Here is a 72089-nt window from a genome sequence, read left to right as displayed (position 1 = left end):
CCTAAGTAAATATGATTACAGCCTTGAGTCACCATGCCCAGTTGAAGTGCTCACCTTTTGTGAATTGAGAATAAACAAATGCTGAGAAAATGTAAAGATAGGTGTTGGGCTCAGAAAATATACCCCCAAATATGGCATTTTGGCATTGCGAATACTTCAAACTGAAGGACATTGGAAGGTCCTCAGATTACCTCTCTCTGACCTCTTCTTATCCTCTTATCTCTTGTCCCTCTTTCTTTCCTGAAGCAATTCATGGAAATGAGAATTCCTCTTCCTAAAGTCAGGTCATAGAAAGTAGAGCCCCGCTCTCTCAAAGAAAGCCATAAAACTTAGAAGTATCACTTTAACCCTCGCCATCTTTTTGTGTAGGAGCTGGCCATAAAGAAATTCTCTAACCTATCTTGTCTGGTAGTCAGTCATAAGACCCTTTAGAGGGGTCCTGCTCCATACCCAGGAGGAAGAAATGCTACTGAGAAGCCAAGAAAAATCCGAAGAAGCAGTCTTTGCTGGGTTCCCCTTGCCATTAGATCCCACCCTTTTGTTCAGTTGCATTTCTTATAGCCATCCATTCTTGATCAAAAGTAGGTTTGATGCTTAGGCATAAAAATAGTTTTCCTTAGGTCTGTCAGTCTTCGTAGCTGAAGGGTCCTGTGGCATGTACAACTTCGATTAATTTGTTATGATTTTCTCTTGTTAACCTGTCTTTTGTTATTGAACTGTTGACTGCGACCTTTATGATAAGTGAGGAAACACATCACACATCTTCCACCTTTACATAATAACCTCCAAACCTTCAAAATATGAATATAACTAGCTCCAGAGAAAGAATCATATGGAGCAGCTAGTAGTCTGCAATACAAGCAGAGGTCAGCAACTTTTTTATAAGTGACTAGATGGCTAAGTATTTTAAGTTTTGTGAACCATATGATTCCTTTTACAACTATTCAACTTTACTATTATAGTGGGAAAGCAACCAGAGGCTATATATAATAGATAGACATGGATGCATTCTAATAAAACTTTACTAACAAAAACAGGTGGTAGGCATGATTTGGTCCTTGGGACATAGCTTGCTGATCTCTGCTTTAGAGACAGATGGAAGTCCAGGTTAGGAAAATGAAATGAGCCTGGCATCTTGCTTGGACCTCATTGAGCTAAGCGAATCTAAGATTCATATTGCCTCTAGCGCCATGAAACTGGGACAGACATAAGGCTCCTGCTAATCCCAAAAGGAAGAGGTGGGGGACAGACCCCTCAGTGAAATTCACAGGGAGATGAAGAGAGTAGGAGCAGAGTCTATGGGTTCCCATTCCTTGCAAACTTTAAAGAGGTGGGGGTAGGGTGAAGGGAGGGGCATCCTGGGTAATACATGATGATTTATACTTTGGTATGTCATCAGAAGGGTTCAACTCAAGGTGAGGTAATGGAGCTACCATGACCTATTGACCTTGTTATGTCATCAAAAGGAACAGCTTTCGGGCAGAAAGTGGTAGGTTTCTTCCTACTGATTCACATATTACCCAGAAGCCTCTAGGTTGTTGCAATTCTTCATAAAATTCTAAATGTGCCAATAATAATTAGTTAGTGCCACAGTTGTGTGTGTGTGTGTTTAAGTCAGCACTTTAAACCAGTTCCCCTCTTTATTCCTTCGGGACCAAATCATAGCTTCGTCAAAGGGAAGGGGTGGTAAACAGCCTTTTGGCAAGCTTGACCTAAATGTTGTGGTCATTAGTGTGCACACACTTGCACAAAGGAGGTCGTAATCCAAGGACATCGGCCCACACCCAAAGTGGGAGTGCCTAAAAAAAGCTGTCGATGTCTCATATCTTTAGATGAATTCGAAATACAAACCTTTATCCCAGAGTTGTAGTGAGGAAGGATCAGCATTAGCTGAACAATGAATGTTACCTACATTCTAGAGGCGGGGGATATGTATTTAGCAGAGGCAGACCTTTATTTAATTAGCCCTGATGTAAAGATTTCTTGTCTTTTGCAGTTACACAGCTTCAGGAGAGTGCTTGGTACCTGAAGGCCGGCTCCTACTGGGACTAATTCCATCCAGACAGCTCCAGGCATGTTCATTAGGCACTGATTAGGTTTCACACAGGTGGGGAAGGTTAGGGGCACAGATAGAGAGGCGGTGCTGATTGTGTTAAGCATAAAACACCATCTGTTTCCCAAGTAAGACAAGGATCTGTAGCCACATCCACACTTCTGAAGGGATAGATGCCAGGCTACTGTGGGAGCTGCTGCTCCCCCTTTCCCTTTCATTCTCCTGCTGCATTCACAGGCCTCAAAACAAGTTGGTAAAATGAAGAAAAACAGAAGATAATATATATGAAGGCTGTTGAAAAAGATGCTAAGTTCTTAACCATCCCATTCAGGCTTGCTGATCAGAATGAATGGGAGATCTTTTTCCTAATGCAAGCATTGTACTTGGCATGAAAATAGAATACTACATTGATTCCTTTTCATTGTAAGGACTTTTTTTTCCCCTCTAAGACAAGCATCCTTCCCAGTTAGCTGGGCTCTTAAAGCACTTAAATATGGTTTTGTTTGGGACCAAAGGATGCAAATGAGCTGACTTGGAGATCCCCTTTCTCCAGCAGAAAATAAACAGCCTGGAGGCATGTGTATGTGTGCATGCCTGGGGGAGGAGAGGCGGTAGTTGATAGAGTGAGCTCATGGGCACTTGAGCTCACCTGATAAGGGCTCCTCCTACTTTGTCACTGGCCTCAGGGAGTCAGAGGCTCAGAATGCTGTCCTCATTCCAGTCTGCCTCCCAAAGCAAACCACCCCACCACCTGGCCTTTCCCCACTTCCCATTCTTCTTTTCTCCTGCAGAAAACTTTCCTACCCAGCAGGTGGTGGTGAAGAGAACCAGAGTGGGGTGCAGGGCTTGTCACTGTTCTACTCTTTAATCCATGATCTCACTGGTAAAGAGCCTCATCTTTATTATTGTTAGAGCTCAGCAAAGCCAGCTGGAAGCTAATCAGCATAACTTCTGCCCCCACACCAGGCAGATGAGGGAGCAGGCAGTCTTGCCCTGGAGCCACGAGCAGCAAGTCATTCCAGGGTGCTCATGGTAGGCTTCAGTTCTGTGAGTGTGTTATGGGCCTCACAGCCCGAGTTTAGGTGGGGGAGGAGAAAGGAGAGTCTTGGTGATGCCTGCCTTCTCTGAATTCTTTGGGGCAGCTGTGTTATACTTCTAGGGGAATCAGTCCCCAGTGTGCAGTGCAGTGACAACAGCTGCCATGGGGGAAGGGCTGCTGTCAGACACAAAGAGCCCGGAGACTCCCCTGACTTTGGAGGCTGATGCAGGATAACTAAACTCTCAGCTTCCTTTCTGCAGCCCAGCAGTCCTGGCTGCATTTTATGTCTATTTAAAGCTTGGCCTCAGCAGAAACGTTTCCCAAATCTGAAATCGGTTTTCCAATTAGGGCACCCCATGAGCTGCCCTTTGCTAGTGACTAGTAGTATTTCTTTACATCTAGCACTCAGGGCCTTCCATGAGTCAACACTCATCCCCCAGCCCCTGCAACTGATCTCAGGATTCAGATATTGTGATTGGCTGTTCCCAGCTCTGACAAGCAGCCCCCCCAGCACCCCCAGTCATTTCTTCTGACTGCAATGACCACTTTCTCTTCTACTTCCCATTTTGTCCCAAACTATTCTTCTGAGGACTTTTAAGCTCTCCCCAAGTCTATCAGCCCATTTACACCTGTTCCTCCTCTGATCACATCTGGCAATTAGTATATGTCTCAGAAATTCTTTTTTATTAGCATAAATTAATTGTATAAAGCAGTTTCATTGTGATATTTACATGTATGTCCATAATGTACTTTGATCATAATGTACTTGGAGTTCTATTAGCTTCAAGGTTCTTACTGTATGTCTCTCATGTTTTTCTTGCCTATACCAATAGATCGTTAGATGTCTGAGGGCAGAGTTCAGTTCTTCTATTTCTTTATCTAACCTATACAATTACCATTGGCAAATAGTAAAGGTATTACTGAAGTAAATGCCAATTCATTTGGTCAATTGCAGATTGACAACCCTAAGATAGCATGGATCAATGCATCTTTGCCCTACATTGGGCCTTTGCCCACCATTAAAGTAGGAGAAACTAAGGTTTGTATGTATCTACTGTTCCACTGTATGGTATGTGTGTGTGTGTGTGTGTGTGTGTGTGTGTACTTACCCTATTTATTCATTTCAATCACTTCATGAGGGTAGTTATAACTATTGTGTAGACAAGGAAAATTGGGGGCTCAGTGAGGAAAATGGTTTTGCATAGTCAGGAAGTTCTGGTGCTGGATTTGAGCTCAGGTTGGACTAATGCCAAAGTCAAAGTTTTTTCTATTCTTAATTCTGCCTCCCCAACTTTAGAATGCTCAGGCTGGAGGTGGGAGTGTGGGGATTGTGGTCTAGAAGGAATCAAATTTAATATTTGACTAATCAGCCTAATGTGATTCAGTAAGTCCTGCATGGGCAGTCAAACGCTTGATACGTGCTGTACTGGATGCTGGAGTGATACAGAGAGGACCAAGATAAAGTCCTTGACTTTTAGGACTCACAATCTCACCAAGGAAAAAAAAACCTATTGAACCTAATTTCAATAACGGGTAGGCTCTGACAAAGAGCTTTCCTTTTTTGAGGAAGGAGAGGATTGATTCTGACTGATATTGGGAAAATCATCTTGAAGAAAGTATAATTTTAGTTGGGTTTCAATGGAATGGTCATATTTTACAAATAGTCAGACAAAGAGCCCTCCATGCTAAGGGAAAGTTGGAGTAAAGAGAACAAGGTAGGAGGGCCCTGGAGATATGTATTTGTTTTAGAGCCCAGCACCATTAGCTGAGTAGTGCTAGGCTGAAAAAATCCTTACTGCAAAGGTGCTATATTGCTCTCTTCTTGTACTATACCTAGAATGTAGTCCATTCATAATTAAAACTCTTGGCCTCAGTGCTGACAAATACCCAGGGTCTTCAATTCACATAATGAAGAGGCCATCCCAGTAACCCATAGACCTTTCTCCTTTTGACTCAATGGGTTATTTTAGGTTCATGGTTTCATAGAGACACCATATATCCATTTTCTGTGCTTTCTTAATTGACATCTAGAATGTTTATAAAAGGGAAAATACATAATGAGAAGTCACTCAACAAAGCAGGTTATAATCCCATAATGGATTTCCTTTAAAATTGATGAAACATTTCTTTTGACAAAAATAGGTATATATGTCTCTCAGTTTCATTTTCTTTATCTATAAAATGAAGATAGTTAAGAACTACCTTGCTGCATTGCTAGGAAGATTAAAACAGATGACATGTATCTATTTCAATGATACTATATACCACCATACTGGTTTCAGTACAAGTAGCACAGCCTTGAAAGTATATTATTATTTTGATTATGTTTATTCCAACTTTTCTGCTCCTAACAGAAGAATTTTCCCCCAATAGATTGTAATCCACACAGAGGATAGAGGCCATGCTTGCTTTTTCTAGTATCTAACACATTGCATTGCTATTGTAGATATTGAATAAGTATTTATTGGATGGATGGATGGATGGAAGGGTCAATGGAAAGAACATCATGCAGTGAAGTGCCTGACGCATAGTTGACAGTAATTTGTTAAACTGACTTGAAAATCAGCCTCATTGATAATGAACAGGCATATAGAAGGACCAAAAAATTCAAAAACCCTTAAGACTTGTATCAGCCAACTTTCTTCCCCCTCCCCACCAATCTTTGTGAATAGAAAATTATGAGTTTTCCCCTCACCATTTAGTGTCCAGGTCCATTTTCTTCTTCAAAATGGAGGTTAAACAAAAGATCAAAAGCTAACTCCTCACTGACAGAGGAAAAACTGACCTGCCACAAGGATTTCCCTTTTAAAGGCAATTGCTTGCTGCTAAGCTCTTAAAAGGAACATCTCCTGGGAGGCTGAGAGGCCAAGATGATCATTGGTTACACTAAGCTTGAAATATAGTTTTGGTCAGATCCTGAAAGACCTGAAATTTTCTTGGGGTCCGACAGAGAGGAAAGGAGAGTGTTTAATTTGTTTTAAATGAAAATATAAATCTCTACTTTGGAGGCTGTTTCTTTCCCTTTGACTCTTCTACAGTTTGAAACCAAATCCTTAACAGTTACCTTATGCTCACTGTACCAGCCAATATTTGCATAAAAGGTTCAGCCTTCCATAAGAACTAGGTTTGTGTGTCTATTCTGCACATATTTACTAAGCACCCTACTAGGTCCTGGTAGGATTCTACTGGCCCACACAATTTTTCTGACTCTTTGGGAAGTCTCTTTTGGGCTAAATGGCAGCACAGTCTGTGCACTAAATTAGATTCCAAGACTTTTAGATATGCTTCCATTTTGTTCATGTCAGAGAGGGCAGCTGCTTCTATGGCTGCACTCTAGGGACCTGGGAAATAGATCTTCTTAAATATTTATCTCTCCATGTACACACTCAAAATCTCTATCCTTAGCATCACAAACAAGACCAACAACAAAGGAAGCAGCATTATCTTCTCCGTGGAAGGCTCTAGTTGACAAAATATGCTTTACCATTCCTATTGGCATGACAGCCCAGGTTCCTTGGTCTCCTGAGCTTCGTGAAACTTGGCCTCTGAACAGTTTCTGTGAGGTCAAGAGCTCAGGGTTAATGCCACCCAAGTGGAAGCCTAGGGGATAGAACACCTGATGTGCAACTCTGTGATGAGAGGAAATGGAAAAGATATCCATTAAGGTGGATCTGGAGATGAATGTGATCTATTTCATAGTCTTGTCCCCAGGTGACCCTAGATGAGCCCCTCTTGCAGTAAGGCAAAATGTTGTCGGAATAACTTCAAGCTTAAATTCAAGGATATCCAAGTCTTAGGACCATTGCCTGCTACTCTGTTTGAATTAAATGTTCTTTGTTTGTTTGTTTGTTTGTTTATTATGTAAGTGGATTAATAGTACTCTCTTTATAGAAGTCATCAGCATTATCCCTTAAACTTAAGTTCAGAGGTTAGAGCATCCTTGGTACACAATAAAAACTACGCCAAAGATCTTCTCAGGTCTGGAAGAGCTTCCTCCCAAAGCTCTAGGGAAAGAATTTTCCTTATGTTAAGATTCATAGGGACAAACTGAGCATGAGTTATTCTCTATACCAACCTCCCCCTCTTATCCCATGTTGCTAGTCACAGCTCTAAAGAGGTCAGAATATAAAGCAATGAGAAAGAGAGCAGGGCTGGAGAGAGAGAGAGAGAGAGAGAGAGAGAGAGAGAGAGAGAGGAAGGAGTAAGACCGAAGAGAAGAGATATGGAGCTATACTTTGTTATATGCCAGGCATTCTTAGAGGTCCAGATGTTGTGGCATTGAATAAAACAGAACAAACACAATCCTTGCTGTCGTGGAGCTTGCAGTCCAACGGAGAATGACAGACAAGAAGTGAGATAACTAAGTGAAATACACAGTAAGTCAGTGTTTAGTGCAATAGAAAGTGATAAATTAGGCAAGAGAAATAACAAGCATGACCCAGGGGTTTGCTCTTTTAAATAAGTTTGACAAAGAAGGCCTCTCTGAGAAAGTGACATTCGTGTTGCTTCCTCAGTCATTTCCACTAATAGTTCTTGATCAGAGTGATGGCATGGAATGCAGAGAGATGGCATGAAATTTCAGGATGTGAGGTGTTGAGACATGAATTCTTGGAAACAGTAACTCCTGTGGCGGCAACTATACTGAGAAGCCATCTCCATCAGCCTCTGTAGTTGCATATGGTGATAAGTGGCTTACCCAAGCCCATAGGTAAGTGAGACAAAACGCTAAGAAAAAAAACCCAGCTTTTCAGACTCAGTTCAGTGTCTTTGAAACTACCTATGCGTACTAGGACACAGATATTTCTTCTCATCCCTTTCAAAACTGGAAAATATGGATATTACTTCCTAAATCAATTGTTTTCAACCTTGAATATATAGGAATCTCCTAGGAAGTTTGTTACAAATAAAGAAACCATGGCCCACCCTTGATTCTGATACAAATGGTCCATGGATCTTATTTGATGAACCCATGTAGGCCCTCAGGCAGAAAAGTCTAATCAGAGTTTTGTCTTTTTCAGATCTCAAGTCCTCTCTAAAGGTTATTCTTAAATCACCCCCCTTTGTTTACAAGTCTTATCATATTTTCTTTAAACAAGCCACCATCCTTCTCATCTGTGTTCTCTTAGAATCTTTTGTTATATTCACTAGGCAGATGAGCATGCAAATTATAAATATCTAGAGCATAGGAGCTATAAAAAATAGAACAGAGATAAAGCTGAAAAGGCAGATGATGGATGAGTTATAAAGTCAGGCTGAGGAATTCAGACTTAAACCTGTAGAAAATGGACAGCCTTTGTAGACTTGTCAAGAGAGAGGTAATGTTATCAGATTTGTTTTTTCAAGAAGGTAAGTCAGACAAGATTGGGTAGGATAGATGGTGATGAGCAACTGGTGACAGTAGGATAATAATTTTAGCAGGTAATCTTAAGATTGTAGGAAAGAGCAGAAATGGGCCTGGGGCTGGGGCTTGGAGTGGGGGAAATTGAGAGGTATAAAAGATACTGCAGAGGTTAGAATCCACAGTACTTAATGATTGGTTTTGCATGGTGAGAAATGATAAAGGAGCCAAAATGACTTCAAACGTTGTAGGCTTCCAGTGCCATGATCTGAGATAAAAACCACTGCAAGAAGAGTGAGTTTGGTGGAGAGGAGATAATGACTTTGGTTTGAGCCATGTTAAACTCGAAGTGGTAGTAAGATAACCATGGGGAGGCATCTATTCAAGAGAAAGATTAGGCTCGGAGATCTAGATATGGTACTGATTATTTCATAGGTGCTGATTCACTTATTCAATAAAATGTATTGAACACTTACTATGTTCCAGGCACTAGCCCAGGTGCTTGGTGTATACCTGTGAACAGACGTAAATCTCTGCTTTTATGGAGCTGAGTTTCTAGAGAGATGAGATAGAAAGAGGTAGATACCAATAGACATAATAAATAGGTAACTTTTATAAAAAGTTAGAACATGATATGTTCTAGGAAAAAGAAACAAGATCAGGGAATGTTTATTACAGTCCAGAAAGAGATAGATGTAAGTGGAAAGAACAGAGGGAGACACAGAAGGCTAAGAGCAGACTGCTTGGCACATCAACATTAAGAATTTGATGAACAAATAACAGTGATTAATCAGCAAAGGAGATAAAGACAAATCAGGATGATGAGAGGAAAACATTTTCATCAGAGTGGGCATCAGCATCAAATGTTGCCAAGAAACCAAAAATAACAAGGGCAGAGATAAGCACTTTGAGACTGGAAACTAAAAGACCATCAGTGGTGGAGCCAGAAGTCAGCTCATGTAAGTTTGACATTTACTTTATATAAGTCCATAGGGAATTAAAAAAGAGTGGATGATAAAAAGTAGAAACAATGAATGAAAGCAATACTTCTTTAAAGTTTATAGGGCTATGGGTATAGCTCAGTGTTAAGGTTATGGGGAGCAATTTTGGTTGGGGGATTGGTGGTTAGTTAGGAGGATATGGGAGTGTGTGCTAGCTGAGAGGAAGGACCCAGGGAGAGTAAAGTGTGATAATTTAAGTGAATGAAAAATTAATGCATCAAGGTAGAATCAAGGGATTGATATTGGAAGGCTGATAAATTGTTGAGATTGACTTTGGAAGGAAACTCAAGACATAATAGGAGATAAGGAAAAGAGATTGAGGGGAAGATACTGAAAAGACTGTGGTAGAAGGGAATGGGAACTGAAGACATTTTATAACTTGACAGTTTGAAAGCATTGGAAAGGGTCAGAAAAACATCTGAGAGTAAAGAAATAAGAGGATTGGGCAGTAGTGTCACAGGTTTTACTGAGATGGGATATATGTGTATGTAATGGGGGTCACTGTATGACAGGTTGTCTGTGTGTGCCTTCATTAGGATTGATGAAGAGGAGTAAAACATCAAGTATGGGGGCACTTATGATTAAATTTAGCATAGAAGCCTCAGAGGATGAAATTGGGAAAATACATTACTGAATTCAGAGTAGAGGTGATTCACTATGGTCTCTAGACTGGGTAGAAATGGGGTGGGGGAGTGCTTGTTAAAACCACTGTTTTTAGGACATAAGAATCTGAAAGTATCCAAGTTCAAGGAGTGGAAAGTCCAATAGAGTGGGAGAGTATGTTTAGTGGGAGTGAGGGAGCACAGGACTAGAAGTCTCCTGTTGGAGGCTGAGAGCAGATAGGGATAAGGCTTTAGAGCAAGAGCAATTGTAGGTGATAAAAAGATCATGGAGTGGTCACTGAGCTGATTTCTAAAGTGGAAAAGAGATGAGGGTTATTGGAATAAAAATAAAGAGGATGGATCAGGGCCAGTGTCATGAATGAGTTATACACATGAAAGTTAAAGTTATTTAAGAAGGTAAGGGGATATGGTGGAAAGAAGATGGTAATCTGGGTTCCAGAACCTTCAGTGAATGAAATGGAATGCCTGGGAGGGATATGTGGCAATGACTTCCAAGGAGAGTGTATGAGTCAGATGAGAGGTTATTGATAAAAAGAAGTCTGGAAGATACAATAGGGAATCTGGAAACTCCTTTCAGTCTTCTCTATTTTAGGACATAGGAATATGGAGTGTAGATGAACAAAGGAACTGGAAAGCTTTGCTAATTCAAGTGTGTCCTGTGGATCAGCACCATCTAGGACCACCTGGGAGCTTGTTAAAAATGCAGAATCTCAGGTCCCACCCCTGACCTACTAAATCAGAATCTGCATTCTATCAAGATCTCCAGGTGACTCATACACATGAAAATTCAAGAATCTTGCTAAAGTGGTTGTGAAAGAGGTGTCATTATCAGAGGAAAGCTAAATCTTAGTGAAAGACTCAAACTTTTCAAAACATGTATTAACAAGGCCTAGGGGTGGGAGTAGTTGAACTGAGTGGAGAATTAATTAGTTATAATTGAAACTAAAGTGCTTAAACTACTAAAGAGTTTCTACTACTGGTGCAGTGGACCCAAGTACATTGGGTTTGGCCTGGTCTAGCTTCAGGAGATAGAGGAAACTTTGTTAGCTCTGGCTGCTGAGGTGGTTGGTGAGCCTTCCTTGAAGGTTCCTCTCAGGTAAGAGTATCTGTGCTTATTGTCTGTAGCTAGGGTTGTGGTTTAGGCCTGGTAGAGTTGCTTAGAATAACAACACTTCTTGCAATGGAAGCGAATCCATGTTGGAAGGCAATGTGAGCATTTCCTGTCAGTTGAGCAGACAGAGTAAATACCTCATGAGACGATCTGTTTTGAGATGATGGGATGCAAGCTAAGTGTGCAGTGGTGGTGCCAGCCAAGTTCTTTACAGAATTTTTGCCTCAGGAATTTTAAGGTGGGCCTGAGAAAAAGTTGAAGATATCAACAAATGCCAGAAGACAAAGGTGCCTCATGCTGAAAAGTGCCTCATGCTGAAAGGTGCCTCATGCAGTTGCCTTTAGCATTGCAAAGCCTTGTTTATTGCTTTTGCTTCCTGTTTTTATTTTACTAGCCTTCCCATATCCCCTTATGACTAAGAGGTAAATATTAATCTAGGCAATATTAATTAAAATACCCTAAAAGCTTAAAGCCGTGGCTATAACGTATACTGGCTGAACATATGTGCATGTAATAGTATCAATATTGAAAACCCCTGCTGTGAAAAGCCATAGCAAAGAATTTTTAGCAGACTTACTTCTGGGATCACTAATGATTAATTAGTGTGTATCATAATGTAAAGCAAATGTCACCCCAGCTACCTGGGGTTGCTGTCATTTGAGAGTGGAGCAATTTCCTGTTGATCACCAATAGTAAAATGAAAAGTGCCTGCCATCTTGTGGAAGATGGTAGGTATCTCATGCCCAGGGAAAACAAGAGTCTTCTCTTAGGAAGTTTTTCCACACATGTATTGTTTCCTTAAAGAACTATATTAAGGATTAAATGGAAATCAGTACATCTCAATTAAAAATTGCACAATTTTTCTTCCCATCATAGCACGCATTATGAAACCAAGGTAGTTAGCTTAAACAGTAAATGGACGCTGTCTTTCCATTGGGTAGTTGTATCTTGGATTGCGAGTTGGCCTGACCCACTAAGTTTATTGGCTAGCCCCAAGAGAAATTATAGCTGAATGAGTATTTCAGATCACTAGCCCAGAAGCAGAGTGCTGGCTATGAAATGGTGGACTGAATGCCAAAAGGCAGTTCATGGATTTTTCGATTGCAGCAGAATTCTTGGAGCACTCAGGAGTTTAACCTGCTCCTCAGGGGCCTTCAAATGGTTCTGCCCAGGGCAGCCATCAGCTCAGTTGATGACTGTAACTCGCTCAATCCCAGGAAAATGTGTGTCCTGGGGATCAAATAGTTATTCCCTAACTCCAATCACAATTGAGAAGACAATTGAACCAGTAAAGGGCTGCTTGGAGGAGACAGGTGAGTAGAGTACTGGAAAGAATTGGTATTTGGAAAGAGCAGGAAAGGAAAATAAGACTGTTCAGAAGTTCCTTAACAGGTGGTTGTGGTCAAATTGAGGTGGGAGGGAGTTAAGTGGCTGTTTCATTAAATTGACTGGTCAATTTAGTCAAAATGGTCAATTTGATAAGCTTGTACAGACAGACCCAGTCAATCTTTTGCAGATGCTCCTTGACAACCGGAATCCAATCCAGCCTGTGTGTCTAGTCACCAGTACTATATTTTCCTATCTATCTATCTATCTATCTGTCTGTCTGTCTGTCTGTCTGTCTGTCTATCTATCTATCTATCATCTATCATCATCTATCTATCTAGTTATCTATCATCTGTCTATCTATCTATCTATCTATCTATCTTCTATCTCTCATTTATCTACCTACTTATTGTTGGGGCTCAGTAAATATTACACCAATGTATTGTGGCTTGCCAATGCTAAAATCTTTGACTATTGCTTGCAAATAACAAATTTGACTCCTGGCTTTCAAGTGCCTATATGTGCTGTGATAGTGTAGGATCTTATCTTAGTGATGTCAACATTGAGGGAAATTATGCATTTGATAAAAATAATACATACCTATTGATGGATGACCTAAAGTGATTTTTGCTTTTTTTTCAGGCTATATTTTAATTGAAAGGCATCTGTGCAAACTTTCCACAACAAGTAATTATAACTGAACATGATAGAGCTTTCTTAACTCCAGGTTATATATGAACATGTAGCTGAAACTTGTTCTTCTCCAATGGTTAGATGTTTATAAGGATAGCTCTGCAATTCGGTCCCATTCTACAAGGTCATACAGCATATAGTTGCTAAGAAAATGTTTGTCTAAGTGTTCAATTATTTTTTGAATTGCCATGTATTATCACAGTTAAATGATCAACAATAAAAGGAATCAAAAATCCATTCAATCAGCACAAAGTAGATAATTTTGTGACCTTTCTTCCATGCTTTTATTCAAATTCTTTCCTCAGGAGAATTTCAAAATGTGCTCAATCCTTATAAATTCCAGTTCAAGCATTTTATACTGATTAGTTAACCAAAAATGTGAACTACAACTCCCAGGAGTCTCAGCAGAATCCTGATACAATAATGGCCTGTGGCAAAGAAAATAGTAAAAATATCTTGTAGTAGTGTCATTCTGTCTTTGAATATGTGGTACAAGAGTACATTATTTTTTGATAGACAAATAAGCATGAAACCTGATATGCAAGTTTAAACCAAACCAATGGGGAAAAGTTCTGATTTTCAGTTATGCTCTTGACAAAGTGTGAGTTTCTCTTAATTTTTATCATTTATTTTATTTTTGGAGTACAATTTTAAATGTACAATCTTGAAATATGAATGTAACTATGTATTTTACCTATAAGAATAAATGTCAACCATGAGCATTTCAAGTTTTTAAAGGCACTTAGAATTTAGTAAAGAATTGGAATTTTGGAAATCAAAATATGAATTCATGTTTTCCAGCTGAGATAAAGCTTTCTGATGGGTGGAATATATTATAGGTTCAAAAAGTGCAATGGTGAGAATAAATAAAGTAAATTGCTTCCTAGCTGCTGAAATAGTGCAATACTTCTCAGTTTGATTGTTAACAAGCTGCTGTTAAGATTGTTCTAGGACCATTCAAACTGTGAGTCTTGGCTTTCTCTCTGACAGAGTTAAAGTATATGCATCGTTTAATGAGAGCAAATTCATTAAATGTTTTGCTCTTTATAATTTCAAGCTGCTGGCGATGGACAGAATTATGTATTATAAAAGGAAGTGGTTTCTTTAAAACCACTTTTTTCCCCCACTCATTGGGAAAGACTGAGTAGCTCACTTATGGTTTTTATGCTACCCGGGAGCACAGCTATTATACTTTTAACTCATTGAAATATTCTATTAGAACTGGACCTATTATGTATTTCATTTGTTTATGAAAATAAAATTTACAACTACATGTTTGTTACTGAAGATTACACACCAAACAGGAGAGCGCCACAAATGGCCTCCTTCTACACATAGAAGGATTAGAAATGATAACGAATCCATCTGCAATTTAAATTTCTTTTTCTGTAGATATTATCTCAGGTCTTCTTTGTGTGCTTGCTCCTGTTTTTCTTTGTGTTAGCTCTGGCTTGTGCAATATGAAGACTGGCCTGACTATGGCCCCCCAGTTGAGGCAGCCTTCGTGACATCAGCATCTTCTTGTTCCTCCTCCTGATGTGCCTTGTTTGATATGTAATTTCACTTGGTGTCATTGCTTAACTTAAGCTGTTGGGAAAATCTGTGGAAACCTTCAGTACATCAAATCAGGACTGACTAGAAAAAAATATTGCTTGCTGATACAGACAGCCCCATGTTTTGGTTACTTAAAAATTAAAAATGAATTTCAGCCTTGATTAGATAGAAAATCTGTGGGGGACACACAGCTGCCAAGGCAGGGGGAGGTGCAGAGAACAGCTGGAGAGGTTTACATGAGAAAAATCTCCAAACCAGGATGACTTAAGGTGTCAAATATTTATAATCTTTAAAAGGGGACATTTGAGAGGTGATAAAGAGCCTGATACTTTATGGAGAGAACAGATACTGATTATTCAAGTAGGATTATATAAGTGATTATATAAGTAGTAAAAAAATTGAGTCAATCAGTTGGGTATTTTGAATTCATGACATCAAACAACTGATCTGGCTGTTCTCCACCCCCACCCCTGAGGTGACTAAAAGGAGTGGTGTGGACATAACCTTGTATGTCACTGTTCATTCTTTCAGGTTTCACGCTGATGGCCACAGCTCAGGAGAGAGATATAATTGTGACCCTAAGACATTAGTGTTCTTTTTGGTTTACTTTGTTTTTGTTTGCTTGTAATTCAGACAAGATTAGGCAATTGAGTAGGAAAAAAATACCAAATGAACCATTTGAGACAGTTGACTGGCTCCTTTCTTCCATTTACTGGTCAGTTCCACAGAACCCACTGCTCCAGTTGCACTGTATAGGTGTAGTCTGATTGTGTTCCAGGGACTCAACACAAGGAATTGGAATTGGAGTTTCAATTTGCTGATACAAATATCGACAATATCACTCACTTGGCAGAGATTCTGACGCTGATTTAGGTTCATTTGTTCATTCATTCATCCACAAAATTTTAAGAACATCTACTGTGTGACAATTGCTATGCTGATAATGAAAGAGACATATCAGTGCCTAGGATACAGAGACATTGAAGAGGAAAATTTCAGTACAGGGTGGTAAAAAATGTGCAGCCCTCTTTTCCTCTTTGTGAGAACCCACTTCCTTTCTTAACCTCTGTTTTCTCTATGCTCTCTCCCATCAGGTGATGCTTTGAAATTCCAAAATGTTCCAACAGTAACACTTCTGTGCTAGGTGTCAGCACTTCACATCAACTTGAAACTATCACTGAGTCTGGGAGCACACATGAAGGATTTCTCTGTGGCTAGTTGCACAAAGGAAATCAATTGTGCTCCAGCCCAGTGCCTGTGGAATGGCTTTGCTTGCAGAACAGCCTCCTGCATGGGAAGTGCAAAGGGACCTCTGATGGGCAGGCTTTCTGGCCACAGCTGTGGTTGGGGTCGTTCTTACTCTTCTCATCCAACTGCACTGTGCATGCAACTACCCCAGCAGCCTTAAGAACAACTTATGTTGAGGCACTGTAACTGTTATGATTCTGGAAGCCACCAAGTGAGTATGACAGAGAGAGATGGAGTGCCTTCGTGTGTTTTGGAGCATAAGCTCCAGGAGCAGTTTGACCACATGAAGATCTCCTCAATTCAGTCAAGGAAAACAGAACACAACGTCTTTGGTTAATCATAGAAATAAATTGTCAATGGGATCATCCTCAATAAGAGAAACCACTTTGTGTTTCTGTACTCTCCCTCTCAACACACACACACACACACACACACACACACACACACACACTTCTCTTTGAGTACTATGAAACCTTGCTGATTTTGGACTTCAATCTCTTCTTCCAGTAAGTAGGTTCACTTGTCATTGAAATCACTACCTGATACTTTGACACTAGTTATAGTGTTGCTAATCAAACTCCTATCTTTCTCTCACATCCTGTATCCAATCTGTCCTTTCGAAACATCTAGAATCTGAAAAATTCTTACCATCTCCATGGCTGCCATCCTGTTATAAGCCACCATCACCCTTCCTGAATTACTGCACTAATTTCCTGACTGGCATCCCTGTTTCTATTCTTGACCTTGTACAGTCTGTTTTATACACAGCTGCCAGAGTTACCTTTTAAAAACATGAAGTAATTATGTAACTCTTCTGCTCAAAGTTTGCTATTGTCTTCCCATTGTCCTTAGATACAGAGTACATTATTTACTGTGACCCCCAGGACCCTATGTAATCTCCCCCATACCTAGTGTCCAATCTTATCTTGTCTGACTTTCCTCTCTGTTCACACTCTAGCCCTGATGGTCTTCTTTTTGTTTTTCACTCAAGCCAAGCTCAGTTCTAACTCAGGGCCTTTGTGCTGGTTATTATTTCTGACTATGTGTCTGAAACCCACTGCCTGCAGACCTTCTCATGACTCGTTCCCTTACTTCACTTGGATCTCAGCTCTAAAAAGCTGCTGTCTTCCAAGATTTTTACATGACCAGATCCTTCTCATCATGTGGGGCTCAGCTCAAAAAACACCTTTTCAAAAAAAATTTGGAGGCTACTTAAAAAGCTGGACATCGATCTACCATTTGATCCAGCAATACCACTCTTGGGGATATACCCAAAAGACTGTTACTCCAGAGGCACCTGCACATCCATGTTTATTGCGGCACTATTCGCAATAGCCAAGTTATGGAAACAGCCAAGATGCCCCACCACTGACGAATGGATTAAGAAAATGTGGTATCTATACACAATGGAATTCTATGCGGCCATGAAGAAGAACGAAATGTTATCATTCGCTGGTAAATGGATGGAATTGGAGAACATCATTCTGAGTGAGGTTAGCCTGGCCCAAAAGACCAAAAATCGTATGTTCTCCCTCATATGTGGACATTAGATCAAGGGCAAACACAACAAGGGGATTGGACTATGAGCACATGATAAAAGCGAGAGCACACAAGGGAGGGGTGAGGATAGGTAAGACACCTAAAAAACTAGCTAGCATTTGTTGCCCTTAATGCAGAGAAACGAAAGCAGATACCTTAAAGCAACTGAGGCCAATAGGAAAAGGGGACCAGGAACTAGAGAAAAGGTTAGATCAAAAAGAATTAACCTAGAAGGTAACACACACGCACGGGAAATCAATGTGAGTCAATGCCCTGTATAGCTATCCTTATCTCAACCAGCAAAACCCCTTGTTCCTTCATATTATTGCTTATACTCTCTCTACAACAAAATTAGAGATAAGGGCAAAATAGTTTCTGCTGGGTATTGAGGGGGGGGGAGCGGGAGGGGGTGGAGTGGGTGGTAAGGGAGGGGGTGGGGGCAGGGGGGAGAAATGAACCAAGCCTTGTATGCACATATGAATAATAAAAGAAAAATGAAAAAAAAAAAAAGAACTTCTACATGTACTGTGTGCCCATAGCTCTGTAGTTGTGTACAGCATGTCAAGGATGCCAACATTCACTGTACTCATTCTTCATTGACTTATTCATGCTGTAATTATTCAGTGTCAATTATATACAAGCATAATGGCTTGTCTTGGCTCAAAAAAAAAAACAAAAAAAAAAACACCTTTTCAGAAAAGCCTACCCTCACTGCCTTATCTACGGTAACTTTCTCCACTCTACACATACATAGCCAAGTCCTTGTTATCCCATTACTGTTTTATTAACATTACATCACTTATAACTATTGAAATATTCTTATTTATTCCTTTTGGGTTATTTCCCCAACCCTCTTCTAGAATATATTTTCCTTGCAGATAGGGATTGTATCTACCTTGTTAATTACTGTGTTCCTAACACCTAGTTCCTGACATAGCAGGTATGCATCAGTATTGTTGAATAAATGAATGAATAACTGCTATGTGGGAAGTTCTATTATACAAAGAATTGATACAAAAAGGAAATTAAATTGACAAATGATCAGAATAATGCATTAGCTTGGTCCACTTTGTGTTGCTATAACAAAATACCTAATGCCAGGTAATTTATGAATATATAAAGTAGAGGTTTATTTGGCTCATGATTCTGGTAGCTGGAGGGTTCAAACAGCACAGCACTGGTATCCTGGCAAGGGTTCTTTAGTTGTATCATAACATGATGGAGAAGCAAAAAGTCAACCAGCCACATGCTGGTGGGCCCAGGCACATGGGATAGGCTTGCTTTATAACAATCTGCTTCGTGAGAACTAATCCAGTCATGTGAGATCTCATCTACTCGTACTAAACAACAACAATTTATTCATGAGGGTTGAGTCCCCTTGCCCCATTTACCTTGTATCCAGAGGTAAATGGCATCACCTCTTAAAGGTTGCATCACCTCACCACCATCACACTGGACATTAAACTTCTAGCACATAAACCTTTGGAGAACAAGCACAGAAAAGTGCAGATGCTTCCATTTCAAGTGAGAATTTCCTCGGTATTGGTGAAGTATTCCAGGAATAGGCAAAAGACAAACTGCAGTTGAAGCTTACTACTGTTTAAAAAAATGTTAGTCCTTAAAGAGTGATAAATTCCCTAAGGAGAATACTGCAACTTTCCCTCAATATTCTCTTTCCTACCTCTTCTGAGACTGAATTCTCCTCTCTATATCTGCCACAATTTAAAAAGAGACAGAGCATGGCAATAATGGGGAATCACTTATTATGGAAAGACTTCCTTCAATTAAGCACCCTATTTATCACTCTTTTGTATTAATTCCATATCACCATCAACCCAAAGAGAAGGCAGATTGTCATAGATGTTATGATGTGCCCACACAGACTCACCATTCAGTACTGAAAGCATTCATCCTCTTCAATGTTGGGAGTATTGGCTGCTAATGACTGACAGCTGAGTCCCCCTCCAGTATCTGGCCTCATCTGAAATTAGCCACCTTCCCCAGAGTTCTACACACACTCTCTGGAGGGCAGCTCATCTTTAATGACTAATCAATGTTAGGATTGCAGAGTCTGGCCTCCTAGCCTTATTTCAGGGCAATCTGTTTTTGAACTGTAAAAGCTTCTTCAATTTAATAAGAGAAGAACTTTTCAATGTTTTAAGTTTTATTTTTAAATAATTATTTTCATTTTTAACTTTATGGGGTACCAGTGATGTTTTTATATATATATGCATAATGTTTAAACCAGGTTGAAAATATATATTTCTTCAATCATCCAGGCAACTTTGGAAGGCCATCCTAGAACCTCTGTGGGATTGGCTAAAGCCTCTGTAGCAACTGTATCCAATCCTGTTTTCCTAATTCTCTTAGAAGTCTTATTTTTGAGAGAGCTCTCTACCAAATCTCCCCTATATGAATATCATTTCACAGTGCATTTCCCAAGAAATCTGATTTATGCCTGGGTTCTAAAAATGGGTCTATGAAAAGCTAAAAAATGAGATTTTGGAGTTAGATTACCCACCAGCTAGCTTAGAATGAGAAACCTTTCCTTGGTGGTAAGTGAAATATTAACTTTTGGCATTCCATAGCAGTGAAATTATTTAGACTTTTCATGGTGAACTGGGGCAGGTTACCAGAGGCAGGGAACACCCTGGCAGGAGAAATGTTTTGTGCATTGGAGCATCTGGATGAAATAGTAATATAAGCACTAGGGAAATGAGTGGTTTTGGCTAGATGCTAATGATGCCTTGGACAAGGACAATGAAGGGCTAAGGAGGTCTAGTAACCAAGTAAGGGTAGACTATGAATGCCAAATATCTTTGACAGAATATAAAAAGATTTATCTCTTCTAGCTAGGAGGCAGAAAAAGTTGATGATGAAGCCAGGACTTAAGTATAAAAACTTCACAACTCTGGAAAAGGTTGACTTCTCAACCATGGTGAGTCAGTTGTGCCAAGGTCAGGACACTGATTAGGAAGAAGTATATATGTGTGTGTGGGGGGTGGGGGGTGGGTGGGAGGTGGGTAAAGGAGAATGATTGAAGGGGTGAATTCAACTATGATATATTATAAGAACTTTTGTAAATGTCACAAAAAAGGAAAGGTGAGGCCTGAGGCATGTGATAGGAACCTCTGTGTCAATGGACTCTAGTATCTTGATTTCTGAGATCCCCCTGAACTCTCTAGGCCTGTAAAAGTAATCTGCTCGCCCTTGTTAAAGTCTAGTGCTACACTCTATTTAGAAGATGTTATAGATATTTCTGTCTTGCAAAAATCTAGCCTTACTTCATTTCCTGACCATTTCACCCATAACTTCCTCAACCCAATTGAGGAAGAGCTGAGCCTCTTAAAAGGGGAAAAGTGACTGTGTACCAAAGGAGCTGCAGGATCTAGTCAATATTTATTCATAGAAACCAGGGCAGTATATATGGGACTGGATCCTGAGTATGCTGGATAAAGAGGAACAAAACACAAAGTGGATACGTAAGAGTTTAGTAATATGGGATTACTCTCCCATGATATAGGACAAAACGCAGCAAGGACCCTGAAAAATCGTGCTCACGGGCTGTGAGGATGGCTCTTGGAAGGTTGGGAAAAGTGGTTATTCATACAAAGTGAAGTAAAAATGCCAGAAATTGTTTGGAGAGTGGTGGAGGAAGGAATCAGAAGTCTCCAGAATTGGTTGTGCCAGTGAAATGGAATATATTTCAATGCTGTAAAGCCCACAAGCCATTTATTTCCTGCAGGAAAGCTCAGAAGAGACTCTATTTACCAAAGCAATAAACAAAGTGCTGGTGAGCAGGACACCACTGTTATAGAGAAGGTTACTAGCTATCCTATGCAGACCAGGTATGATTGTAAGAAATGATATAATAAAACTAGGCTACTTGATGGTAAAGATGATTGTAGGATCTGGAAATAATAGAGGTCAGATGCCAGTGATTTACTATCAAGAGCAAAGTATGGGCAATTATTATAGTGAATAAGTCAGTGTGGCAGCCAAGGGGTCCTAACCTGTAGAGAGGTATTGAGATGGATAACAGAACATGGTATTTTAGAATTAAGGTAAATGGGAATCCAACAAAGTTTTTGCTCAATTTATACAACCAAAAAATCAAAGATGGGTGATCAGAAAGGGCAGCCTCCCAAATAAAAATTATGCTCTCTCGCCCAGTTTTCATCCCTCAGCCAATTCCCATATCCAACACCAAAACAAGCTGTAAAGATTGTTTCTTTCAGTGCTTCTCTTCAGGACCTTAAGATCATCTATTTGAGTAACTATACACTGGGTAAGAGGTTTTTTTCAAGGATCGGTTGACATTGCTACCTGGACACAAGAAAGTGTTATCATGGCTCTTCTGTTAGAGCATTAGTATATGTAGACCAGGTAAAAACTGGAGTGCTGGCCCAGACTATAACCACGGATTTACCTTGTGGCTACTCCCCCAGCTAAAAATTCTATTAGAATGGACATATTTGGTAGTTGGAAAAATTGCAACATTGAGTCTTTGGCCTGCAGGAAAGGCCAAGTAAAAGCCTTCGAATCATGTCTTCTCTCTATTATGTCCAGTCAAGGCAGTAAATCAAAAATAAAATTGCATCTTTGAAGAATGGCAGAGATTAGTGTCACACTTAAAAATCTGAAGGATGCAGAAGTTGGAGTCAGCATCATATTCTCATTAATTTACCCATCTGAGTCCTAAAAGCATACTGGAGGATTACCAAAGGTTAGGGTTGGGATTATAATAGACTGTGGTAAAATCAATCCAGTAGTGGTGTCAATCACAGCTGCTGGTCTAGTATCTTTACTAAAGCATATTTACATAGCTTCAGGTACATGGTGTGTGGTCATTGATACGATGAATACGTTCCTGTTCATTCTTATCAGAAAGGAGGATCAGAAACAGTTTGCATTCTTGTGGGACAGGTGACAGTACAAGTTTATACTCTTGCTCTGTCAAAATATAATAAGAAGAAACCTGGACCATTTGGATGTCCTACAGAACAGTACATTGGTCCAATCTATCAATGACCTTTTGGTAAGCAGAAAGGAAGAATGAGAAGTAGAACTACCTTGGGAAAACACTTACTCACCTTCTATAATGTTGAAAGTAGGATATGAATTCTCAAGGACCATTACATTTGTAAAGTTTTTAGTTGCTCAGTGTTCTGGGCCATGCACAGACACCCCCTTCAAAGCAGACAACAAATTGCTGCATTTTGCATCCCCCACCACCACCACAAAGAAGGAAGCAGAAGTTTTAGTGGGTCTCTTTGAATTTTACAGGCAGCATATTCCACTTTTGGGACTAGAGCACTGACACATTTAACATGCAATCCAACAGACCCATGGTACTAGATGTATTTGTAGTGTAGAAAGACACAATGTGGAGTTTATGGCATGTCTCAATAGGAAAATAATGCCACTTACAATTATTTGAAAATAGCCTCTTGTTTGCTCCATGGTCCCATAGAAATGGAGTGACTGTTCATGGACCATAAAGTGACCAACCAGCCTGAGCTGGCCATGTGTGGGTTCTGTCAAGCCCAACAAATCATAAGGCTGTGGAGGCCTTTCAGTAGTACATCTTAATCTGGACATAGTAGATCCTGGATTAAGCATGAGCAGGGCCACTACACTGCATGAGGTAATGGCCCAGACCTTCCTGAAATCCAGCTCATACCAATGACCACCATATTGTTGGGGGCAGGGTTCTCTATGAAAAACTAATGAAGGGGTCAGAGGAGGAAAAAGGCAGTCTGGATAATTATGTTGGTACAAACTGACTATGGACTGCTGTACACCAAAGCCCCACACAGAGATAGCTATGAAAGACAACAAACACTGAGAGGAAAAGTATCCAGTGAGTAGAACTTCATGCAGTTCACCCACTCATCCATTTTATGTGGAGAGAAGTAGCCTGAAGTGATAATATACACAGTTTCAGTGGGTTCAATGGGAAGTACAAATGACTGATCCAGTTGGTCAGAGATTTGGAAAGAGAAAGATTAGAAGACCAAGGACAGAGAATTCTAGGGAAAGAGGCAAGTAGATGAACCTTTAGGAGTGGATACTATAGCAGAGGAAGACTATATAACCTTTCCTCACCACTATAAATGTCATGGCTGATACTGCTATAACAGACAGGTTAACAATAGAAAAGAATAGCAAATTTATTCAAATTTTATGTGACAGGGCATTTAGAAATGAAGACCCAAATGACCTGGGAAAAATTATCTATGTGCTTACTTTTAATGAAGAATAGATGACCAGATGCTAACGGATTGAGGAGGGACAACTAACAAGGATTGTCTGGTTACATACTTCTTGGCCTCTCTATGTAGCATTTCTTCCTCAAGGCATGGGGCAGAACTTCTCTAAAATGAAGGACTTCAAGGGAGAGAATGACATGTCTAGGTTTTATGTTGACTGTGGAGGAGAGAGGTTCTAATTTCTGTGATGTGCCTTTGGGAAATTCTGATTTCTATGACTAATTTTGGGAGAGAAAGCAAGGTGGGAGACAAAAGGGCAAGGGAGTTCATAGACAACTTTGCTTCTGAAGCTGTTTCTGAGGCCTTACAATCTCCTTTAGCTTAAAATACTCAGTATACCAAGACCTCATTCTTTGAGGTATCACTTTCCGAGTCTCAACACAACAAAGTATGAAAATCTTTATATGGAATATTAATTGCCACCATGGGGTCTTCTTCCAAGAAGAGTCACCAAACAGCCAAGTAGGATGACTTAGCCTGTTGACATCTGCTAGCCTCTGTCATCAGCCATCCCAATACTGGCACAATGGATTCATTAATGGTATAGCCATGATAGCATGGATGAAAAGCATTTTTGAGACTAATAACACAAGCTTCCACTCACCAATTCTGATTTTGCTTCTGTTACTGCTAAATGTTCAACCTGCCAGCAACAGAGATCAGTGTTGTATCCCCAGTAGGGCATCATCACTTGAGAAGACCAAGTGTATACTTCTTTTATTTATTTATATTTTTGGCAGCAGTGGGGTTTGAACTTAGGGCCTCATGCTTAGTAGGCAGGTGCTCTTACCACTTGAGCCATTCAGCCAGTCAAGTGTTTACTTCTTTGCAAGTTGAATACATTGGACTATTTCCATCCTGGAATTCATATAGACCAGAATTGACCCATAACCCAGATAATGTTCTTTTTTTCCTGTCTGTGGGATCTTGGGCATTCCCTCTTTCTGAAGAATTTCAGAATATTTGATCTATTGACATGGAATATCTTATAATCCAACTTTGGGCCAATGGTCCATATTATAGTAAATTAATTTGGCAATAATTACATTACCATGGAATCTCCTGGTCATATCACACATCACACCAACAAGAAGATGCTGGCCTGATAAAGCAATAGGACCTTGAAGGTATAGGTAAGGTATAAACTTGAAGATGATAGAAGATAACTTGCAAAGATAAGGCACCATCTTCTCAGGTGCAGTATATACCCTAAATCAAAGACCATTATATAGTGCTGTGACCCCAATAGGCAGAACCCATGGATGTGGTAACCAAGGATGGCAGTGTCAGTATCCCTTTTACCAATCTCAGTAGCTTATTTTGGGAATTTGTGCTTATCATTTCCACAATTTTAGGGTCTGTGGGTCTAGAATTACTGCTTCCCATATGGGATATATTTCTGCCAAGGAACACAGTAAGTGTCCCATTAAATTTTAAGCTGTAGGTATTGTTCAGAGACATTGACTTCATATGACAGTAGATCATAAGGCAAGGTAAGGAATCACTACACTGGCTGGTTAATTGACCCAGATTATCATATGCTATTATAGGAGTGCTATTAAACAATGGTGGCAGATAAGAATATGTTTGGCCTCAGGTAATCCACTGGAGCTTCCTTTGGTACTTTCATGCCCAATTATTGATGATGAATGGGCAAAGTATCAGCACAGTCTGACGAGTATATAGTGACTCCCAGGAGTCATAACCTGAGGAATTAAGATCTGGGTCATCCTACTATTAAAATCACCTAGACCAGCAGATATGTTAGTTGAGGGTGAATAGACTATCAAATAAGGAATGGGGGGGAGTATTAGTTATGATCTTGAGATCAGTTTCAGTGACACCAAGTAGTGTTTATTCAATTAAAGTTACAAGTTTCCCCAGTAAAAGTAACCAGCCAGAGTCCTACAGTGACTGTTAACAGTATATGAAGTTAGTGGGTCTGAGCAGTTACAAGTAATAAACTGAAGCCGGTTGCCAGTGACCCACTTGTGTAATCTTGGCTACTTGGGAAGCTGAGATCAGGAGGACCATGGTTCGAGGCCAGCCTGGGCAAATAGTCCACAAGACCCCATCTCCAAAATAAACAGAGCAAAATGGACCAGAGGTAAAATGATAGGCTGTATGGATGTTGAGATGTTCAGTCTAGCTCTCATTTTCATGACTATGGTAGAATGTGTACTGCAAAGATGGCCACATCAATATATATATCCCATCCCCCATGATATTCTTACATTGAGAATTGGAGTCTCTGTGCCCTCCCCTGAACATGAGTGAACTTCAACCGATAGTATGTAGAAGATGAAACACTGTCTGACCTCTGAAGTTAGGTCTTAAAAAAGCAATTGACTTCTCTCTCTCTCTCTCTCTCTCTCTCTGCCTTTCCTGTTTCTCCTTGCCCTCAGAACCCAGGTACCATGCAGTGATCAAGCCTAACCTACTTTAGAGGAGCCACATATGTGGGTATTCTGGTGTTGAAGAAAAAAATTATTCTTGACAGATACTAAAGATGGTAAGGAAAACTGGTTAGAAGGCACTACTATAGTGGGGTTTCTTCAGTAAGGAAGAAGACCAGGCTCAACTTCAATGCCAAGACAAATGGAGAGGTATAAGTAAGGAACAAGGTAGGGTAGAAAACTACTAAGAGGTAGGGAAAGTCTTTGCTAAACTGATTTTTGCTGAAGGCAAGCCCGGTTCATCAGATACTGAGGGTGGGAGCTGAGGAATTTGTTAGGATATCATGGTGAGGGGTTTTTACTAAACTGACTGAAGAGGATTCTGTTAAATTAGGCAATGCAGAGATGAACACAGAAGCCTAGACAACAGGGCCTAATTGAGAAAAGAGTTCGAAGGAGCCCAACTAGAGTTCAATCAAGGAAAAAAAAATCTTTGTTAATGGACACTAGTCTCAAATTCCTAGCAAAAGCTAACATCAGCTACCAGACAAGTGAGTGAGCCAACTGTCAGGTGATTCTAGTAGTCAGTCTTGGAATCTGCCAGCTTTGGCCTCTGGCCCTGCTGTGTTCTTTCTAATTCCTGCTACACAAAGTTCTGAGGGACAATAAATGATTAGTATTGCTTTAAGTCAGTACAGTTTGGATTAATTTACTACACAGCAGTAGATAACTAATACATGTGGACTCTGTAGGTCAGACTAGTGTTTTGTAACTAATACAATAAATGAAAAACTCATTTCCCCACTTGTGAAGGAGTGTGGATAATTATGTATCTTTAATTTCCCTTCATCGAAAGGATCTCAAGTTATAGTCCCCTCCCCAGGGAAGACTGCATCTGATGACTGGTTGAGACAATTCTACAAAGGCCAAACTCCCTTGCCTAAGTTCAAGACAACCCTGCAGGACCATCCTAACTCCAGAAAAAGTTTTGCGACGGGATGAAATCTCTGACACAAACGCATCACACTTTTCCTCTGTCGAATCTATTTCCCTCACCCCTTTAAAAGCAGTGCCTGAGAACACGCCCCCAGTAAATCTTCTGCATGCAAATTTTAGTCTCAGAGCCTATTTCCCAGGGAGCCTGAATCAAGACAGGAGTGCGGAGAGAAAGGGTTCACACACCTCCCTGAAATACTTTAGAGGGCCTCTAGAACATGAGGGAATGACCTCATCCTCTCTAAATGGTGGTGGGCTAGACTTAAGAGTCACTGCCTAAAATCAGGTAGTCTATAATCCATGTTACCTTTATTTAGCCTTTCTTTCTTGTCACTAAAGACAGAATCAGATTGTATACCCACAAACTTGTATTAATATGGACATCTGTGAAGTCCATTCAAAGTCTACATACGGAGCAAGTTATAGAGACATGGGCTCTTGCCAAATAGTCTATGATTTTTTTTGGTTCTGAAATTGAAAAGCAAAAATAAAAGGAAACATGTTTTTCAACCTGCACTAGTATTTACAACTTTTTCAATTCAAGATCAGAGACCTACCAGTGACTTAAAAGGACTAAGAAAATGTTGTCAATTGTATAAATAAACAATGCTATTTTAATTTCAGAACAAAAGTACATCTAAAGAGAAAACTACAAAAGTTAGAATATTAGACTGATAATCTTAGAGTATACCCTCTTATGAGCTACATAAGCTGATTTTTCCTTAAAAAACAGTGAACATAGTACCAATACCGAGGCTAGGCTCTGATGGGTGACAATTGCTTTGAATTTTTGAGAAGGATTATTCTGGTGAAAGTGTAGGGCACATCCCATTACAAGTCCCAGAAATCTATTGTACTTTTTAATGATAATACAATTTGGTTATATTGAGAGGGAAATTTCAAAAGTGGGTGGTAGATAAGAGGTGATAAGCTTTTGCCTAAAATCCAAGCTTCTATGGTGAAATTGAGCATCCGTGAAAATGATTTTTTCATATCTAATTATTAAATTAGCATTCTCTGACATTTGCTTTCAGATAATATTTGGATATTTACAAAAGCTCACTTGCTCCTTTTTTCAAGAAAGATGTTTTTTTGTGTCATTTTTCAAACAAAAACAGAAACAAAGATTTTTCTTCACTAGTCTGCCTGAAACTTTCTGGGTGATTATACCAAATTATATTTATCATCTCTGTTTTATTGTATCCTCTTTACAATGGAGGTAGTAGAGGGGCAGAGGGCTTTAGGAATGCTTACAGAGGAACTTAAACTTCCAAAAGGACAAAAGGATAAATATCAAGACTATTATAAACCCAAGAGTGTAGAATGGAGATAGATATCTATTGATGGATGGCAGCATGTAGAAGCAGATGCTAATCCTTACATGTGTGTGTTCTTAGGTTATAAAGACTGTCCATGTGCAGTTATTGACAAGGTTAGATACTATCACCATTCCTCTTTTACAAACAAGAGCTGAGGTTGAGAGAGGTTAGATTCTTAATGTATCTTGGGTAATAACAGCAGAAGGAGGAACACATTTTCTGATTAGGAATTTCAGGGATCTTTTCACTACACTAAAGTGGCCTTGCTAAATATAAAAAGGAGAAAACACAAATTTGTAGAAATTTCTAGAAAACAGTAAGGAAGAAGAAAAAATACTCAAACAGACATTTTCAGAAATATTTAGATTTTCAAAATGTGTTTTCTCCTCCAAAAATTTTAGTTGACAAAAAATTTATATGATTTGATCACCCTAAATTCTTATTCTGGGAAATCTAAGGCAATATTCCTGAAGTATTACTTATAGGACACCGACACTGAATCAAGCACTATGCAAGGTGCTTGATAGAATGAATTTATGTAATCTTTAGAGTTAGTCTATTATTACCCTATTTTTTTCAGATGAGGAAACTGAAGTTCAGAGAGGCTAAATAAATTGTTCAATGTTCCACAGCTGAGATGTCAGCCCAGATTGTTTGATTTCAAAACCACTTTTATAACAACTAGTTAGTTCAGAAGCATTTAAAGATCCCAAATTATAAGATTGGCATTTTGAGGATCTATATAAGAAATATAAAATAGAATCCCTGGCCTTGGAGAATTGAGAACCTATATGGGAAATAAAAGAGATTAGGACTGCCTGTTCAATTGTATGGCATAGACCTATACTCATAAGAATACAGTCCATGGATCAGCAGCAGTTTCATCATTAGAGAAGTTCTTGTATAGATCAACACCGTACAGAGCAAGGGGGAAGGTTTCAAGGAGGAGATACCTGTAACTAGGCTTTGAAGGCAGGGATGGTGAAATTCCTCCTATCTTCTAGTTGTTTTGTCTCTTTTGAAAGCCATTTCTAGTCTCTCAAGGGCCTGGGAAGGTTTCACTGACAGGATAGAGAGGAAGTGTCTTTTGGCTTGACGTATAGGAAAGTATTCAGGGAAGTAGTATAAGCACCTGAGAAGTGACAGAAGTGTGTGTGTGTGTGTGTGTGTGTGTGTGTGTGTGTTTGTGTGTTCAATAGGAATAGAGAACACAAAAGTATCCTATACATTCTTATCTCACAGCCCTCTCCTCTCTCCCCTCTTTCTTTGCAATGATCACTCTCTCAGGTGGTAGGCTGGGTGCAGTCTGGTGTGTATGTCATTGGTTGTGTAAATACAGGCCTAAGCCTTCACTGCAGAGCCTTTTTAATGCTATGGGCCTAATTGGTACATTTTAATAATAGTCTCTTTTCAAATAAACTCATACCATAAAGCTGCATTTTCTTTGGTAAAGCTGAGCCACAACTGGTCTTTGGTAGAATTTGTATTTGCTTTAGGGACTAAGAACACTAAATGTCACCCTCTTAACTGAGCACCATTCTAATTAGTGAAAAATTGCATTAGGGAACCATGTGACTGTCAGAGAAGAACGCATTCATTCCTGATTTTGATATTTTAAAATATAGCAGATTGCAGAAATGCAGATTACGGCGTGGATATAGTGTTAAAATTGCTTTTGCCATTATAAAGATAAAAATAGCTCTTGGTTCAAATTTCCTGCTGCTTCTTTCTAAATGAAGGAGTTAAATACTGAAAGGCAGGTGGATGCTGACGCTTCTTTAGAAAGAGATGAATAGGGTTGATGGCAGGAGCTACAGGGAAGCTATTGAGGCTGCAGATGCATATGCTGCCCTTACTTCCCACAAAGTTCAAAGTGGGGTGAAGCTGCCCGGGTAATTGGCTATGAAATAGCAAACCCTCTGGATAAAAATGGCCCTTGTACTTAATTGCTCATGTTCTGGGCAGCGGGGAGCCACCTGGTTGATTAGTGACCCCACCTATATTTACAACCACCCAAGTTTAAGTGCGAGTGTGATTGTTAGGACACTGGCACCAAGTTCAATCAGGGACCTTGGAGTTTCAATCAGTCTGACCACTCCAGATCAAGATCCCTCCCCATTCAGACCTATGCAGATGGTCCTACAGAGCCCCAAGGAAAAGGTCCATTTTTCTACTGAACAGGATGAGGGCATGCGTATATTTGTTAAAAATACAGAAGCAAGTGTGATGAGAAAGAGGTATTTTTATTTCTATACTACCTAATGATTTGCCAAACACTTTTCTGGGAATTCCTATTCTGCTTTTCACAAAAAGCTTGTAACACAAGGGTTATTGTGCCCATTTTTCAAATGGATAAATTAAGATTCAGTGAAGGTAAGTAAATTTCACAGTTTACACAACCAGTAGGCAATAAAGTCAGCACTCAAATTTGGGTCTTTTGACACAAAGTTAAAATCCTTTTCACAGCAGTATTTTTACCTGAACTATTCACTCTGCCAGGTCTTCAGGATCTAATTTATGTCTGTTTCAGCCACAAGAAGCAAAAGGGAGAGACCCATGGGTGAACTACACACAGGGTTCAGTCTGTGAATTGACCAGTCCTGTGCCCTAGCCTATTCCAAAGGAGTAACAATAGTTGATACTGTGTGCCAAGTTTTGTACAAAGCCCTTCACATGTATTCACTCATTAATCCTTATCTCGTAATAACCTCCTGAGGTACATATTGTTTTTTAAAATCTCCTTTTTATAGTTAAGGAAACAGGCAAAGAGTGGTAAGGAAATTGTTCATGGTCATACAGTGGCAAAGCCAGGAAACCCAAGTAATGTGGCCCTTCAATCTATGCTTTTAACACTACACAAAATTGCCTATCAATGGTAAAATTTGGAATGTGTTCATAGGTACGAGGTACTTCCACTTCCCAAAGTTTTCTGTATCAATCCCTCTAAACCACTAAAATCGACACCTCTTGTCAATTATTATGTTAGTCAATTCACCTATGTTCTCGTCTTTCATCTTTATAATAGCTATTACCAAACCTATCTCTCAGGCAAGGAAACTGAGTCTCAGTGAGGTTAGGTAAGTTGCCTAACACAGCATGTAAGTGGCAGATCCATGATTGCATCCCAGGCTGTCTGATTTCAGAGCTTGGGCATTTAATCACTCTATCAGAGTTACATAATGACAGCCATTAAACATCACCACTTACTGGGAGCATGCCAGGCACTGTCTTGAATACTTTATCTGCAATAGCTCACTTAATTTTCATGACAACCCGTGAGGCTGGTCTTCTCATTATCTTCATTTTAAAGATATGAAAACAGACTCAGATCCAGTAAGTGATGAGACCAGGATTTGAATCCATTCCTGTTTGTTTCCACAGTTCTTTCCAATAAAGAGTATATGGAGGAAAGCAGAGTTTAGCCTACAACCTAGGACTGTACTCCCTATTTCGATTGGTTGGGAGTGCAACTCATTCTGGCCCATTCTGGGGCTTCCAGGCTAACTTGACAAAAAAGAGAGGCTTGGATTTTCTCCATAATTCATGGCCTGGAAAAATACAGGAATTGGCACTTCAAGGCAGCCCTTCTCTTCCTGCCACACAATGGCCACCTCGTGCCCCTGTTTGGGTACCCTTAGTATCTGAGAAATATTTTTCATTTGTTATATTTGTGGATATAATAAAGTCCATAAATATAGTTATATAAATGGAAGTGGGCATAACTCATTCTTATCTTCTCCTTTAAGCAAATATCCTAACAATTTCTGCTTATTAGCCAATTTTGTTTTATTTTGTTTCATCTTATGTGATTGAAAGAATTAAGCCTGTCCTTTATAAAGCAGAACAAAACCATACTCTCAAGTTTAAGCTTTTGAATGATTTCAGTCAAACTCTATACAGTTGCTGAGGTTGTTTTGTTGTTCACAGCTGTGTCTTTAGCAGGCTGACCTTGGACTGGCTAATTTACCTTTTTTGTGTATAAGTTACCCATCAGTAAAATTGGAATGGTATACTAGACTTATATCATTATTATAAAGATCGAACGAGTATTATAAGGATTATAATTATTTTAAGTACTGTATGTAAGTATGTAAATATTATAAGATAATATATATATAAGTATTTTACAGATTGAATGAGCATCATAAGAATTGAATAATAAATGCACACCATGGGCATACTATTATTGTATTAATAGGAACCATAGAAAATAATAATTTTTTTTTCTGGAATGGATCAGTGATATTTTCCTTTGACAGAGGATATGTGGGAGTGAGTATGCCTTGAGATCAATGAAAAGGGATAGGTCAGTTAAGATGAGTTGGGTTGGATTGAGATACGGAAGTCAATCTCTGATTAGCATCTTAAATGAAAGAATGGTTTTGAGGTAGTAGTCACTGTCTAGGAACCATGCCATGACCTAGGATAATTGCATCAGGGTGTTGACCTTGCTCTTAACCAAAAAAACTGTAGATCTGAGATCTAGCATAAGTTCTAACATAGACTAACTCTACATTGAATGTTGAATGAGTGGATGATACCTACAATGCATTTAAACTCATCAGTTAATAAATTTGAGTACACTTTCATCTTTTCCTCAACAACATGAAAAATACACAATTGCATTATCTAAATAATTCACCATCTATCTGGTTGAGAAAGCAACAGGCTTAAAGATTTTAGGCCAAATCCCAAAGTGAATCTTATCCCAGAATCAGTGTTAGGGTCTTGCACATGTCTACTCAGAATTCATTTCTATAAGTTTATTTTCTTGCTAAGGACTGCTTATCCTGCAATCTTTATTTCAGAGTATGCTCTCTTGAGGGGAATTCAAACCAACACAAAAGATCAAGTGTTTTTTTTTTTTGACAGTACTGGGTTTAACTCAGTGCCTAATGCTTGCTAGACAAGCACTCTAGCACTTGAGACACTCCACCAGCAAACCAATACAGAATAGTATGTGCTAGAAAACACTCAAAACCCATTTAGCTGATCCATGAAAATAAAATTCTTATTTCTCTCCCCAAGCTTTTTCTTCCTCTAAAATAGAACTGAAAGGATAGGGGATAGAAGAACTGTGTCTCTGTATATTGTTTTATGTTGTTCTTTTTCTCTTCTTGCCCTCTCATTCCTCAATGGCAAATAAATCAAAACTTCAGATTCCAGACAATTAGGGAAACTTCCCTGAGTTACAGGTCTCTGCTATGTCATGTCTACCCTCTTTCTTATGGAAAGGTACAGAAAAGTATCCTGGGTACTTTCATTATGTCACTTGGATCAAATATTCTGCATGTTCAGGTTTAAGTACATCTGAGGCTCTCCTACACAAGAGCATTTAGACCCAAATGTATTTTGAGAATAGGATATTTCATCACCATTGTACTGACAGTTTTTCTCCAAATACTCATCTGGTACTGGTGCAAAACTGACTTTGGGATTTGACCTAAAATCTGTAAGATTTGTTGCATTTTCAAGTTATGTGAAGGTAGGTTATTTAGGTAAAGCAATCAAGCATTTTTATGATGTAGACATTAGTAAGGAATTACAGATGTGGCCTGAACACACACAGTCTTGCTCTTCCCAGCTCACATGACCAGAGTATAGTTCCACAATCTGAGGCTCCCTTGACAAGTTACTTTTTTCTGTCAAAAGACGTAGGCATTGGACAAAGGCTACCACCAGCACAACATTCACATCTTTTCCTTTTGTTCCATTCATTTCCAAAGAACCAATTCTAAATGTATTCTGGAGCATGGAGAAGGAGAGATTAACAATGATTCCATTGTGCAGCTTCACAAATCTAGTGAGGTTTTCAGCTGGTTGAAAGCCTTAGAAACTCTCTCTATATTAATCAAGTCAGGGGGGGTTCAACTGTGTCAGTGTATTATGGGATGCTGTGTTTCTCCTAAGGCTGTCATAAGGAAGAAAGAAAGTTCTGATCTATTTTATTATGAGCTCATATTTCAGAGAAGAGTATACGTTGACCAAATTTGGCTTGTCATTCTTATCATTGCCTTTTATTGGGCTTCCTTATTCCTTATTCATGCTCCTTGGTAGATGTTAGTCAGTCTTACTGATTAAAGTCAGCAATTCCCAATGCTGGGAAAATCTTTCAGTGAGCAAGTAACTTATACTCTTCCAAGAGAAAACTATGTGGAAGGTCAAAAATCTTGCCAGTCATTTATATAGGCTTTGTGAATGCCTAGAACTCTGAATTTATAGGTCAACTCCCACCACTTTAATTTACCCAGTCTGAAAGGATTAGGTAAAGGAAAGAAAGCTGTTGCTCCTTTTTGGCTTCTTTTCTCCAAAGCTAAGGATAAATGGCCGAATTTTCAGTCAGTGAGTAACCTCTGCTCGTTTCTAATTCTATGGTGTTACTTGTTGCAATGTGCACTATAGAATAAGAGCAAAAGTCACTTTTTTAGTGGAAGTTAGGTAATATCATTGGAAAGAAATAATTGAAATAGAATTTAAAGTGAAAGAGGACATATTGCTGGAAAATGAAAGAATAGAGAATTGCAACAACATAATATTGAAAGTAAACCTGGAAGTCCAGTCACCCAGCTCAATGTCATAGCCAGTGCAAGAGTCTCCCCTTAGTGCTCTGCTTGAGTACTTCCAGTGATGGCATCTTTATTATGTCCTCAAGGCAGCCCAATCCATCTCTAGATAGCTCTAACAGAAAATTATTCCTTATATTGAGTCATTTTCACTTTAGTGTACATGGCAATGATAGAAAAAAATCAAGCGAGTCATTTGGTAACAAAAGATTCCAAGGCACTGTCTTTATGATGAGCAACTTATGTTTAACCAATTTAATTTCCTCCTGTGACAGAGTTGCAGGTCTTGAATAAAGAGGGGTGCAATCAATGTAGGACACATCTGGACTTCACTAAAGCTTTGTGGATCTGCAAGGCATTTCCATTAATGAGCTGGGGACCTCAGGCCTGGGCTGTGCTGTTATATGAGTCTTACTGCAAGGGAACTAAGCAGTGCTTTGGGAAGAAAGTGCTACAACATATCTCAGAATCCCAGAAACCACGTAAGTTTCTCTTGGAGCTTTTAATTTTTTCCTGCAGAGTCTGGAATGAAAGCAATAAGAAAATTCTGACTAAGTTTACAGAAGATACAACATTGGGAAATGAGGCTAGATGGTAGGGTGGGGGGATAAAAGCCGAAAATTCCTTGTGAGGCAAAACCAGAATCCAAGGTGACCTTGACCAATTAGAAATATGGTCTGTCCAAGAGAGGCCGACATTTGATGTTCAACAGGGACAGTGCTGAGCAATCCACATGCTTCCCAAATCCAAAACACATGAATACCTGCTGAGGAATGACTGGTGAAGCCATCACTCTGAATCACACCTTGAGTAAATGGAAACAAGACAGGGCTATTGTTTAAAGGACTGCTATGGGCCTGGGTTTTATGAACAGGGTTATGATGTACAAAAGCCAGGACATCATTCTTCTGTCCCATATTCCACATCAATAGAAACTCTATTAGATACACTCAGGCATTTAGCATATTGGTCTTCATATCAAACATGGGAATAGAAAAACTGGAACAGCTAGCAAGGTAAATGAGATGAAAAAGTCTTCCTGGAGAATATGTTGGAAAAGTTGAAATGACTAAAATTCTTGGCTCCTTACCTGCCTTTCTCTTAGCTGAATTCTCCACACTTACCTGACCAAATTATCTTTCTCTACACTGCTTGTGAAGTTCTATCTATAGATATCCTTGTTCAGACCAGTTCATCGAGCTATTCCAAATTTGGCTTAAACTGTTTCTTACATTTGATCACATGCAGGTAAATAATCCATATTGCAGAAAACATTGACTTCTTTGTCTATGACACTATCATAGCAATCATTACACTGATAATTAATCTGGGCTGGCATAAAGTAGATACCTATGACTGTATGTCATATGAAGGAATGGGAGGAGGAAGTCACCTGATTGATTCTCTAAACCTGAGTTCCTCCATGTCCATATCAAGTTAATCCAAGAATGCTGTGAAGAATATGATTCATTTTAAGTGGTGAGTTGCTTAAGACATTGGGAGGAACCTCTGCAAAGGCACTTAAAATGAAGAAACAGAAGATGTAAATTCAGAAAAGTATTATAGGTGAAATGCTAACACGACTTGAACTGATTGTTTTGCTAATAACTCTCCTTAGTTAATGTGCCAGAATGTGTCCAAAACATTTTGCATGGTACCTGGTACATATTAGACCTTAGATACATGCTAGTGATTGGTGAATTTCAGAGTATTTCTTAACTTAAGCCAATTATACTGACATGGATTCCCCTGACTCAGCATTGGTACTTCATGCTGTGCTTTGAATTCTGATGAAATATAGGGTAAGAGTTTCCTCAATCACCCTCCTAATATAGTTTAATGGCTACCCAATTTAACCCTTGAGAATTGTTCAGCGTGAAAATCTGCTAAAGCTAATATTCCATCAGTCAACTTGCAGAAACCACACCATCAACTCTCTTTAAACAATAGAAATCAGGACCTTCCTCACACTTCAATATTAGAAGATATTAGAAGTTTTGCATAAGGCAATATCTTTAGTGAAACATTAAACTTTCTGATGTTTTTGTAACTAAGGGGAGCTATGCCTTGGTGCTCCCCTTAGTTATAAAATTGAATGACTGGGATAGTCATTCAATTACAACAACATAAGTCACTAAGGATAGCTTTAGTTAAAATAAAATATTGGGATGTTTAATAATGTAAATTTCAGGTAGGTTGAGTCTTCGAGTTTTGTTGAAACATTCTGTGAAGTCCTTTAATTGTGTGTGCAAATGGGAATAGAACAAATGATTGCAGATGTAAGTGGCCAATCGGTGAGGAAAGAATCATTTCTTTCACCACCACATCTGCTGGGTGAACTTCTACTCTGGTTTTTTCCCAGTAAAAGGGGAGCTGCTTGATCATAGTGGCAATATGCTCTGCCAATAGAGCTCTCAATGAGAATCCAAGGGAGAGTCTTGTTCTTGATGTTGCTCCTTCATTCTGAAATAAGAAGCAAATACTTCAGGTGCCCTGCATTCTTAAATATTTGTAATTGATCATTGTCTCTGGAGAGTTCTGAGCAGAATGAGTGTAACATTAATAAAAAATTCATCAAAAAGGTCTCAATGTACATTCTCAAAAAGAAACATCTTGAAATGGAATTCAGTGTTCATTAGGACCACCACTCACCAGGGTTTCCCCTAGACTTTCTGAGATTTAGAACTGAAAGTCCTGCTTTCAGGGGCAGTTAGTCTGGCTAAGCAACACTACCAGTTGTATGAGTTTCAGTGAGTCACTTCTCTCCTGGCCTCAACTTTCATGTCTGTGAAATAGAGGAACTGGGATGGATCTTCTGTAAGTTCCTTTATAAATCTCAAGTTCCATGATTCTATGAAAGGACACCCTCTGGTTTGACTCAGTGTCTGGTCATAGAAAGAGATCATAATAGATAATTGCCAGGACAAAGTTGTTGTCTCTTATATCATCCTCCAAAGGTAGAAAAGGTATCCAAACACTCTTAGTTATCTTGAAAAAGGAATCAGATCTTTGAGCACTAGGCATTTCTGTTGATTTTTCTATGAAGCTATTATTATTTCTAACCCATTCCATTTTATTGAAATAGTAAATTCCAGAATATTGTTGTTCATTTTGTGAAGTATTATATCCACTTTGAATTCTAAATGAAGCATTTTTAAAAAAAAATTAAAGTATCCTCCTTAGTTCTCTGACACTCAGCTTTGGTGAACAAATATATATTCATCTTATCCACACTTGTTCATAAAATTATAGATGGAATTCAGGGCATGCTACCCCAAAATATAGTGCCTTGTCATATTGAATATTTGGGTCTGAAAGAATTTGAGAAATTGGAGATACAAAAAGACTCTCTAGCCTTTTCCTTTTCTCTGCAACAGGTCATAGCACCTGCACTGAGAAGTGCCCTCTCTATATCAGAGGAAAGGGACATCCTTATCTCTGAAGTTGTGAGGACACCATGAAGAATCAGGATGGACAGATCTTGCTGACTTTCCCCCAATTGACCACCCTTACTGCGTATCCATTTTCTCATCTTTCCACTCGGAGTTCATCTCTTCTTGTGTACTTTCACAGAATTCTAGAATATTATTTCATCCTACTTTATGTTGCAATTGGTTGTGCCAGTTAGTAAGCTAATGTAAACTATAACCCACGCTTGTCTTCTGTTCTGTAGTGCTGGCACAGGGATTTTCAAACCACATTCCTGCTCAGTTAGTTGAGTTAGCCTGGTTAGGCTCTGCCAATAAGAGGTGGCAGGAGGAAGACCACAAGGCTGGAGAGGAAAGAAGGGACTCACTCCTCCATGTTTGTTCTCAGTGGGATTCATGTTTGCTTGCTTGCTAATTTACTATGAGCATCACCTAGGCCTTACTCAGCAGCAGTTGTATCCTCTGACGGAATAAGAGATTTGGATCCTAAAGCCACAGGGGCCTTTTCTCCTAGCTCTGAGATACCTGCCCCAGCTGAGCAGTGCCCCTTCTCCAGATTCCTCAGCTTCAATTTGAAGGGGAGCTTACAATTGTCTTTACTTCAATGGTTCTAACTCTTTCTTCCCCCAACCTATGGGTGGCAGTTGCTTCTTCCTTCAGTTACTACCTCTGTGGTTTTTGTTTTCTCCTTTCAATACCTAGGCAACACCTTTAAGCCTAGTTAGCAGTTTTTTATATTAAATTCTCTTTGTTGTGGTTTCTGTCTCTGACTGGACCCTGAGGTTTTAGACTATGAGAACACTCTCCCCATTCTACTTGAGTACCTCTTGAAGGTAGGACCTAATTCATATCCATTTCATTGTTCCCTACTTCCCTCACACCCTTCACACCTTGCATAATACCTGACACCAAGTCAGGTTTCAACATTTGTTGATATTTTTGTTGATTTGATTGAACTAATTTGGTCAACCAAAGGAAACTATTTAGATCAGGCATGATGTCTCCTGAGTCATGAATCATTTCTTATTTTTCTTGGTTAGACAGGTGAACTCATGGATCTGGAAGTCATTGAATTAACGTGTGACCATGAATGAGTCTAATCCATTTGACTTTCTCAAAGTGTAATTAGGAGACAATTTTCATCACAATTTATTCTTTGAAAGTAGATTCCCAAGGGATTCTTAGAAAACACTATAAGGGTGGGGAAAATATCGAGAATTTAACATAAGTATGACTTGGAGGCCCATGCATATGGCATACTCTGAACTGTCTCATAAACATTTACTTCATTACTGAAATCACCTCATTTCTGCAGACCTTACTCTCCTCTGAGTGAGCTTTCCTTAACAACAAGGGCAGGGTCCAGAACTCAATTTCTGTGCTCTCATGCTTACCAGCCCCATATCCCTTCTTTATATTGATAATCTATGTCTCTCACCTCCCCACTTCACTTCCTTGAGGGTGGGGGCTGGGACTTTCATTCATACACATCTATGGATGGTATATTGTAAGCACTGGGTTTGGTTTAAGGAATAAATTGATAAAAGATTTATATCATCAATGCTCATGGGAATTTCACCATATGTTTATTTGATAATTTTTACAAAAATATTGAAGTCCTACTGTTGATACTGGACTTCTATTTACTGTTCACTATTTGTCTTGTTTGACCTTTTCTAAATTTCTTGTTATTAATGGTAATTTGCATTACAGATAAAATTTCTTCTAATAACTTATTAAGGATTATTAAAAGAAAGCCTATTAAAAGTGACTTTTTAAAATGTTTATTGTTGTTTAAATGTTTATAGTTAGTCTAATTATTATATGGAAAAAAGAACTAGAATTTGTGTAGGGAAAATAATAAAACAGTCCCACTTTTAGATGACCTATCTGTGTTTGCTCTTAATATTGATTCCTACAACAACCTGTGTTTAGGCTGGCAACAGAAGACATTAAATAAAGTATACAGAGATGGAATCTCAGAGAAAGATTATGTTAACAGCAATTTCCAACTCTATGGGAAATCGCATAAATTCATGGGCTGGTGAGGAAAATTGTATCCCTTGACTCTTCTGTAGTATAATAAGGACCTTCTACATATTTTAAAAATGAAACCTTTAGAAGCTAGCAACAAAGAGCAATCATTTATATTTTTTACAAACAGATGTTTTAAATCATTTTCCAAGTTATAGAAGATTTTCATATTTCCGCAGTTTGATTTCTCAGTCTCCTCTAAAGGAGATGTACTGTTCTTTGTGAATTAAAGGGAGGTATAGAAATGCAAATGTTGCAGATTATAAAATTGTACAAAAGGACTGTCTGCTAAATTGATTTCAAGGCTATATGGGACATTGTACGCTTAGACAAAAGAGAACTGGAAGTTAACAAAAAGGAGGAGAGATTTAAGTAAAGAACTTAATGCAGAAATCTGGGAATAGGTGTATAATTTAATAAAAATGGATTTGTGTAGAAGTCAGATATCAGATGGTTCAATTTAATTATCTACCATCCTTAGTGTATTTTTTGTTCTCAAATTGTATGAGATATATAAAATATAATTCTTTATTTCAAATGTGCTGCAGTGTGAATGATACTAACACAGGATAGAGTAGAGAAAGGAATCCATAACATGCTACACAAAGAGCAAACTCACTGTAGATCAGGGTATATATCCTGATTTAGAAATTTTACATATGCAAATCAAGCCTATGCTATTAGAATTATTATGCTTCTGCTGACAGAGAGGGATCATTTGAAAACTTGTCAGGGCTCTCATTTACGAGGGAAGGTGACAACATGAATTAAAAGGAACAGTGATTATTTTTCAGAAGTGCTGGTAAGAAAGATCATGAATATCAGTCTATCTAGAGTCCCCCATCCTCCTCTTTTAGCATTCTGGAGGGAAATTTTATTTATTTGTACTCTTTCCTTTCATCTATAAGTGGGAACACAAAATAATAAGTTCTAGAAGCATTTCAGAATATGAGAATTATGTTATGAATTGAAGACTAGAGACAAGCTATTTCTCTGGTCTGTAGATTACATACCTAACTTGAATCCAGCAGCTTGCCTTTTGCCAAATGAAGAATTCCTCATAAGAGAAAACGCATGTCTAAATAAGAACTAGAAAGCATGGCCCAGAGTTCATGTGCTGATGGGAATCATTAGACCCATCATAATCAATGATCATGATGAACTGTTTTCATAAGAAAGGTACCACACCAGATGCTACTTCACACAAAGGACTCTGGGATAAATAAGACATCTGCCCTCAAAGGAATTTACACCTATATGTAGAGGAAGGTACATTTGAAACTATTATGATTGAGTGAGTTGAGTCTGAGGAGTAGAGGCAAGAAGAGGAAGATGGTGAGTAGGAATTTATTGTGAAACTCCAATTGTTTAACACCCAAAATGAAATTTTGGTGGTGTGGTCTGCTCTAAGCATTGGCATTGTTATGATTCTAATAACTGCCTACACCAGTATCATCAGGCTGTACGCTATAAAAAATGATGTCCTCAGATACTTCTTAGTGATATGGATAAATTAATCCCTTTGACAAACTAAACACAGTTGGTGGTTAGTTGGGAGTGAATCAATAAAGATCCTCTCTAGAACAATGGACATGCTCTAGGAAGCTTTGGGCCTCTATTTTTCTTTCTCCATTCCAAGTGCCTGGTGAATAGCCAATAACCAGAGGGTTTTTATTTTCCTTCTAAGTGCTAACTTCAATGGTCACAGTCTTTTCTTGTGGTATTGTATTCTACTAGTCTTGCCATCTTCATGTTGTAGCCAGAAATAAGTCAGAAAGAGGTCCAAATGGTATATAGTAGCTTGTTAGGCCTAGATAGCTACAAGGACACATTTTCTAAAGACCCAGAAGCTCCTGTAAGATTTGGGAACCCACAGAATGCTCAGCTGGATTCCAACCTGTCAGCTAATAACACTGTAAATATCTTTGATTATTCCTTTTTTAAAAAAAGGGCAGTATTAACAGCTCAATCAACTGAGTAACTGAAAGGACAAGTGATAGAATGGGTGACTCACTGAATTATCAAAGGTTTGCATAGCAGCCCATAGAACACCTTTCCTAATGAGTGAAGTGTCAGGCCCTAATAGCTGGTTGGTTTGGATATGATAATCAGAAATGAAGTAGTTAAAAGGATTGTTAATTTTAAAAACCTTGATTAGGGGTCAGGATGAGACTTGGAAGAGATCTTAATGACAGTGTGCTTTGGGGCAACACGTTTGCCTGACACAATGGGATATCCATTAGCTGCCATTGTCACACTTCCTTTCATGTCAGAAGTGCACAGTCACTTCAATATCTGAAAATTGGAAGGATACTATTTGTGAATGGAAGCACAGGTAATCTTTCCAGGGTGTTAAATTCAGGGGTATGTGTATGGGAGGAGGTGGCAGACATACTAGTGTAGTGTATTGAAGGACTTTTCTTTCCAAAGTGATCTTGCCCTACATATACTTGCTTACTAACTTTCCTATTCCTGTTTAACCCATTTAACAGGAACTCTACATCCATAGGCCAAATCTCATATAGAAAGAGAGAAGACAGGAGAGGATTTTTTTACTATTTATCAAGATATAAGGATTACTTAGAATACTTATTCAATTATTTGGGAGCAAGTGGGGGAGAAACATGGTGTCTGTTTTTATTCTTTCTTGTTGAGTTTGATGGAAATAACTGTAGTTGGTTTTCTTAATCTCTGGATGTAGTCCATTTAAAGTTGTGCCTAACACAGTGCATGCCACGTGGATATCATTTCTCATCATTTCTGTGGCTCAGAAGTTTAGAGAGAAAGAGAGAGAGAGAGAGCAGTGGCATGACTTGTATCTTCCTTATCATGTCTGTGGGGCTTAGCTGGATGACACAATGGCTGGGAGTTGAATCATTTGAAGATTCATTCACTTGTGTTAGGTGGTTCATGCTGACTATCAATGAGAGGTCTTGATTTGTCTTTACATGTGTTTTTCCATGGGGTCTCTTTATGAGAAATTTTGTGCTTCCTCATAGCTTAGTGGCCAGCTTCCACCGGTGATCATTCTCTGGGCGGGGGTGGGGGGAGAGACAGAGGCTGTATCAGCTTTTCTGATCTAGCCAGAATTCCCATAGCTTCATTTCTTCTGTATTTTATTGGTACAGGCAATTACAAATATTCTTTCAAGATGAAAGAACACAGACTCAGTTTTATAATGGCAAAGATGGGATAAATATGTTTGTGGTACAAGAAAATCCAGTCTGTCACAACAAATAAATGTAAGCAATCATGAAGTATTCATTGGGTTCTCCAAATATTTTCTGGGCTTCTACACTTTGCACAGGTTACTAGTGCATGGATGCACTGTATTTTAAAGTTACATTAGTCCAATTAACTTGTCCCTTGCAACTTGCCAAACAAATCTACCTTCACAGTCTTCTTGGAGATTGCAAATGTTATTCTCATGAAGCCATCCTCGATTTTAGAGATAAACACATGTCCACTAAAGTTTCCTCTGCCAAGACTGAGCCTTAAAGCATCCTGGAGAAATCCTGTCACTAAATGGAAACTTTCATCTTATAACTGAATCCCCTATACCTCACAGAAACTGCCCATTTTTGGGACTTTTCATCTGAAAATGACACAGACTCTCTAAGCTCATAGAATAAATTGTTTCCATCTTACAGTAGGAATGTTGCATAAAGGGTATTTCTGCATTCTGTACTGACTCACTTATTTGATTACTTGACACGTGTTTATTTAATACCTACTACATGCCAAGAACTGTTCTGGGCAGTAGCATTACAAAATAATTAGTATTATAATTATAGTAGCATTATAGATACAACATAATTATGAACAAGGTAGACATTGTTCCAGCCCTCACTGATCTCTTAGTCCAGTGAAGGAAACTAAAAAGTAAACAAACAACTACATTACACTGTGAAAAGTATTATGATGAGGGAGAAACAGTGTTATCGATCTGAATCAAGAAAAATCTACATGTTTAATGCAATTCCCATCAAAATTCCAATGATATTCATTAAAGAGATTGAAAAATCTACCATTAAATTTATATGGAAACACAAGAGGCCACGAATAGCCAAGGCAATACTCAGTCAAAAGAACAATGCTGGAGATATCACGATACTCAACTTCAAACTATATTACAAAGCAATAACAATAAAAACAGCATGGTACTGGCACAAAAGCAGACATGAAGACCAGTGGAACACAATAGAAGACCCAGATATGAAGCCAGACAACTATAACCAACTTGTCTCTACCATATGATCCAGCAATACCACTCTTGGGGATATACCCAAAAGACTGTGACACAGGTTACTCCAGAGGCACCTGCACACCCATGTTTATTGCAGCACTATTCACAATAGCCAAGTTATGGAAACAGCCAAGATGCCCCAATACTGACGAATGGATCAAGAAAATGTGGTATTTATACACAATGGAATTTTATGCAGCCACGAAGAAGAATGAAATGTTATCATTCGCTGATAAATGGATGGAATTGGAGAACATCACTCTGAGTGAGGTTAGCCTGGCCCAAAAGACCAAAAATTGTATGTTCTCCCTCATATGGGGACATTAGATCAAGGGCAAACACAACAAGGGGATTAGACTTTGAGCACATGATAAAGTGAGAGCATACAAGGGAGGGGTGAGGATAGGTAAGACACCTAAAAAACTAGATAGCATTTGTTTCCCTCAACGCAGAGAAACTAAAGCAGATACTTTAAAGCAACTGAGGCCAATAGGAGAAGGGGACCAGGAGCTAGAGAAAAGGTTAGATCAAGAAGAATTAACCAAGAAGGTAACACACACGCACAGGAAATTAATGTGAGTCAACTCCCTGTATAGCTGTCCTTATCTCAACCAGCAAAAACCCTTGTTCCTTCCTTTTATTGCTTATACTCTCTCTACAACAAAATTAGAGATAAGGGCAAAATAGTTTCTGGTGGGTATTGAGGGGGTGGGGGGGACAGGGAGGCGATGGGAGTGGGGCAAGTGGGGAGAAATGACCCAAACATTGTATGCAAATATGAGTAAAAAAAAAGAAATACTTCCTGAAGGAAATGAATTACTTGAACATCCAAACTGCAGATTCTATGAGGGCGAATACTCCTTATAGTACATTATGGGTGCTTAATAAAGCTTTGGTTGTGTTGAATCTTACCTCTCTCTTTTAAACCCTTCAATGATGTACAACTACCTTAGGAAATCAGAGCCTTCTATAACTTGGCAGTGCCATTTGTTTTCCAGCCATCATCACAGCTTTCTAACCATCCTGTACGCTATCATTCCTAAAACTATGGCAGACACTTTTGCCCTGTTACAATCTTTTTGTTTGATGCTACTGTAGCCCAGAATGTACCTCTGCTCCGTGATAAGCACACGCTATATAATCTATGTACTGTAGTACATGTTAGGGATGAAATGCAAATAAATAAATAAATAAAGTTCCTGCAAACTCTTTTAGAACAATAATTCATTCATTGAATATGACCAATGTATATTGAATAAATGAGTTGATAAAAGGACAAATGATTGGAATCTTGGTTATATTTCTGTTTTAGGTTGTTTTCAATCCCTATAACAAAATACTGAGACAAGAAAATTTATAAAGAATGGAAGTGTATTTGGCTCATGGTTGAGGAGGCTGAAAAATCCAAGAACACAGTGTTGGCATCTTCTCTGCGTCTGATAAGAGCCTTTTAGCTGCATCAAACCATGGCAGAGGGCATCACATGACACTCAAGGACACTAGATTGGGTGTCTTCCTCTTCTTATAAATCAGTAATGCTATCATGACCCACCATCACGACCCACTCTCATGACTTACATAAACCTCATTACCTCCCAAAGGCTCTACCTCTAAATTATTAATGTATGAATTTGAGGATTTAACTTCCAATACATGAATTTTGGGGAGATACTTCAAACTACAACAATCTCCCTCTAAATATCACAGAAATCCTGTGATTTGAAGTGCAGAATTTATGCTATTTTTTAGGCGGAACAATTGCCCCAAATCCAATAGGCCTGCTTGAGATGAGTTGTTTCAAAGGGTCTGGTGATTACCATTTTAATAAAAAACTACACTGTCCCATGTAAGTCAGAAGACTATGTTATTCATGTAAGTGGTATCATTCACCCTAACAAGTGATAACTGTATGTACTACGCCTAGACTACAGCCTACATATCTTGAAAACCTACCAATGCAAGATGAGATTTTGGACCATTTGTCTTATTATTACATTTCATACCATCTCCATTTTCTCAATGAATTGTTCCTGGATTATTCTTGCTTTAAGCCATTAGCTTTTGTGATCATTCATTACTCAGAAATATATAGTAAATACACTAGAACTCTGTCCATTACTGGTGACGCGGCTTAAAAAAAAACCAATAGATGGATTTGGCAATCTTATGAAAACCTGGGTAGCTTCTCTGATCCCTGCCTCCTGTGGTCACACACATGTATAATCCCTCCTGTTAAGTGTGGGAAGCCCATTTGGCTACTTACAATCAATAGATATATCAGATGCAATGAACTGTCACTCCAGTGATTGTGTTACCTTATATAAAACTCTCTCTTGCTATCAGGCTCTTTCTAGGGTCTTGCTGTCCTTGTTGGTTTTGATGAACCAATCTGCCATAAATCCTACAACCACAAGGAAATTAATTTTTCCAAAAACCAGAGTGAACTTGAAAGCAGACCCTTTCCCAGTCAAGCATGACATTAGAATGGAGCTCATGCTCACACCTTGATGGGAGACTTGCAGAGGACCCTGCTAAGCCATGCAGAGACTCCAGACCTACAGAAACTGGGATAATAAATGTGTGTGTCATTTTAAATCATTGAATTTGTGGTAGTTTATTATGAAGCACAGAAAACTAATACAAAAGTTATATAGACTCTATAAAAATGCAGAGATACACATACACATAGAATTTTTTTTTGTAGCAGGACTGGGCTTTGAACTCAGGGCCTCATGACTGCTAGGCAGGTGCTTTACCACTTGACCCATTCCACCAACCTGTGTAGAATTCTTATGCAATGGTTTTGAATGTTTATGGACCCCTGTTTCCCATGAATGGAGCCTAGATTAAGAAACACTACTCAAGATCGTTTGCCTATAGTCCTATAAAGAAGAGTACACTGCCGACTGGATTTTATTTGTGATGTTTCATATTAAATATTTTATGTAATTGCTTAATTGCTCAATACTTTATAACTGAGCATTTTCCACTTCAAGGTTGAATTTTCTCTACTTTTGCACCTTTGAAAGTGGATCATTAAAACACTTTCATATTATCGTTTTATTCACATAAGGAACCCACTGGCAGTCATTTTCTCCATCTCCACCCCTCCCTTTCTTAAGGAAAATCAGGAGGATGATCACCAAACTTCAATGATTAGTAAACAAACAGGAATAGTAGAGTAATGCTAATGAGTTAATTGTTCACAAATGCTAATGAACACACTTCAGTAAATGGCTTACATTTTTTCTTACTATTTATAGGGAAGTTAAATTTAAGATACAACGAAGGTATTTCTTTTGATCATAGCTCAAATGCAACACAAATAAAAATCTCTCTTTCTACCTCACTGTTCAAGCAAGTGTTTTTTAACAGTCTTTCTTTATTAATAATTGCTGTGCTCTAATAAAATTAGAGGATGTAGAAAATAATACTTATTATGAATTCTCTAACACCAGCATGCAAACATCCTCGTTAAAGCCAGTGACCTATGTTTTGTTTAGATAAATGTCTACAATTTTTGCCTTTTTTCCTTACTATCCATTTTCATGTTGAAGAAGCACAATCAAGCTCTGACAGTGTCAATTTTCATTTTTGATGGAACTAAAATGAAGGCTCAGTTTCTTTACAGACCCAATGAAATTGTAGGTAAGACTCCAAAGTGTTTAGAATCCCTTCCCCATCAATTGTACTGTAAACAGTTAACCCACGGAAGGCAACATCTAAGGGCCCACGTGGTTAACTCGAACCAGCTTCTGCACTAGAAATCGCTGGCTTATAGAATGTCCCCGTCTGCCCCACGCATGGGGAAGGCAGCCTACATATGGGCCATGTGTGGATGGTATGGAAGAGTCCACTTTACCTCATAAATGACAGCGATGCAAGTTGCATGCAGGCATGCCCACTGACTTAATCTTTCTCTACTTTCACAATCACGATTTGGCTTTGCCTATTAATTTTTGTAGATACCATTGACAGGAATGCCATAGCTAATGTTATATTGGACCCCATTACGCCAGTGAACTGCTTCTATTTTTTTCTTTCATGCTGTGGTATTTCCTTTCCCCTGAAAACACTCTTTCACTCAGTCTAGCAATTAACTGCTTGAACAGTATAATAAGGAAGCAATTAAGAGGTGACAGAGAAAAATTAACACTCCATTTCACATTAAAGGCTAAGTGAGTATCCTTGCCATTGTGAGTTAAACGTGTCTTTGAAAACCTGTAGTTTGGATGTATTTTCCTTTTGAATAAGGAGCCCAGCTCCATGTTTTTTGTCTAGCATCCCAATCTGAAAATGGATGATAACTAATTGGGTGCTGTCTGCTTAAACAGGCTATATTAATTGCAGTTTGTTCTCCTGTAAGTGTCAAGGAAAACAAAATCTTTGTAATGTGTGGGCATAATGTACGACTGCCTTCATTTGAATATGCAGGCCATGTCCTAGTGCAAATAAAGCAAACTCCTGGATGCAATGTTGCCATGGCAGGCAGCATTTGCATAATAAATAACAGCTATCATGAGACTTTCTTTATGAAGTTCTCTGTTGTGTTGTCAGCTGTAAGGGCCTCCACTAAAGCAGCCAATATTGAGGAAGTAGAATGTGTTTTGCTTGCAAATGCAACACCCCAATCCAAGTCACTGTCAAGAATGTAGTATTTTAGTGTTGCTGGCTAAATGGGATGGATTGTGTTAAGTAAGTTCATGGAATACACAGGGAACTGTATCAATACACATCCACAAGATGACAAGACTATGACTTAACTCCAAGACATTTGGTTGGGTTAAGTCAGGAACATATCAAAGGTCTCTCAGTACTAGTACAAAGTCTCAGTGCATCCTCTACCTTTTAAGACCGGGTCAAACAAACTAGAAAATTCCTCTTATTTCTAGTTACAGGGATTACGGTGTCATTTAAAAGAGGGGGAGTTCTCAATTGTTTTATTCTCTGAGATTCCAGTCTCTTAATATCTTTATAGTTAGAAGAATTTTCCTGATGCTTACTGGGGCTTTCTTCTAGATAAATTATTTTGAGCTGGTATTAGCACAGGAGACTGGCAAAAAGTCAAGTTATTTTTCCATTTACTGTTAGTTCTTTCTTCCTTTATTACCTTTCTTCTTCTACTACTTACTCCCTTCCCTTCTTACCTTTCTTCTTAATACTTTCAGAAACCCTTCTTCATGGCATATCCCTGGATCTCAGAATGAGGGAAGTGTGTTCATAGGGGTGTGTGTGTGTGTGTGTGTGTGTGTGTGTGTGTGTTTCTATCATTAACTGAAATGCACAGGATGAGATTAACAACACCCTTGCTTTGCATGGATTTAAACATTCTGCCTATCTCTTTGATCCAGATGAGATCCTATAATTTTGTTTCTGATGGGGTTCAGTACACACTAGCCCAAAGTATAGCAGCTTAGCATATTGAATATTTTAAGTTGAAGGGATTTGAGAAATGACAAGTATAATAAGGACTTTCTCATCATCCCCTGAAACAGGTCGTAATATGAGAGGTGCCCTCAATGAACTCAGAAGAAAGGAACAACCCTATATCCCACTACAAACAAACACTGAGAAGAATCTGGACAACAGGCATTGCTAAGTTTGCCCCAGTTTGCGCATGCCTCCTTTTTTCTAATCACAGGTTTCCTTTAACTATTTTCCTCTTCATCAAACTTTTCATAAAGGCACTCAGGTTTAACTTTCTTTGGATTTTCATTTCCTTATGAAGACCTATGTCATATAAAATCCTCGGGCCCATGTAAATCTTACATTAAATAAATTTGTATGTGCTTCTCTTGGGAACCTGTTTCTTATACAGAGACCCAGCCCAGAACCAAAAAGGAAGAAAATTATTTTTCTTTTCCTACCTTCCCAGGGAAGGTATTTCTACACCTGTTAGGCACCTGACTATGGTTAAGTGGTTTTGTTTGTGTACCTTATCGCATTGAACCCTCACAATCCTAATAGTATCTGTTTTAGGCTTGGAAAAAAAAATCAAGACTCAGACTCCTTCTTTGAATTAGCAAAGTCACAAAGTTTGGCGGAGCCAGAATTTGAACATTGTGCTTTTTCACCCCAAAGTTCAGGAGTTTTTCACTGCACATAGTGCCCCAAGGGTAGAAATTTAAGAACTGCACATTAATGAGAATGTCCTTAAACAATGGCCAATTTAATGACTACAAGCCGCACACTATTTTTTTCCTCAAGCTAATGAAAATGGCAAAATTCATGACTCTAGGAAAGAAAGGTGCAACAAATCTGGAGCTGATTCTCACCTCTTTATAGCCTGATTTATAAGGGCAAAAAAGTTAGAAAGAAGGCTGCTCTAGATGGAGGCTGAGCAGGCTGTGTTTTATTTCCAAAAAGCAAGAAGAAGAAGAAGAAGGGAAAAAAGGACAAGAAAGAAAAAAAGAAAAAAATCCAATAGCTAAACCTCAACAACTCATTTTCTACTTTTAAGAGCTCAGAAAGGTAGTCCAAGCTATTAAAGACTATTTATTATCTTTTTGTAACATTTTATCAAAATTTCCTTGCTCATGTAAGAACTTGCTATTCAGGTGTCTTTATAAAGCAATTTTCCGTAGCCAAGTTACGCATCTTAAAATAATGACTCATAATGGAAATTGGGCGTGAGGTGGCTGCAGCATTAGCTAAAGAGCAAACACTTGGGTATTTCAGCTTTTAAAATAAAATCCTTAAAAGCAAGGCATCTGTGACAAATGCAGTAATAATATTTAATAATCATGGAGAGAGTGGTGAAAATGGAAAAAAGTGACCAAACAGTTGGAGAACGTGGAAAGGTTATATAGTTAAGATCTGTCCTGCCTGCACTACCTTCCAGAAGGATTTAGGTATCAAAAAGAATTGCTTGCAACCTCATTTTCTTTTTCTTCTTTATAATTTCTATCATTTCTGAGTTGCTGTGGTATGAGCCATGGGTTGAGAGGTAAGAATTTTTCTTCTTTCAGTATTTCTTTTAAATGAACATGTTTTTCAAGATGTATCATTGTCTGTCCAGTTAAGGCATTTTTGTATTATTGAAGTTTCTCTCTGCTCATGGATGGAGTTTTATTACCAAACAGTCTAGCTTGTATTTTACTCTTAAAAATAAATCTTTGCAAAAAAATAAATCACGGTCCCTTTTCATTACTGTGACAACCCGTTGGTCCTTTGGTGTGAGGTAGTGACAAATCCATGTTTCATTCTTAGGAAGCACTGGCCCCTTTCACTATTCATGGAAGGGGCAGCATTTTTCCCAGTGTGCATAATGTCTACATTCCGAGCTTACCCAAGATCATGTTTTATCAAATCCTTCAAAACAGCGCAGCACTCATCTGGGACACTGCTACCCAATCAGGAGCTTACACGAGGAAGCCCTTCATCAGATCACTAAGAGACTGGGTAGAGGTGAGGTGAGGTGAGTGAAAGCGATTGTTTATGTAATATAGTTTAAGTTTTCCCATTCATGTAGGAGACCAAAGTGTCATGTGTGTATATCATATGGTTATTGAAAAGTATGTACTTAAAGACTTTTCTCCAGAATGCAGGGAAACTGTGTAAATTTTTCAAAGGAGCGAACGGCCAGGATTCTGTGACAAAGTTGCCTCCATGAATTACAAATGATGGGTGTGGAATGTATCTGACTTTCTTGTGTACTTTATTCGCCTCTAAAGGGGAGAGACTTCTTTTCTTAGATGTTTGGGACTCTCCTCTCCAGTCTGCTGCCCAAGGCAGTGCAGAGACCTCCCAAGTCTCTCACTGCTTTCTTTCTCTTCCTGGCTCTAGAAATAGCAGGCTCTCTCAAGCTCACCACATTCACAACCTAGAAAAAGAAACAACAGGTTCTCCAAAAAATCCTATCCACCAGAGTTCCTAAACTTTTCTGAATTTCTCAAGGACATGGCAGCAATGCACTAAGATAATCCATTACAGGGTACTTTCTGCTAAACTTGTCCATTTCTACTGCACACAACATAAAAGAGAGAGTTCACAAACACTTCCAGAATGAAGTTTCCTTTTACAAGTGGCAGGTAGCTCCACATTATTTGGTCACTAATTAAATGCTAAACAATTAAATACATCAGGAGTACTTTTAGCTGGGTTTTTGTTTTATGAATTACAAAGGGCTAGACATTTATCTGTGAGATATGTTATTTACAGTCTTCATATAATGCTAAATGAGTTTTTCTTTCAAAGTCCTTGGTCTTCAGGCTCAGAATCATTAAATCAAAGGGGTTTTGCACTTTAACCAGAAACCTGGAGGTTTTCCTATCCTTTGCCTCCTTGGTGACCATGCCAATCATATCTCTCCAGCCATTTACAGAGTGAGCTATTCTGATGAGCAGGGTGAAAGTTCTCAGCCCCAAGCATGATATGGATGGATACATTTATAATTTATCATTTTGTGATATCAGAGTCCAATTTGCTACTACTGGATTAAAACATAAATTTGGCTTCTGAGTTCCTGTTTTTCTCAGCTATTAATAGAAAGAAAAGGCTAGTCCTTCTAATGACTCACTCCAGAGTTATCTACCTGACCCTATTCTACTCCCTCCATCTCTGCCAAACACCCATACTGGACACTTTCTCTCCTAAATTTCACATTCTTGGGCATTGCTCAGTTTGTGATAGGTTCCATGATCTCTATATCCTTGTTGAACTTCTCAAGTTGAGTTTAATCCTTTGAGACACTTCTCTTTCCTAATCATATACCTTAAAAAGTACTTCTTGTTATTCTGTTCTCTTGAGGTGGTGATGTGAGGGCAATAAGACGGGGGGAACAGTGTTCATGCTTCTCATCCTAATCTCTTCTTCCCATTTGTTCTCTTTCCTGCCAGTCAAATTCTGTCTTATTACAGGCGAATATTTTCAAGCTCTCCCATTTACCTACAACATCCATAAGATAACTTTCGCCTACTAGAAAAAAGGAGTATAATTACATTTCACATATAATTGAAAATTGGATTGTTCATCACACACATGAAAATCTCAATCAATTATTTGTCATTTGTCTTTGGTTTTCACATCAGCACCTTGGTGAAGCCCTGTATTAAATGTGAACATTACTTACCTTGTCAAAGAATTTTCTGGTGATGTTTTTCGTATTCATTATGTAATCATTGGGCCAGTCAGTAAAGGATATTTAGCATTTTAATTCTGATGCTGTCTGCAAAATTACATGGGGAGCTAAAGCAAAATTAAAAATACAAGTAATGGAGGCTTCAGACAGAAAGCGAAAATGCCAAAAGGGAAACCAGACTAGCTGACTTTGCTAATTATTTTTTGTTGCTGTGAAAAAATATCTGAGAAAACAGCTTAAGGGAGGAAGGATTTATTTTAACTCATAGTTACAGAGGTTTTAGTCCATGGTCACTTGGCTCCATTGCTCTAAACCCACCTATCAAGTTGAGATAGAACATCATAGCAGGGAGCACATGGTGAAGCAAAGTAGCTTACCTCATGATGGACAGATAAAGGAGCTATTCAAGGGTATGCCCCCCGTGACCCACTTCCCCCAACTTGGTCCTACCTCCTAACCGTCCATTCAGCTATGAACTCATCAATGGGTTCATCCATTGATGAAGTTAGAGCCCTCATGAGCCAAGCACCTCTCCATAACACCACCAGCTGTGGACCATGCCTTCAACACACGAGTCTCTTTGGGGGACACTTCATGTTCAAACCATAACATTGACTTCTGTGTCCTTATAGAGTCCTATATTGTATGATGACAGAACTTGAGAACATCTTAGCATTTTAGAGCTGGGTGACATTTTGTGATCATCTAGTCTAATACTTGAATTTTGTAAATGGATAAACTGAAGTCCATAAAGAAAAAGGATTCACCTTAGGTCATATGCTTCTTAGTGGTGAAGATAGGATGAAACTCCTAGATACTAGTCTTTCATTGTAGAGATTTAGGGGTCTTTCCCTCACATCTTGCAAAGAGAGGAAAGAAGCACAACTATTTGGCATGGCTAAAAAATTAACATTAGAGAAGTGTGTTAAATTATGAAATTAATTCCAACACTCTTATTTCCCTGATACAGCAAAAAAAAAAAAGACTACAAAAGGAAAAATATGAGTAATGTATATACATGTAAGTAAATGTAAAAATGATAAAATAAAATTACAATAAAAAAGGAAAAAATATGAATAGCAGGTGTGTTACTTACTGCCAGTGGTACTTGCTTCTATATAAAAGTGGTTTTTTAGATTTGTGACCCCAGATCTAATCCAGAAGCACAGCATGTGTCAGTTCACACTGTGTCATGTGACACAAAGCTACTTAATATAACCTGACTCAGAGTGACATTTCTATTACACTGCATTGCAGTAGAAAGAAATAACACTTTCTTTCACAAGTGGGTAATTATCTTTGCCAGTTGATATTGCTTTGCTGTTTGCAGGTAGAAATGGAAGCAGGTATGTTCTTGAGAGTATGCTCTTAGAAATATTGGGATCAGGAATTCATGGGAAACCTACTTGATAGGGTCACAGGAGTTCAGGTGCCATGAATGAAAGAAAATATCACGTTTAAAGAAATATGTATACTTGCATTGAGAAGTAGTTGGGTTGGAAGGCAAAGTAACTTACATAGGAAACAATCTCAGTAAAGTGGAACAGTGATTGCAAGCTAAGAGGAGTTGTTGGAAGTAAAGACATTCATCTAAGCCTTCTTAAAGAGATAGCCACAAGAAATTACCTGAATATAAAAAAGACAAATGATTTCACAGAATAAAATAACATCCAATAACGTTAATAATACACACTTATATTCCAAGTATTACTCTAAGCACGTTTTATATTTGAAGTCTTTTATTCATCACAACTACTATAAAAGCAGCTATTATTATATTCACTTTATAGGTTTATTAGTTTGCTAGAGGTGCCATAACAAAGCACTACAAACTAGGTGGCTTAAATAACAGAAATTTATTGTCTCATGGTTCTGAAGTTTAGAATTCTGAGCTCAAGTTGTATGCTGGATTGGTTCTTTCTGAGGCTTGTGAGGGAAGGATCTGTTCTAGGCCTCTCTTCTTTGCTTGTGGATGGCCATCATTTTCCTATGTCTGTTCCTACTGCCTTCCCTCTGTGAATATGTGTCTCTGTGTCCAGTGTCTCTTCTTTATAAGGATACCAATTCTACTAGATTAGGCTCACTGTAACTTTAACTTGATTACTTCTGTAAAAACCCTCTTTTCAAATGAGGTCACACTCTGAGGTACTGAGCATTAGGACTTCAATATATGGATTTGGGTGTGAGGACAAAATTGAAGCAATAATACTAGGTAATGGGTTCCAAGTCACTATTAGGAAGAAGCTGTAATTCATACCCAGGAAGTCTTCTTCAAGTCACCACTTTACAGCATTTCTCAAGTTTGACATCAATATCAATTTTATGTAAAGTAGAAAATTAAAACTTGAGAATCCGGTATGAATTAATGATATAAACATGATTTCTTTCAATTCAAAAGTTATCTGAGATTGAAATCAGGTAATGGTCATGCCTAGAGCTGTATCTGATGGAAATCATCACCTGGAGGTCAGGGGTGATACCTCGTTATATACCACACGCAGCCTCTGTTAGTTACTTTTGCATTACTACAATTAAATATGTGTGACAGACTACTTATGAAGGAAAAAAGTTTATTTAGGTCACAATTCTGGAGGTTCAAAGCCCATTGCTTTGGCCTCTGGTGAGGGTCTAACTTTACATGGTATCATGTCATAGCTTGTGGAACTAATTATCACATGAAACAGAAAGTCAGAAGTTATACTCAGGCTTTTATAACAACTCACTTTCATTAGAACTCATTCCAGGGAACCAGCAAACCTTTAGGAAGGCAACACCCACAAAGACTTCTCAATAGAGAAGGTTCCACCTCCCAACATCACCTCACTGAAGACCAAGCTTCCAACACATGGACACAGGGAAGTGAAAAGACATTCAAACCATAGCATAACCATTCTTATAAAACATAAATATTGCCTTGCCCTGAATACTTTTACTTGCACTTTTTCACATTGTTTTAGTCCATTCCTGCCGCTATAACAAAACAACTAGACTGAGTAATTAATAAAAAAACCAGAAATTTCTTTCTCACAGTTCTGGAAGTCAGACAGTCCAAGATCAATGCACTGGTAGGTTTGGTATTTGCTGACGGCTCAGTCTTTGCTTCCAAGATGGCATCTTGAATGCTACATCCTCCAGATGGGACAAATGCTGTGTTTTCATGACAGAAGGGATGGAAAGGCAAAGAGGGTGGGTAAGCACTGTGTTCTCATATGGTGGAAGGGCAGAAGAAAAACAAAGAGAGTTAGAACCCTTCAGCCTATTTATAAGGTTGCTGATTCCACTTACTACGTCTCTGCCCTCAAATCATCTTCTAAAGGTCCACCTCCTAGTAGTATCAAATTGGGGTTTAAGTTCCAACATATGAATTTTAGAGAGACACATACTTTCAAACCACAGCATACCTAGCTCATTACCTCTGTTGTTTCTTCCATTTCAAATGCTTGCAACATCCACTGGTGAGATTTTATGGATCTTTTGATGTCTGTCTCAAATCAGGATCCCAACCATATGTGACCCTCGCCTCTTTTGACTTCACAAAATGCTTTCTGAGGGTATTATGTTATATCATACAATTCCTCTCATTCCACTGATCTTTATGTACTGGATGAGTTTCCCCTCAATATTCATATGCTGATGATCTAATATATCCCCAATGTAATGGTATCTGGAAGTGGGGCCTTTGGTTGATATTAGACTATGAGGATGAAACCTTCATTAATAGAATTACTGCCCTTATAAGAAGAAACAGGAGAGCTTGCTGTCACTCTAGGCCCTCTGCCACACAATAACAAAACAAAACTGACCATTTGCAAGCCAGGAAGAGGGCCTTTACTGAACACCAGAGCTTACAGCACCTTGATCTTGGACTTCTAGTTTCTAGAAGGGTAAAATTTAAATGTTTGTTGTTTAAGTCAACCTGTCTATGGTATTTTTGTTGTAATAGCCTGATTTGATGAGGGTACCTATTATATCTGTGCATTTTAACCTTTTTCATCTTGCCTCCAATCCACTTCCACACTCCCACTAGCAATACTTTTTAATCACTCCAGCGATTCTAGTTTGAGCAGGAACAGGCAGTTTCCCTCAATGAAATATGTTTCAATTGTCATGTAGGGAGAGGGATGGAACTGGAAGAGTGGGCAGTGTCATTTCAGAAGTCCTTTCCAATACTAAATGTCCTAGGCTATCATGTGACTCAACTATTTCAGATAGTGTGCATCATAAACTTAAAACATTTCTTTTTCTTTTTTTTTTGACAGTTCGAGGGTCTGAACTCAGGGCCTCGTGCTTGCCATACCTCCAGCCTGGTCTTGAATTGGTTATTTTTGGGAGGGTTTAACTTTATGTCTGGGCTGGTTTGGACCACGATCCTCATATTTGGGCTTCCCTACGTAGCTGCAGATGACAGGAGCATGTCACTGTGTTTAACCATTGGTTGAGATGGAGTCTTATAAACGTTTTGTCCAGTCTGGCCTCTGGCGAAATTCTCTACCTCCTGAGTAGTGGGTATTACATGTGTGTGCCACTGGTCCCCTGCTTAAAAGACTTTTCTCATAACAATAATGAATTCCTGCAGCAGCAAAATCCTCTGTTCCAAAGATCCTAGAAGCCCTTAATGAGTGGAGAATTCTTCTTTCTTGATTGACAAACCTCTGTATACACAGGGTTTATGCACTGGAAACCTTGGAGCTCATTGAGGGAATGGTACTAAATAGTAAACAAATACCAAAATAATATTACTAATAAATAATGAAAGTATTTATTTTCCACACATATCCAAGAACAGAATCTTACACATAATAAATGTTGCAGAAATGTGGGTTGAATGTAATTGAAATATAGCTCCTCATCAAGGAATCTGAGGATGTTGTGTTTAAAAATTTTAAATGTATTCTTTCTTACAAATAGAATGGTTTAAATTCCTAATAACATGCATTGATACCATAAAAATCATCATCTAACGTGTTGACACTGAGATGTTCTTGACTAAATAACTAGATTAGAACCTGGACCAAGGCATGAACCAAAATAATGACTTGGGTTTGAGTTCTTGAGTCATGTCTGGCTTAGTTGTTTAATATATTATTAATATATTATCAAGGTGTTCTAGAAAGAATGGTCTGAACTGGTTGCAGGTCCCTGGAACATGATTCACATATCTTTACTTAAGATAGTGCTTGATAGTGATTCTCAAGCAGCTGAGAGTATGGGAGCATAGAGGTGCGGAGATGAGTAGGCTATCAGAATCACCTATGGTACATTGCAAGACACCACATCCAGACATGCTCTATTTTTTTGGTGGGGGGGTCATGTCATATCTCCTGTGGGATAAGAGTACTCTTAGAAGTATCTCAGGATCTTGAGAGAATATCTGGGTATGGTAACCTGAATGTGTAGAGTAAAAACTTTTCCCGTTATTCTCATACCCTCATCTGCATGGCCCCCTGGTGAGAACAACTGGTATAAAACAAGCTGAAGAGTGAATGTTGTACCAATGAATTGTTCATCCAGACCCTGCAAAGAGTATGCCATTGTTTGCTTTGACTGATCCATAGGTATGCTCTCTGGCACAAACAGGGGAGGGGCAAATAGTTGTGCAGATTGTTCACTATACAAGGTTCCAAGCCAAATACTAAACAGAAGCTGAAATCCAGCTCACTGTTTGTCTTACATTATGTCTAGATTTCTAACTCTCTGGACCTAATGTAGTTTAAGAGAAAGCATTGAGGTTGCTGTAATTGTTCATAATTTTATATATTTCTAGAGATTGTGTAAAGTCCAACTACTTTTCATCACAATGTTTTGAATTTCCCCATAAAGGGAACATTTTCGGTAGAGTTGAATATTCATTTCATCATGTCAGGCTTGGTAGTGAACATTGAGGACAGACATGAATAGCACAGGGTTGCTGCTCTCAAGAAGCTTTTAGACCGGTGAAGAAAGCAAAAAGTAATCACACCATCACAGGAAGTGTAACAAGTGCCATGACAAAGAAGAGACAACCTGGAGGTATTGAGAGTACTAAGGATGATCCCCAACCCTGAGTGTTCTTGATGTGCATGTTCATGGGTGTGTGAACATTCACACATATATGTATTTTGGGGAAAATACCATCAAGTTTCCAGAGAGGATTGAATTGAGTCTTGAAGGATGGGAAGTTCAAGTATGAAAGTGAGGTGATGAGGGGAACCTCTAAGCAACAGAGAAATATTGGAAAGACAGCAAGGCCTCAGAGAATTTAAAGTGAATGTGTGTGTGTGTTTGTGTGTGTGTGTGTGTTCATATATGAAACACATGAAAGATGCTATTGGGAACTGATGATGAGAGTCTAAGTTGGAGAGGCAGTGAGAGTGAGACGTGATGGGGAACTACTTCAGTGTTCTAAGGAGGTAGGGGAAAATCTCTTCCACTGCTGTTCTGCAGGGGATGGACTGGAGTAGGGATAAGCCTAAAGGAAGGGAGACAGATTAGAAGGTCTTAAGAATAATCATGGGATAAATCTGGCCTATTACTTGATTTTGTAAATAAAGTTTTATTGGAACAGAACCAAGCCCATGCCTCTATGCATTGTCAATGATTGATTTTGCACTATAATAGCAAAGTTGAGTAGTTGTTACAGAGACTATATAGCCCACAAAGTCTAAAATATTTACCATCTGGCCCTTCACAGGAAAAATTTGCCAAACTCTAAGCCAAAGCAATGGCTGGGAATGAAGAGAAGTAGATAATTCTAGAAATATAATAGATGGACTTTTTCTTATATTTACTTATTTTACTTCTTACTCATTAAAGTTTTCAAGCATACAGAAAAAGAGAGGAAAGTATAGTGAATACCATCCTTGAAATTTAACTTTTGTTGGTATATTGCCATGTATGCATCATCTATTTTTTTCCTGAGTGATACAAATTATAGATGTTTTAACCCATAAATACTTCTAAATCCTGACTGTAAAAATTAATAACATTTTCACATAATCATAATGTACTTTATATACATAACAAAATACATATTAATTTCATAAAATTTATAACCATCACTTTTTATTTTTCTTATTTGAACTAATGCTTTTTCTACCTTGTTTATTCAAATCAAGTTAAGGATTTAATTTAATAAGCAGAATAACTTTTACAGAGTGCTAGTGATCTTTTTTTGTGGGAATCGTGTTGCAAATAGCTTTAAAAATATTTCTTTGAAAATACATAACAACCCTGAGACATTTTCATTTTACAGACACAGACATCAGTATTTAGAGAAGTTAATTTCTGTAAATTACATAGATGATAAATAGCAGATCTCAGGACTGTGTTTTCCAAAGTACTGTGCTTTATATGGTGTGGTTTAAAGGACTTAGTGCCTCATTGTGATTTGTGAAGGAAAGGGAAGAGGTCAAGGATAAAGTCCAAATTTTTGGACTATACAACTAACATCTATTCATTGAAAGAGAAAATCTGAAAAAAAGAGCAAGTTTGGGGTCAAAGATGAGTTCAGTTTTGAAACTTTTGGGCCTGATTGTGCTAATGTGATATGCATGCAAATTTTAGGAAGAGCTCTCTGGGGGTAGGGTGACAAGAAATTGTGAGCAAGCAAGGGTAGAAGCCAGGAGACTAACAAAGAAACTACTACTGTAATCATGGGTCTGGGTTAAGGTGATGCAGATGACACTTTGGTTCCATTTGCTGAGAAGGAAGGCACTGAAAGAGGAAAATCTAGAGAAGGTTCGAGTAAGGACAGGCAGAGAGAGGGCAATGGGAAGTTATTGACAAGCTTTACTTTGGGGTCTGTTCTTACAATTTCACTCTGACTTCTCTATGGAAAGTGGAAAAGAGGGGCAAGAGTGAAGGCAGAGAGATCATTTAAAAATGATTGCAATGCTATAAGTGAGAAAAGAGAGGGCCTGAACTAGAGCAGCAACTGAAGCCAAATTGCAAGAAAATCTTCCTGCCACAGGTACTGTAGCCCCAGTTGTTCATGTTACTCCACTAGTCAGTTGAGCCATTGAAGTAGAGAGTAGAGAAGTACTCACCCTGCTGTGTCCTTTCCAGATGCTTGACTCACAGAATATGGGAGCATGAGAAAATGGTGATTGTTCAATGTCACTGGGTTGTAAAGTTGTTTATGATACAGCTAGAATTGGGATGATTATACAGATGTATAGGATACAGTCTTTGCCTCCCAGGAGTTTACAACCTAAGGAGGGACATGAAAAAATACACAAAATAAAAGAATCTCAGAAATATGTTAATAGTTGTATAATGCAATACTATGAAAATGCTGGGTGAAAGCAATTAATAATAGCAATGGCAAACTTCATGCCAGTGCTTCCTAGGTGTTATATATTAACCACAGAAAGTCTTATGCATTTCCACCTCACAATAAGCCTATGAAACATAGCTACTTACAGAACCTATTTTCAGATAAGAAAAATTAAAGCACTGAGAGAATAAGTGACTTATCTAAAGTCTCAACAATTTGAATTTGAATCCATATACCAGACTTCTACATTCCTCGCCCAGGACCTCTAAGATATAGCACTTCTTTTTACCATGTGGTATTAGGGACTAGATAATGGAGAAGCTAAGACCATGTGTTCACAGCTCATGTTATATCTTCCTTGGGAAATTTTAGATTGCTTTTCATTGACAGGGAGATCATAGGAAAATGCAGTCTTCCATGTGACTACGTATTATTCCATGTCATCCAAATTTCTCTTGCTTTCATTCTTCTGTCTGCCTCTCTCTCTGTCTCTGTCTCTCTCTCCCTCTGTTTCTCTCTCTCTGTCTCTCTCTGTCTTAGGCAGGGCTGGGATTTGAACTCAGGGTTTTGTGCTTGCTAGGCAGGCATTCTATTTGAGCCACACCTCCAGCCTTTTTTTTTTTTGCTCTGGTTATTTTGGAGATAGGGTCTCACTTTTTTGTCCAGGATGACCTGGGTGGTGATCCTCTTATTTTACACTTCCAGTGGTAGCTGAGATGACAGGCACCCAGCTTTTTTCCACTGAAATGGGCTTTCACCAACTTGTTTTCCCTGGGCTGGCTTTGAACCATGATCCTTCTGATCTCAGCCTTCTGAGTAGCTAAGATTCAAGCATGAGCCACCAACGCTAGACTCTTTCTTCTTTTTCTGTTCCATGAATTGCCTGTTTACATTTTTTTTGTCTGTCTTTATTTAAGACTCCCTATTTCCTTTCAAACAAAACTTCATTTGGTAGTCCTCAGTTTCTACATACAGGCAAAAATGGAGAGTTTCCTGAGACCAGTTTCTTGCAGCTACAAAGCAGCAGCAGCATCTTGTGGAGAGAAAGGCACTTGGGGAATATTTCAAGCACTTTCTCTTTCATGGGATCATGCCCAGCATAGAACATCTGCCTTCTTGGAGCATTTCTCTCTTCAATTTGGTTGTATTCTTGGTCTACAAATATTACTTGGCCTGATGTGCAGACTTACTCCTTTCATCCTATTGCTGCTCAAAAATCTCTATTTGTTAATTTGGATTTCCTAGGATATTCCTGCAAGAAACCATTCCAGGCTCTTCTGCTGTCTTCATACTTGTAATCCCACCCTCACCTCCTCCTGGGACATGAGCGCTCCCTTCTTCCTTCTCAGCACATCTCTCTACAAACCTGGCCTCTCCTCCCTTTCCAAGTGGTCTCAGAGAGGGTGTGCTGCTTCTCTCTGAGGCCCCTCCCCCATCTCCCTGGTACCCTATTGTGCTTCAGCACTTTCAAAATTGTGCCTCTCCAGGGAACCTCCTTAGTCAGCTACCTTAGGCCTTTTTAAAAAACAAAACAGAAGAGTATATCTCTTCTGTTTTCAAAAGGAAGTTCCAGTTTTCCTTGGGGCCTCTCCACAGGTTACTTGTAGGTTTGTCTCAGAACCTTCCAGCAGTCCTTGCTCCTTTAGAACTCTTGCCAGCTTCTTATAGCCCTTGCTAAACTCTCCTTCAAACTCTTTCCTTCATTACAAATCTGAGGCTTCAAAGAAGCCTGACTCTTCTACCTCAAAACCCTTCAGTGGTTCCTTTGCCACCTTCTCATGGTTCCCCGATACCCCCACCTGTGACCAATAGCTCAAATTCCAATCTGGGCCTTCCATGGAAGATATAGACTGGCTATTTTTCATAGATTTTTTTCCTCTGATATCAACTCCACACAAACATGTGGAAGATTGTCCTCCCTTAAAGCCACTTCTCTTCTTAACAATGACTGAACTTTGGAGTAGCCTTTGACTTCTCCTTCTTTCTGCCACCAATTATGTGCTTGAGGCATAGAAATTCAAGCTAATATTAGCATAAGAAAAAGCAATTAGGAGGGCACACCTGCCACATATACACACAAATCACACAGTGCATTCTCAGAACCAAATCTAAGTGATTTTTGGATTATTTACTGCTTCCGCATAATACACGCTCGAGCTTGAATTGTTGAGGGGTACATTAACAGCCCTTTCGGAGTTATTGCCTAATAGGGTTATATTGTGGAACAGCCATCTTATTTAATGGTGTAAAATTTAGGATCCTCTTTTCTTCTAACCCAGAAGAAATCAATGTTCATGATATGTTAATTGATGTGTTTTGATCAAGAAGAAGCCAAGGTTAGCACGAGGCTTATTTCCACAGTGACTAAGTGGAAGAGTCAACACATCAGTCTTTTGGAGACCACCACAGAACTCTGATTTCCATTCTTCTATCCAACAACTGACACTCTAAGTAGCTCAGATTCAAATGCAAATGCAAACACAAGAATGCAGACACACTTTGAAATCAATAACATCGTTTTGTCAGGCAATTCATTTAGTATTTCCAAAAACCAGTGAAGTTTAAAAAACAAGAGCGTTGAAAGCTTGCTCTCCTGTTCCTTGAGTTTTAATGAGCCTATTCCTCACTCTGGGACAGAGAAGCCCTCATTATAACTTGTCAATGGGACATTAGCACCCAAGATGGAGGGAGCCCCACGATCCTGGTTAATTTTCTTTCTTTGTTTTTTCCATCTGGACACGGTTGAAAAGTCTTCTAATAGGGAAGTAGCCATTGATTTGAACTCTTTTCTAAATCATAGATTAATCTACTTAAGAATTGCACACAACGCTTAGTTGGTAAAGACCTTTCAGGCTGAGATTTTCTATGCTGGGCCATTCTGTGCTCATAAATAATATGCAGCCTCCCCGCCCTCAAATGGACTACGAGAGTGCATGGAAAGACTGCAGCACCACACTGAGTACTCCTCACTGCCTGAGCACTTCTGTGTCCCCTCTCTCCTGTAGTTTACCTTTACCTTCAAAACAGGGGAAAACCAGAAGTATGTTTCTGTTTTCGGGTGGGGGGGACTTTTAGAACTAGAGATGAAGATGGGAGTCTTCACTCAATTGTGAGTGGTAGGGGGACCAACTCACCTGTCCCTTTGTATAATGACACCTGTTTCACTTGATGTTGCAACCCTTAAAGCCATTGGCTAATGCGAAACAAAGCAGAGTACAAATAGTCCATGTTTCCTTTGCTATGCCTGATAGGTGGTTTCACATGCTTTCATCCACATTGTGTTCCCTTACTTTGAATGACTGGGTCTCATCAGTCATGTATTGCTATTATGTAAAGTTTTAGAAAAAGATAGGCTTCTGCTATTTCCCCATTTGTTCTTTGACCCCAGAGTCAAACCAAGTCAGTGCATGTAATAGACATTTTAATCATACGATGCTCTTTCACTCTCTAGATCCTCCACCACTCTCAATAGCCAAGCCAAGTCAAGACTGACTGAGTCAAACTCATGTTCATTCTCTTTGATTGGACCAGATACTATTCATTTCTAAAAGCTGTTTACAGACAGCTGTTTACAGTTACAGAGATTACAACTTTCATGGTCTTTCATATTCTACCAAAAGCTGCATTTTGTTTGGTTTCTAGGATGACCTATAAAACCCTACAGATTTGATTATAGTACATGAATTCAGCAATAGGTATTTAGTTCCACAAACATTTTTATGAACACCTACTATGTCTCAGACATTGTGCTGACACCAGGGTTGTGAAAGAAAAAATATAATCCCTCTTTTTTTAAATTTTTTTAGAAAGAGAGATTGTGTTCTGTTTGAAAGGAAATACTTGAGAATAAAAATTACACCAAGTTGGAGAAACTGAAAAACTGAGTGTCAAAAGGAGTGACTAACAATTTAGGGTCTTGTAGATCCTAACGTTTTTCTTTTTCTTTAGTTCCTTTTCTCCTCATTATTTTCCACAGTTGCAGATTTTAGGGCTCAGAGAATGGCACCTGAATGTATGGCACATTGGCATGCTAAGTACTTTGAACTAAAAGAGATTGTAAGGCGTCAGAGGCAGCCTCAGAACCAAACCTCTCCTGTAAAGCCATACAGAGAAACCAGAATTCCTCTTTCCTAGGGTGCGTCATAGAAATATGAATCTAACCTTTCTCCATATTTCTGTGTAGGAGCTGGCCATAAAGCATTTCTCTCATCTACTTTTTCTGACAGTAGGTCACAAGACCCTCATTATAGAAGGTGTCCTTCTCTATACAGAGAGGCCAAGAAGAATCTGAACAGATACACCTGCCTGGGTTCCTCTCCTCAATCTATTAGCATTAGATTAAACCCTTTCATCCAATAACATTTCGATATGGCTATCTATTCTTCATTAGATGAAAGCATAAAAATAGATATTTTTTCCTAAGTCTTTGGGTTTTCATTTTTAAAGGCTCTCATGTCATGTAAAATCTTAATTAGATATATTTGTTATGCTTTTCTCTTGTTAAGCAGTCTTTTGTTACAGGAGTGTTGAATATATGGCCCTTATGATGGGTGAGGGGAGGAGTCATACCTTTTCCGTTCCCTGCATAGATCAGAACACTTTGCACAGGTAACATGTGTCTTTGCAATAGACATTTCTGAATAATAAAGTGATCAACAAGCTTAATGCCACTAGCTTGCTTAGTGGTACAATTTTTTCACCATAAAATTTGATTACGTTTACTACACTTAGAGAGAATTTTTGTTCACAATGAGACTCCAAGTTCAGCAAGGTGCTCTCTATTAGTCAAAGTTTAAAATACAGCATGGCAAAATATTTAAGAGCACTCTCTTGACTTGGTATTTTCTTCATCATTACTTCATTCCAGAAGCAATGGGCTTCACAATCAGACAAGTCTGAGAATGCTGACTCGGATTCTTTCTGAGTTAATTACTTTGTCCACCAGATTTCCAATCTGTAAAACTGAAAGAATAGTCCCAAATTCTCCTGAATATCCTGAGATTTAAGAGAACAAATATATGTAGAGAGTTTGGCATTGTGCCTAGGCATAGTAAGTGCTCAGCAAATACCCTCTCTTACTTTTATCATTTTGTGTCCCTGCTTAAGACAGCATATCAATAAAAATAACACTTATGATGTAGTCTTGGCTATGGAATTCACCCTATGGCTTTGAGAAAGCTGCTAGAACCTGCACTTATACCTGCACAGTAATGGAAATTGCACTAGATGATTTTCAGTGTCCCTTTTAGTGCTAGCAGTCTATGGTTGGCTTGCTACTTAGAGTGACATTGTGAGTTCCTGGGTATGACAGTCACCCTGGATGTCCCGCAGGGTCTAGAAGCACCCCATTTCCTATGCAGTATCAATATAATGCTCAACTTCCAAAAAGAGTTTCCAAAGGCAGTAAAAATGATGTCCCAGAAGGTCTAGTAATGATTTGTTACCTAGAATTTTAAATGGAATATGTAACTGCTGAAGAAGCAAAGTCTTCTATTAACCCCATAGGGGTTCTCTTAACTGTGTAGAATTAAAGAGATTGTCACTCAAAAGAGATCTTAATTCTAGGGTTTATTCAGTTATGCTTCTTTTTTTTTCCTAGCAAAGATGCTGAAAATGAAAAAAGAAGAAAGAAAGAAAAGATCCAGCATCTTGCCATTACTGTTCAAATTTCTGTGAACTTGTTAACCCTGTGGTAGTCTCAGAAGCATTTTAAGTGATCGTTACAAAACCACCTTGCATTTTTATTACACCTCAAATATAAGTACCTCAAAAATCCTTATAGACATTGTAAAATTGCACCCTACCTTAAGTACTTCTCTGCAATGAAGCAAGCATGATGTCAGGTGTGAGTCAAGTTAGCCATTTTATTCTACTCTCCATAGAGGATTACATCACTATCACCCTTACCTCTCTATTGCCAACACTCCTTGATGTTGTTTGAATTTCCATGAAGACTAGGCATAGAGTCTTGTACATTGGGAATCTATTGGATGTCACTCCCTTGTCTGCGCCTTCTATTTTTCAAGGTCATAGTGAGCTGACCCTCATTTAAGTTTTCCTAGAGCAAACAAGAAAGAAGAGTAGGATAAGATCTGAGACTCCCCAAGGGAAATACCTTATTGTACTTTCAAAATTCAGCTCATAAAGATCACTTCCACGTAGACAGGTTCACAGAGTGAAACAAAGCAACTGAGTGTATTAGAGCAGCTCTCAAAAAGCAAAACAAAACAAAACAAAAACACCTACAATAGCACCCCCATCAGTGGATGCTTGAAACCATGGATAATCAAACCCTATATACACAATATTTTTTTCCTATATATGCATGCTTACAATAAAGTTTAATCTATAAATTATGCACAGTAAGAGATTACCAACAGCAAATAATAAAATGAATAATTATAATAATATACTATGATAAAAGCTACACAGATGTTCTTTCTCTCTCTCTCAATATCTCGTTGTACTTGTACTCACCCTTCTTGAGGTGATGTGAGATGATACAATGACTACATGATGAGATGAGAATGAGGTGAATGACAAAGGCATTGTGATGTAGCATTAGGTTACTATATAAGAATTACCTGAACACAAGTATTGCCACACTATGGTAGCTGATCTGATAACTATTAAGTGAGAGGTGGCTAGGGTATACGGAATGGACTTGGTGGATAGACAGATGACTTATGTCCTGGGTGAGATGGAGTGGAACAGTGTATGATTTCATCATACTACTCAGAATGACTCACAATTTAAAACTCATGAATTGTTTATTTCTAGTATTTTCCACGCAATATTTTTTTCCCACAGTTGACTACAGGTAACTGAAGCCATGGAAAGTGAAACTGTAGAAACTACATTGGGATTAGCATAGTTTCAAACCAGTTATTCCCCGGATGCATCCTAAGTAAGCATCCAGTCTGACTGAATTCAGTTTTGTTTTGTTTTGCTTCCAGACAACAACCAAGATTTTGTGATGAAATGTTTATAATAGTCTCATGACTTGTTATGGCCTACCATTCTACTTCCTTACCATGCCCCACCCTTGCAATCTGTACTTGAAAGAACTGAACTTTTGGTTTATAAAATAATTTTTGCTCTCTGAAGAACTTCAAACACACACACACACACACACACACACACACACACACACACCACTAATACTTACTGTATATTAGTTATCACCTTAAATGTCGCTCAGGAAGTTTTTCTCCCATAATGCAGATTAACTTACTCTGTTCTTTGCCGTCAAGGTACTCTGTCCTATCTTCAAGCATAGTATTTATCATACTGTTTTAATTAATCATTGCATTATCACTTCCACTTGAATGTGGTCTACTCAACTTCTGGTTGTACCATCAACGTCTGGTACAATGTGCCAAGATGCTCTGTTGATCAAATGAATGTATTTGTTAGGTATTGCACTTTCAAATGTTTATTCAGGTATTTCACATTTACCTACGTCAAATATCACAACTTTTCTTAGAGAATTGCCTACATATCTATATGTAAGTATTTTTAATAGAATCCTAATCTTTGGGGGCCTTTATATAATTGCATCACTGTGAATGTATGATGAAAATGTTTTTATTTTTTATTCCTTTCTACTTCAGGGCTAAAACAGATCTTCAGGGTAAACTGTAATGATCCTAAATGGTTGCTAAGCTAGTATAGATTCCAACTCATTTGGCCAGGGAAATCATAGAAATTAGCCACCAAATGTCATATATTATGTAAATGTCTACCTCCCTATAAAATCAATGAAGATGAACATCAACAAATTCCCCACTTTTCCACTACCACCACTCTGTGCCCTCTGATGCAATGATGCTTGAATCTGTATGAAGATAAAGGTTTGTTATTGGTTTTGTTGCCTTGCAGTTGACTCTTTTCTTAGGTGTCTAGAATGAAAACACATAGTACTTGTTTCCAAATCTGAAGAAATATTTATTCATCCAATCACCACTTGAAATACCTGTACTTGTGCATATTGAGGGCACTTGGAATATTTATTAAAAATGTAAATAAAAATTATAAACTCTGAACCATATACTTATCATCCATCCAAACCATTCCACCCAGGACAATAAAGAACATCTGCATCGAATGTCACTGCCTGTTCAGCTAGACCACACCTGATCTTCTGCGCTTCTTAGTACTCATTGATAGCTGTTGAAATTCTTACCATTTTTAAAAGATTTATCCACACTATAATATCCCCTCTCCACCACCAGCAGAGAAAGGGATCTCAATCCCACAAGGGAACTCTGAGATCACTTAACTCTGTGGTTTTCAACCTTTGCAACAGTTAGAATCACCCAGAAGAGTTCACAACAAGTGGTAGTCTGGATCCCAAATTTAATCAATTGAATCAAAAATCTCCTGGTTGAATGTACATGCTGGGTGGCAAGCTGTTTCCAAGTATGCCAGGAAATTCTTTTTTTTCAGTTTTTGAAACATTTTTATTGCTATATGTATTTGTACAGGGGATTTCATTGTGACATTTCCATATATTGTGCATGCCCAGGTTTGGTTCATCCTCTCCATTGTTAAACAGTCAAGGTTGATAAGCACTGTTCAGTATGGCTGCTGCATAGAGGCTGAGGAGTATTAGTGATGGCAAGGAGGAGAGACTGGAAACATTGGTAAGACTCTTCTAGTGGGCCTCCTAATCCATTGCAAGGAGTTTGACCTATATTCTAGAGGCTATGAGAGTCAAAAAGAGGTTTTACTTGAGAAGCAATGTGATCAGTTTAATGTTCAAGAAATTAAAGCTCCTTCAATTTTCTGAGTTTTCTTTCAATCACCTGCAAAATGCAATGAGTGGATTAGATGACTTTTAATATCTCTTGTGAGGGAACAGAATCATTATTCCTAACGTAGAAGTGCTAAAACTAATGCTTGTCAGGAGTGAACTACATCTTTCCCTAAATAGAGGCCTTTGTAGAGGGTAGGTTCTCTTAATACTTTTAGAGGGGAAGGCTACCAACAACTAGTTTCTGCCTCACCAAGGAACTGACCTGGATGGAATGGAGGACCTGTTAATTAGAAGACAAAGCCTTGTGGGCCAGAGCTTACTTAAAGGTCTTTTCTTGCTTTGGAAACAGAGACAGGCAGCTGTAAGAAATAGGCCTAGACTCTACCCTGACCTTACAAGTATAGGTCAAGAGTCCAACACAGTGATTTATTGAATTGAATTGAACCCTTTTTGTTAAAATTATACTTGAAATAGTTGTAGGCAGACAGGCCTTTACTTCTTGACTCTCCCTGGTTCTAGGCCATATCATGGGCCAAGATCACAGACATGTGGCCTCTGGATGCAGCATTATGTATGCATACACATGGAGACATCTGCAAAGATATTCAGCCATTCATTATTGTGAGTCTTGAAGGGCTTGGCAAACATTACCTGCTGAAGTAGTGTGAACTGAATCTGGCTAACTCTTCTCAGTGGTATTGCAGGTCATTTTTCTTAATAGAAATAATGCCCGTGATTTGTATTAAGTTGGGGAAATAGCTTGCTTGGTAGGAATCGGCAGTGCTTGCAAGCAGCTGCTTGGACATGGGCAGACTTCCTTGTGATGCAGAGGAAGGCATGTATGTGAGCCAGTCCAGAATATATTCCAGAAACCCACACTGAGTACATTTAAGGCTGGAATCTTATCTCCCCCTTCTCCAGCCAATATCAGCATCTTTATACTCTTTTGGATTTATAGAAAACCAGCATATCTGTGTGAAATTATATTTGCTTTCCATTGTCATCTGGAAAAAAAGCTGCTGTTAATGAAGGTGGTGAATTAATATGGGTTACTTGGGACTAAATATGATGAATACGCTCAACAAACACCTGCACCATTAAAGGCAATTTTCTAAGACCAAATGCTGTTTTAGGGAAGATAGAAGCGACTATAATTGAAGTCTTAGGGTAACGTGACCTTTTATGCCTTTTCTTAAACAGAAATCATCACATGTTGTTA

Source organism: Castor canadensis, chromosome X, assembly GCF_047511655.1.
Source record: "Castor canadensis chromosome X, mCasCan1.hap1v2, whole genome shotgun sequence".
In the NCBI taxonomy this organism is placed as follows: Eukaryota; Metazoa; Chordata; class Mammalia; order Rodentia; family Castoridae; genus Castor; species Castor canadensis.
This window is presented reverse-complemented; position numbering follows the sequence as displayed.